At 47.2% G+C, this 72089-nt stretch overlaps 1 protein-coding gene and 1 long non-coding RNA gene across 3 annotated transcripts; one reads left to right on the top strand and one right to left on the bottom strand.

Moving 5' to 3' along the window:
* Positions 1–14246: 14246 nt before the first annotated feature.
* Positions 14247–53718, top strand: LOC141047047 (uncharacterized). Of its 2 annotated transcripts, XR_012219742.1 has the most exons (3): positions 14247–14296; positions 51853–52499; positions 53006–53718. It is a non-coding gene; the product is annotated as an uncharacterized lncRNA (long non-coding RNA). The 2 variants fall into 2 exon arrangements; XR_012219741.1 differs by having other exon boundaries at positions 51853–53718.
* Positions 53719–54142: 424 nt separating this feature from the next.
* LOC141047165 (uncharacterized) lies at positions 54143–56239 on the bottom strand. The gene is made up of 5 exons (XM_073542121.1): positions 56235–56239; positions 55823–55961; positions 55471–55662; positions 55206–55331; positions 54143–55055 (listed from the first exon to the last, which is right to left on the bottom strand). The coding sequence occupies exons 1-5, from the start codon at positions 56237–56239 to the stop codon at positions 55044–55046; spliced, it is 474 nt and encodes a 157-aa protein (XP_073398222.1). The 3' UTR covers positions 54143–55043.
* Positions 56240–72089: the final 15850 nt, after the last annotated feature.

The following is a 72089-nucleotide window of genomic DNA, read 5'->3' as shown; positions in this document are numbered from 1 at the left end:
GCTATGTTTTTTGGCAGAAAAGGGCTGCAAGGTCTCACGTGACAAATTACTGTATTGCAAACAAAAGGTGACATTTTTGGGACATTGTATTGCCGAAGGTACAAGACACCTGACTGAAGACAGGAAACAGGCAATTCAAAATCTCCCTCTACCCTGGTCACATCAGCATCTACGCACTTTCCTAGGCTTGGTGACCTACTGTAGGCCTTGGATAAGGTCTGCTTCACAAATGATGCAACCACTTTATGACTGCTTGTCATCAGACCCCTATGATCTCACTCAAGAAGCAATTGATTCCTTCCATTCTCTCAAACTGCTCATTGTGTCAGCCCCGGCCTTAGGCATTCCAAACTATGACCAGCCATTTTTTCTTGTTTTGCACAGAGCAGGGAGGACATGCTACCGCAGTACTGACACAACAAGATGGAGGGAAACAGAGACCAATAGCTTACTACTCAGCACAATAAGACCCAGTGATCAGAGGGTCACCTACGTGTGTCCGTGCAGTAGGAGCAGCTGCACTACTACTAGGAAAGGCATGTGAGATCATGCTGACTTTTCCTTTGACAATTTATTGCCCACATGACATCCATTCCATACTCGTACAAGTTCAACCAAAACATCTGTCTATGGCCAGACAGCTCCAACTTGAATGTGCTCTACTAATTCCTGAATATGTCACCCTCAAAAGATGTAACGTTCTGAATCCAGCCACTCTTTTGCCTGTGGATTCAGAAAAGGGGGAATTGGTGACCGTATTAGTGAGGAAGAATACTTTGACATGACGCATGAACATGACTGCATAGAACTGATGAGTCAGGAGACAGTGGGGTTTGCACATATCCATGAAAAACCTGTTCCTAATGCAGATTTTGAGTTTTTTGTAGATGGCTCCAGATACCACCAGGATGGATGATTCTACACTGGATATGCAGTATTCTCGCATGAGGTAATCCGAGCTGAACCACTCCCTCCTCACATGTCGGCACAGGAAGCAGAGTTGAAGGCATACACTGAGGTGTGTAGAGCCGCTGCAGGTAAAGTCGCTAATATTTACACAGATTCGAATTATGCATGGGGAATAGGGCCATAGTCATAGGCTATCTGGAGAAGCAGAGCGTTTCTTACATCAGCCGGTAAGCCCATTAAGAATGCAGAGCTGGTGAAACAATTGATGGAGGCATTGATGTTACCAGTCCAGGTTGGCATTGTCAAGGTAAAAGCACACACAAAAGGTGACTCCGTGGAGGTAGAGGGCAACAGAAGGGCGGACGAGGCTGCTATAGAGCAGTGGACGGTAGCAGGGAGTCAGCGTATTTCAGCCACACTGAGCTTAGATGTCCTGAAATCTCTCCAGCAACAGGCTGCCCAAACAGAGAAGGAACACTGGGGGAGACTGGGAGCTGAGCTGAACTCAAATGGAGTATGGGAGAATAACGATAAATTGTGCCTACCAAAGTCCCTGTTCCCAATCGTGGCGCAAGCAACACATGGCCCCACTCACGCCTCAAAAATTCACATGTGTGCCATGGTACATGCCTTCTGGATCGCTCCTGGTTTCAGTTACGCAGCCGCAAAGCTTGTACAATCATGCTTCATCTGTGCACAGCACAACCCCGGTAAAACCTATCCGGTAAAATGGGCAAATGCTAAAACGACTGCAGCCAAACTGATGAAAGAACTGATCTGCAGGTATGGTGTCCCAGAAATCATAGAAAGCGATAGGGGTACACACTTCATGGGAGAAAGAAATAATGAGGGAAGTCATGCAGGCCCTGGGTGTACAGCAAGCATTTCATACACCATATAGGCCACAAAGTAGTGGGAAAGTGGAAAGACTAAATGGGACACTTAAAATGAAAATTCAAAAAGCCATGGCAGACACAGGAAAGAGCTGGGTAGAGTGCTTGCCTCTTGCACTCTTTTCAGTCAGACACACTCCAAATAGAAACACAGGCTTGTCTCCTTTTGAAGTCCTGTTTGGTAGTGCACCAAAGACTGGTCTGTACTTCACACAGGTGCTACAAATGCAACATGGTTCTTTGACAGCTTATGTCCAGGCCTTGCAGGAAAGACTTAATGTGGTGCATAAACATGTGTTCTCATCCATTCCAAATCCTAATGCCAGTGCAGATGTGCAGCAGCTGAATCCAGGTGATTGGGTGGTTATACGCAGACACGTGAGAAGGAGTCTAGACTCTAGGTTTGACGGCCCCTTCCAAGTCCAGCTGACCACATCCACCTCAGTAAAACTTGAGGGAAAGCCCACCTGGATCCACGCCAGTCACTGCAAGAAGGTACTTTCAACAGCAGAATAACTGTACTCCTCATCACCTTGCTGGCAGTGACAGGATTACTGCACTCTACAGAGACACAGGATAACCTCTTAAATGCTGACTGGGACTACAAACTTATTCGACATCATGCTCTCCTCATAAAGGACATGGAAGGACAGAAACCGAAAGACTGTTGGATCTGTATACACAGCCCAGTATCTGAGAGGACTATGCCGTACTTAGCCTTACCTCTGGAGCCATGGAAGGTATTAACCCCACACTGCATACACAATGAGACTTGGACTCAATCTAGGTTTTGGGGAAAAGATGTGCCCCATGATATATCTGCCTCATTGGCTATAATCTGATAGGCCGCTAGTCCCTGGTTTCAGTTTAATATAACGCGACCTAAGGTACAAATGTGGTGGCGGGAATATGATTCAGATGTTGGAAATATGGTCGCCAGGAAGAGGACTGAAATCCCTCACTCAGACCCCATTCCCAATGATGGACTGTGGTTCAGTCTTCAACACACTGGAGCAAATACCTGTGGTGAGGACAATAATTGCTTCCGCATATACACTCGCGATCAAACACAGGTTAATGAGATGGTGTACCAAGATGGTGTTGAAGGCTGTAAAGCATCTATGGGAAAAATAATAAGAAAAGAAAGGGGTAAATGTACATCTGGTATAAGGGGAAAACAAATGAATAATACTTGGTGTGCCCATAAACCTATGTCAGGACTTTTGAGTTTATACCAATGTATACAGACCCCTGGTCACGTTTGTGTTCTCCCAGAAGGAGTATTCTTGGTTTGCGGACATTGTGCCTACAGGTGGGTGAGCCCAGACATAAGAGGAGTTTGCACTCTTGCCAGACTAATACCAGACACTTTCATAGTTCCTCATAGTAAAATAGACACAGCAGCAGTTCCAATTCATACTTTGTATAGAAGGACTGCAGACAATAAGCCCCGGCCAAATGGTAGGCTGCATCTAGTAGAAATCGGGATAACAAATAAAATATTCAGTAGTATGCTAATATACCCCTTCATAACAAATGTGGGATAAATTAGTGGAAGCTACCGACTACCTGGATGATCAGATTTTCCAGATTCTTGACGTTCTTAATGAAACTAATACAATTAATTATAGTTACTAACCAACATACTATAGTACTAGATTACCTGACAGCAAAAGAAGGAGGAATGTGTCAGATAATTGGTCCCACCTGTTGTAACTATATTGACCCTGCTGGCAATCTCCAGATCAGGGCCAGTATAGACAAAATAGGTGAACTTAGAGACCATTGGTTAAAACAACACAGTGCAAACAGAGACTCCTGGTGGGGTAACACATTCTCTTTTCTAAATCCAGCAAATTGGTTTAATGGCCTTGCAGGTTGGATTTTTGGCATTGTACAGACTTGTATGCAAATTTTGTTGTTTTGCTTATTGTTTTATGTAGCCTTAAAAGCTCTAATATATGTATTACTTAAACTACTGAATAATTGATGTGTGAAAAAAGAATCAAAGGCTGAACCTTCTGTAGTGTATCATAGACCCCAGATAACCATTGCTGATGGGGAAAGTGAGTGTCCACACTGAGGGTGGATGGGCGAAGCAGGTAGGAAGCCCCCTTATGGGTACTAGACCCATGAGACAGTAGCTCCTTTGTGGACATCAGCTGACCCTGTGGCAAAGGTTATACCATTTACAAAAGGGGGAAATTGATATAGAAGGGTTAATAGGTTGCTTTTAAATGCCTTTAACTGCCTTTAATTCTTTAATTGCCTTTTGCTTTTCATTGCTAGAATTTATTCTTATGACACAACAGTTTTGTCTCCTCTTCAAGGAAAATATGCTTCTTATCATATACTGTATGTTCTCACTAGTCAGCCACAACGTGTTCTGGGTACATGGTAAACAAGGTATGACCCTGGGTAAACGGTGGGGGCCACATGAGCTCCATAGAATTACATATTGTTGTAAATGGTATAAAAGATTGCCTTGTGTTTCATTACGTCAGATAAAGTGATTTGCCCACGGCCTGTGTGCAGTCTCTTTTGTCTCCAAGCGCTTGCAAATTAAGGCGTAAACTCCTAATTTGGCCTCACTGGTGATCTGGCATATCTGACTCTGGGCAGGCTTGGATTAAGGGTAGCCAGGGCCCCGGGCTGTTCAGACTCTGTGGGCCTCCCGGTCATGTGAAGGGGTCAGGTGACGGGGTCGGGAAGTCACTAGTTTTCATGACGCATACGGTGCGTCAAGGGGCAGGAAGGGGTTAAATACTGAGGTAAAAAACTCAGCAAATGCACAACGTGTTCCCAAGGCCTCACAAATACTGAGGTAAAAACTCACCAAATAATCAGCGTGTGCACAAGGCCTTACAAATACTGGAAAGCTTCCTCCCAACATCTAGTCCTGACTCACCTGTACCTAACATCGAAACCAGCTCATAGTCTGCAATCACCTGCTGACCTGGACCCATGACCTGTCAGACAAGTTACTTCACATGAGTCACACAGGGGCTTCTGCTTCATGAACTTCGCCCGATAGAAGAAGCAGCCTCCGATGTGCAGCCTGTGGTCAGATACACAGGAAGAGATGCTCCTCATCACAGGCTGTGCCCAACGTGGCAGCAGAGGGGTTAACGCCACAGACAAGTCGCTGTCACCTCACACACGACACGACGCTGCATCTGGCGACGAACATGCGCACACTGTGCAATGTTAGTCATATCCCAGATGTTCAGCATATGGAGGACCAAGGGGGGACAAAAAAGACCCCAGGATTGGAACAGGAGCATGGGAAAGTGGATGGCGGTCGGAGGGGCAGGGTTTATATAGGGGTCGGAGTAAGTAAATAAATATATATATACACACACACACACACACACATTACTACATTCCAAAGACATATTGATAGGGAATTTAGATTGTGAGCCCCATCGGGAACAGTGATGATAATGTGTGCAAACTGTAAAGCTCTGCGGAATATGTTAGCTCTATATAAAAATAAAGATTATTATTATTACATGCGGGCAGCGCACACATGCACAATCCTCAGGTTGTATAACTTTCAACTGGTCAAAACATTTCTCTCAGTAGGCCAAGAAAGAAATGTGGCAGGAATAAAGTACACCTCATAGTAACTTGTGTGTGAGGCAGAGGTGACAAGACCCGCCATCTCGTGCCCACCGTACTAGAGGTGCCCAATGCCCACATATAACAAAGTTGATGGAAACAGACAACTTCTACTATGATGATTGGTTACCGGCCCCCGACCACACCCATTTCACAACTAGTCACACCCATGTCCACTCCCCAACCACACTCATTTAGCACTGCTGATCACTTACTGGTACTGAGGGCACAGTGGGTGGCATTATGGGCACAGTGGCTGGCATTGTGGGCACAGTGGCTGGTACTGTGGGCACACTGACTGGTACTGAGTAAAAGAAAGAACAGAGAAAGAGAAAAAAGAAAACAGAAAGAAAGGAGAGAAAGAAAGAACAGAGAGAAAGAAAGAGAGAAAGAAAAGAGAGAAAGAAAGGGGACAGAAAAAAAGAACAGAGAGAAAAAAAGAAAGGGGAAAGAAAGAACAGAGAGGGAGAGAGAAAGAAAGAGGGGAAAGAAAGAAGAGAGAAAAAGAAGAGGGGAAAGAAAGAACAGAGAGAGAAAAAGAAAGAAAGGGGAAAGAAAGAAAGACCAGAGAGGGAGAGAGAAAGAGGAGAGAGAAAGAAAGAGGGGAAAGAAAGAAAAGAGAGAGAAAAAAAAAAGAAAGACTCTAAAAAGATACTATAGCAGCCCGGCTCCCATTGTAATGCCCACCTGAGCCTCCTGGTGCAGGACATATCATGATCCACTCACATGGCCAACATCCCCAAGCCCAAGGCGATCCTGCTGTCCGCGCTGTCGGAGGACACGGTGATGGATCTGAAGCATTCCCTGAAGTGCCTCCATGGTTCTGTCACAATCTCCTCCCGAAATTACCTAATTTCCAATCAGCTTCTAGCACGTCAATTCCGATGGAAAGTCACGTGCGAGTTTTCAAGTGCTCCTCGGGGCTCCGCTGTGTACTCCGGTGTCCGCGGGTAAAATAAGCTCCCGGTCAGCGCAGTGGGGCAGACTCTCAAAATCTGGGACAGTTGGGAGGTATGAGTGCTCCCATCATACACCTTGTACACGCATGGCTCCGCACACCTCATACACACACGGTTCCGCTTTGTATGCCATGTACACACACGGCTCCGCTCCGTACACCTCTCACACTCACGGCTCCACTTAGTACACACATGGCTCCACTCCGTAAATCTCATACACATGTGGCTCTGCTCCGTACACCTTGTACACATGCGGCTACACTCTGTACACCTTATACACACATGGCTCCGCTCCGTAAACCTTGTACACATGTGTCTTTGCTCCATACACCTCGCACACATGCGACTTCGCTCCGTAAACACATGGCTCAGCTCCGTACACTTTGTACACATAGGGCTCCATTCCGTAGACCTTGTACACGTGCTGCTCTGCTCCGTACACCTTGTACATGCGCGGCTCCGCTCCGTACACCTCGTACACGCGCTGGTCCGCTCGTACACCTCGTACACACACGTGCGGCTTCACTCCGTACACCTCGTACACACACACGGCTTCGCTCCGTACACCTCGCACATGCGCGGCTCCACTTAGTACACACATGGCTCCACTCCGTAAATCTCATACACATGTGGCTCTGCTCCGTACACCTTGTACACATGCGGCTACACTCTGTACACCTTATACACACATGGCTCCGCTCCGTAAACCTTGTACACATGTGTCTTTGCTCCATACACCTCGCACACATGCGACTCCGCTCCGTAAACACATGGCTCAGCTCCGTACACTTTGTACACATAGGGCTCCATTCCGTAGACCTTGTACACGTGCTGCTCTGCTCCGTACACCTTGTACATGCGCGGCTCCGCTCCGTACACCTCGTACACGCGCTGGTCCGCTCGTACACCTCGTACACACACGTGCGGCTTCACTCCGTACACCTCGTACACACACGCGGCTTCGCTCCGTACACCTCGCACATGCGCGGCTCCGCCCCGCTCACCTCGTACACGCTCCGCACAACTTGCACACGCTCCGCACACATCGTACAGGCGCGGCTCAGCTCACCTCGTACACGCTCCGCTCCGCACAACTCGCACACATGCGGCTCTGCTCTGTACACCTCGTACACACAGCTCTGCTACATCCACCCTGTAAACCCCTCCTGACCCCACACATACTTCCCTCATCCAGCATGATGACAACCTGCACAGCAGAGTCCTGCATACAATACATCGAGGGCTGTGCTCACAGGACCTGTGATGAGGTCACAGGAGGGGAGGAGTCAGGGGTCTCGGACTGAAGCCTCTGATCATGTGACCCCTGACTCCTCCCCTCCTGTGACCTCATCACAGGTCCTCTGCTCACAGATCGGGAATTTATGAGTGAGCGGCAGCGGCTGCAGTTAGTGGCCGGTGGGCTTGTCTGGCAGGGCGAGGATGGCGTCGGTACATGGGGGGCCGTGGCGCTATGGTGGCGGATTATAATGGGGCAGTTTACCCTGGGCTGGTGGGCCCCCCACACCACTGGGCCCTGGGCTACTGCCCAGATTGACCTCATTATAATCCGCCACTGACTCTGGGTCAGAACGAAAACAGCTACAACACCTCACAGTCAATGTCCCAGGCCATCTGCCGCGAACCCTGTCGAATAACGTGACCCAAAATGTTTCCTTGATCCTTTCTGACTTCCTTTCCGGAGAAGATAACTGTGGTAGTTGGCTGTGGCCCCTAAAGTTGCCACAGCTGTCGACTTTCTAGCTGAGTCCTGTTGTCCACTCCACTAGGCTAGGGGTCGAGACCCTTCTGCGACCTGGATTTCCACCACCTGACGTCTGTGGAGTATTCTCCAACCGTGCCTGTGGGAAATCCCTTTCCCCTTCAGGGAGCTTCTTTCAGTCCTTCAGACCGTACCAACAGCCACTCAGAGCAGGGTCTGCTGTACAATTCTAGCTCTTCCCACCTTCCCCTATGGGAAGGTTGCCTATGCACGTCATTCCCCTTCTTCCCCTACGGGAAGACTGATTCCAACTTCCCTTCTATTCTCACGCTCCAACCTTCCAGCTCCACCCACCTTCTAACATCCTTTCCTAGCCAGCAGGGATGGTGAAGCACACCACCTGCTGCTGTGGTGTGTGGTGGATGCAGTGTTGTGTAAGAGCCAGGGCAGGTGTCTCCATCTTACCTGAAAGGTGGGATACTACTCCTCTGGTTGAGGTGCAGTACCACTGTGGCGACTGGACCTTCAGGGGCACCACATATATTTTCAAAGTTCCAAGCGGCATGAGACCATTCTGTGATGCCCTGGACATTCTCAGAATCCATATATCTGACTGGACACCTGCTCCACCATTGCCACAGAGAGTTCCAGCACGTTGCAGAAGACTTTCAATGGATCAGGAACTTGATGGTGATGCACCCAGATGGGAAAGGAACCTGCCAATCATATAAGCTACTGAAATGAAACTTGCCTCCCCTGATGAGAGAGACAGTTTGCAGATGTTTGGTTGTTTCTTTAAGAATATAATTACATATAGCTTAATAGAGTTTTATGTTCCTCTCTCCCACTATATAGAATGTTTCAGTTCATATGAGATCTTAGAACTGCATATAAGTTGAGCTCACATTATATTACTGTGATATCTGGCTGTATTAATTTACTTGCTATGTATTCCATGGTTTCCCTTAATAGGATCCCTAGGACTGAAAGTTATACTTACACCTGTAAAGACAACCACCAGTTATGGACTTGCATCGAGGTCTGCTTGTTCCGCAGTTTCTTTGTGTTGAATATATCCATAATCATTATGCCTTGGAGGTAGAGAGGTAGACGTTACTATCTAACTTCTATACTTCCTCCTTGCTCTTAATCTTTCTATCCTTTTATCCTTCCCCCTTTTATCCACATAATATGGCACAATTATAACTTATCAGAGCTACAGAAACCAAAAAATGTTAGTGAGTGGAGGATAGACGTATACGTTTGGTATAACAAATCTTGAGGGATGGATTATTCAAGAGCTTTAAACAAATAAAGGCCGATTTTAAACCTTCCACATAGGGTCTTTAATCAGTATCTGCAAATACATCATGTGTATAGTACACTATCTAGAATAAACGCCATACTGATTTATAGATATCTCACAATAGATACCATCCTAAAGCGGTGGATGCAAAAGGTATAATATCACTGGCCCTAGTTTTGATAGTTAAGACAAAATGGGAGGAGGATGTGGGTCTTTTATCTGAGGATCAATGGGGGAAAATGCTGTATGTGCCACCTAAACTTTACATGTCGGAGTCACAAAGAATGTTCCAAATTCCTCTCATCCATAGAGTATATAAATCCCCAAGTTGTTATGCACCAGAGAACTCACACAGGGGAGAAGCCTTTTTCATGTTAATCTTTAAGTTCGTTACAGTAAAGATCCTTACATGTTTTGGGGAGATAAGCACTAGCATGGGGTTCCCGGGAGGGAACTGCCTCAGCCTCGCTGATTGGTTATAGACCCTTGCTTGTGCCTCCTGTGCCGGGAGATTTTTCTTTATGATAGGCATTACTTTCGCCATGATCTCCTGCAGTTGCGGAACACAGAATAATATTAGAAAGAAGGAAAAAGACACAAGACGATAATACACAGATTGGAATAATAGAGAGGAAATATCGGAGAACAATACATGTAATATTCAGATGGATCCAACCATTGGTGTATTAAAAAAATCTACTTATTAAATGAACCAAAACATAATGGAACAAAGCTCCGCTCCGTACACACACGGCTCCGCTCCGTACACATCGTACACACGGGTCGTAGACTCATGGCTCCTGTCCGTACACGTCATAGACACATGGCTCCGCTTCGTACACATCGTACACACACAAATCTGCTCAGTACATGTCGTAGACACATGGCTCCTATCTGTACACAAGCAACTCTGCTCCGTACATATTGTACGCTCACATCTCAGCACTGTACAACACGTACACACACAGCTCCACTCCATACACCCTGTACACACGCGGCTTCGCTCCATATATCCCGTACACACACAGCTCCACTCCATACACCCTGTACACAGACGGCTTCGCTCCATATATCCCGTACACACACAGCTCCACTCCATACACCCTGTACACAGGCGGCTTCGCTCCATATATCCCGTACACACGCAGCTCCACTCCATACACCCTGTACACAGGCGGCTTCGCTCCATATATCCCGTACACACACAGCTCCACTCCATACACCCTGTACACAGGCGGCTTCGCTCCATATATCCCGTACACACGCAGCTCCACTCCATACACCCTGTACACAGGCGGCTTCGCTCCATATATCCCGTACACAGACAGCTCCACTCCATACACCCTGTACACAGGCGGCTTCGCTCCATATATCCCGTACACACACAGCTTCACTCCATACACCCTGTACACAGGCGGCTTCGCTCCATATATCCTGTACACACGCAGCTCCACTTCATACACCCTGTACACAGGCGGCTTCGCTCCATATATCCCGTACACACGCAGCTCCACTCCATACACCCTGTACACAGGCGGCTTCGCTCCATATATCCCGTACACACGCAGCTCCACTCCATACACCCTGTACACAGGCGGCTTCGCTCCATATATCCCGTACACACGTAGCTCCACTCCATACACCCTGTACACAGGCGGCTTCGCTCCATATATCCCGTACACACACAGCTCCACTCCATACACCCTGTACATAGGTGGCTTCGTTCCATAGATCCCGTGCACACACAGCTCCACTCCATACACCCTGTACACAGGCGGCTTCGTTCCATAGATCCCGTGCACACGCAGTTCCACTCTACACCCTGTACACAGGCGACTTCGCTCCGTACACCTCATACACACACGGCTCCGATTCAGAGGTCCCGTACACACACAGCTCCGCTCCATACACCTCGTACACACACATGGCTCTGATCCATTCACCTCGTACACACACAACTCCGATCTGTTCACCTTGTACACACACGCTCCGCTCCGTACACCTCATACACACATGGCTCTGCTCCGTACACCTCGTACACATATGGCTCCGCTCCGTACACCTCTTACACACACGGCTCTGCTTCGTACACCTCGTACACATGGCTCCGCTCCGTACACCTCGTACACACACGGCTCCGCTCCGTACACCTCGTACACACGCGGCTCCGCTCCGTACACCTCGTACACACACAGCTCCGCTCCGTACACCTCGTACACACACGGCTCCGCTCCGTACACCTCTTACACACACGACTCTGCTTCGTACACCTCATACACACACGGCTCCGCTCCGTATGCCTCATACACACACGGCTCCGCTCCGTACACCTCGTACACACACGGCTCCGCTCAGTACACCTCGTACACACGCGGCTCCGCTCCGTACACCTCTACACATGCGGCTCCGCTCCGTATACCCCGAACACACACGGCTCCGCTCCGTAACCTCGTACACACACGGCTCCACTCCGTACACCTCGTACACACACGGCTCCACTACGTTCACCTTGTACACACACGGCTCCGCTCCGTACACCTCGTACACCTCGTACACATGGCTTCGCTCCGTACACCTCGTACACATGGCTCCGCTCCGTACACCTCGTACACATGGCTCCGCTCCATACACCTCGTACACATGGCTCCGCTCCGTACACCTCGTACACATGGCTCCGCTCCGTACACCTCGTACACATGGCTCCGCTCCGTACACCTCGTACACAGGCGGCTCTGCTCCGTACATCTGGTACACACACGGCTCAGCTCCGTACACCTCGTACACGCGGCTCTGCTCCGTACATCCCGTACACACATGGCTCTGCTACATCCACACTGTAAATCCCTCCTGACCCCTCCCACATAAAGGCCGGAGTCACACTAACCAACGCAAAATACGGTCAGTATTTTACATGCGTAATACGGATCAATGGCCCCTAAACAGTGCTCCATATGTCATCCGTAATCAAGGTGTGGTCGCGTATTTTGCGCATGTAAGCATCCGTATGTAATCCGTATGGCATCCGTATGGCGAGATTTTCTCGTCACCTTGCAAAATGGACATATAATGGAGCCCTATGACAGGGTTTATAACAAAAACCAAAGAATAGATATAGACACATAGAATGTATATATACACTCACTGGCCACTTTATTAGGTACACCATGCTAGTTACGGGTTGGACCCCCTTTTGCCTTCAGAACTGCCTCAATTCTTCGTGGCAGAGATTCCACAAGGTGCTGGAAGCATTCCTCAGAGATTTTGGACCATATTGACATGATGGCATCACACAGTTGGCGCAGATTTGTCGGCTGCACATCCCTGATGCGAATCTCCCGTTCCACCACATCCCAAAGATGCTCTATTGGATTGAGATCTGGTGACTGAGGAGGCCATTTGAGTACAGTGAACTCATTGTCATGTTCAAGAAACCAATCTGAGATGATTCGAGCTTTATGACATGGCGCATTATCCTGCTGAAAGTAGCCATCAGATGTCGGGTACATTGTGGTCATAAAGGGATGGACATGGTCAGCAACAATACTCAGGTAGGCTGTGGCGTTGCAACGATGCTCAATTGGTACCAAGGGGCCCAAAGAGTGCCAAGAAAAAATTCCCCACACCATGACACCACCACCACCAGCCTGAACCGTTGATACAAGGCAGGATGGATCCATGCTTTCATGTTGTTTACGCCAAATTCTGACCCTACCATCCGAATGTCGCAGCAGAAATCGAGACTCATCAGACCAGGCAACGTTTTTCCAATCTTCTACTGTCCAATTTCGATGAGCTTGTGCAAATTGTAGCCTCAGTTTCCTGTTCTTAGCTGAGAGGAGTGGTACCCAGTGTGGTCTTCTGCTGCTGTAGCCCATCTGCCTCAAAGTTCGACGCACTGTGCGTTCAGAGATGCTCTTCTGCCTACCTTGGTTGTAACGGGTGGCAATTTGAGTCACTGTTGCCTTTCTATCAGCTCGAACCAGTCTGCCCATTCTCCTCTGACCTCTGGCATCAACAAGGCATTTCCGGCCACAGAACTGCCGCTCACTGGATTTTTTTTCTTTTTCGGACCATTCTCTGTAAACCCTAGAGATGGTTGTGCGTGAAAATCCCAGTAGATCAGCAGTTTCTGAAATTCTCAGACCAGCCCTTCTGGCACCAACAATCATGCCACGTTCAAAGGCACTCAAATCACCTTTCTTCCCCATACTGATGCTCGGTTTGAACTGCAGGAGATTGTCTTGACCATGTCTACATGCCTAAATGCACTGAGTTGCCGCCATGTGATTGGCTGATTAGAAATTAAGTCTTAACACACAGTTGGACAGGTGTACCTAATAAAGTGGCCAGTGAGTGTATATATATATATATATGTATTCTATGTGTCTATATCTATTCTTTCTTTATTAAACCTGTCAGTGTGAGTTTACTGTATAACGCACTGAATTGCCGGCTTTGCTAAAAGACACCTGGTGTGTATTTCTTGCAAGTCACGTGTGTGGTCCGTGTGTAATCCGTATTTTTTGCGCACCCATAGACTTGCATTAGCGTATTACGGGCGTAGTACGCTGACAATCGCAGCATGCTGCGATTGGCACGGACAGTAGAATACGGATGAGAAATATACGGCTGGTGCGAGGGACCCCATAGAGAATCATTTGTCCGTGTCTAATGCGTGCTTTTTGCGCCTCTCACTCTCCCGTATTCCTCGCCAGTGTGACCCCGGCCAAACTCTCACTCATCCAGCACCATGACAACCAGCACAGCAGAGTCCTGCATACACTGAGGCCCCTGATCATGTGACCCCTGACTCCTCCCCTCCTGTGACCTCATCACAGGTCCTGTGTGCACAGGACAGCCATACGTGTGTGCGGCTCTGCAGGTGAAGGTATGTGGGGATTCTCCATTACTGGCGCATTAATATTAGAAATACATTGCTTGATCTTCCAGACCTTATCTTGACCTTTACTGTTCCTGATAACTGCCCTGTCTTAATTACATTTAGAACCAAGGAAAGGGCAACTTGGAAGAAAACGCTTTGCTATCTTCTTATATCCATATCCTGCTTTGCAGGCCTCCACCATTTTCATTTTCAGAGTGCTAGGCAGCTGCTTAGAACCCATGGCTGCTATTTTTTGGCACAAGGTTAGAGGAGGCTGGATTTTTTACAGAGCTGGGAAATTTGCATCACCTGGATAACAATGATAGTGAACAAGCCACAACCCTAACAGGCTAATGAAGGTGTGAAACCTGGGTCTAAGTTATCTGGGCACACAAATCTACAAGGGTGTCCAAACTTTTTATCACCCCATTCTCCTTTTTGTACTTTTCAAAATGAAAAAATGCCAATATACTGTGTATATATTTGCCTAAAATATAAAGGAAATGTGTCATCTGTAACTTTAGACCTTTTAGACATCTCTTAATCTTTAACTTTCTTAACTGTTCACATTAACAGCAAAAAAAACATCTTTTACAATTGGGATAATTTTCAGTTTAGTACTTAGCAGCACATCCGCACTTTTATTATTTCCATTTTTGCACAGTAATATTGCATGCACTAGTCCCTTATTTTCATTTTTCTTAAGTGTTTATCCACACTTTAACACTTTACAGCTCACCGCTAATATTCACACACATTAATAGGTTGTTCATAGAGGAAACACTTTCTTCACCACTCCACCCTCTGTAGGTATAATGCTTCCTTTTTCATGTTTATCTCCATACATACAGTGGGTACAGAAAGTATTCAGACCCCATTAAATGTTTCACTATTTGTTTCATTGCAGCCATTTGGTAAATTCAAAAAAGATAATTTTTTTTCATTAATGTTCACTCTGCACCCCATCTTGACTGCAAAAAACAGAAATGTAGAAATTTTTGCAAATTTATTAAAAAAGAAAAACTGAATTATCACATAGTCATAAGTATTAAGATCCTTTGCTCAGTATTGAGTAGAAGCACCCTTTTGAGCCATGAGTCTACTTGGGAATGATGATACAAGTTTTTCACCCCTGGATTTGGGGATCCTCTGCTATTCTTCCTTGCAGATCCTCCAGTTCGATCAGGTTGGATGGTGAACGTTGGTGGACAGCCATTTTCAGGTCTCTCCAGAGAAGCTCAATTAGGTTCAGGTCAGGGCTCTGGCTGGGCCAGTAAAGAATCATCACAGAGTTGTTCTGAAGCCACTCATTTGTTATTTTAGCTGTGTACTTAAGGTCACTGTCTTGTTGGAAGGTGAACCTTCAGCCAAGTCTGAGGTCCAGAGCACTCTGGAAGAGGTTTTCATCCAGGATATTTCTGTACTTGGCCGTATTCATGTTTCCTTCAATGGCAACCAGCCGTCCTGTCCCTGCAGCTGAAAAACACCCCCATAGTATGATGCTGCCACCACCACGTTTCACTGTTGGGATTGTATTGGGCAGGTGATGAGCAGTGCCTGGTTTTCTCCACACATACCGCTTAGAATTATCACCAAAAAGGTCTATCTTCGTCTCATCCATCCAGAGAATCTTATTTCTCATTGTCTGGGAGTCTTTCATGTGTTTTTTTTTTTTTTAGCAAACTCTATGCAGGCTTTAATATGTCTGGCACTGAGGAGAGGCTTCTGTCAGGCTACTCTACCATAAAGGCCCAACTGGTGGAGGGCTGCAGTAATAGTTGACTTTGTGGAACTTTCTCCCATCTCTCTATTGCATCTGTGGAGCTCAGCCACATTGATCTTGGGGTTTTTCTTCTACCTCTCTCACCAAGGCTATCTCTCTGAGAATTGAAGTTACCTTTCAATACCAGTAATTTCATATCCACGTTGCTGTGATCAGGGATACAGAAATGTTTTGCCACAGGTAGATCCATTCTTTTTTCTCTTATTGTGTGACGATAAGCATTCATCCTTGTTCTAAGCTTTTCCTGTGTCTCCATTTATAGCACTGTATTCTGTAAGTAAGGAGACTGTTACCACCGCTGCTAGCCATGCCTCCTCTCCTGCTGCCGCCTTGCTCGCTGCTGCCCGCTCTTCCACTGCTGCTGGCCGTGCCTCCGCTGCTGCTGCCACCGCCTTGCCCGCTGCTACCCGCTCCTCCGGTCTTGTTATTCGGTCCTGCCATGCTCACTGCTCTGCAGGAGGTTCCAGGTCCCTGCACATGCGCCCTGGCACTCTTGGAGGGCCGTCACACCCCTTCCCAGGTCCTTTATGCTCTCTGATGTCCTGACCCGGAAATCCCAGCAGCCAATCCGAGTAACGTGTGGGGTATTTGAACCTGTTTCCTCTTATCAGTGGCGCCTGGTTATTGTTCAAGCTCCTGCGACCCAGGCCCGTGTTTATACTCTGTGTGCGCTACCCTGCGCGTCCGTACTCCTGCATCCTGCTCTGCTTCTCCATACCCTGTGCACTGCTCTGCACATCCATACTCCTGTGCTCCGTTCTGTATGTCTGTCTCTAGTGTTCATCAGTCTAGTGTTCATCAGTCTTCTACGGTTCCCTTCTATTCCATGTCTCTCCCGCTATCTGACCCACTCCACTTGGTATCAGCTACCGTATTTGTCATGCCGCCAGTCACGCCGCTCTCACCTGGGGGCGGGACCCCACGCCCGGTTTCACCACGTCCAGCGCTGCGGCCGGTCCGGGGTTCCCGTCGGGTACGCACACGAGCCTCTCGTACTTAGTTCCATGGCTGCACAACGTTGCAAGTGTGCATCTGTCTCTGCTCTGTGCTCTGTCATACTCCCGATGGAGGTCGGTGCTGGAGGCTCCATTATTCTCTATGTGGAGGTAGGTGCCGGAGGCTTCATTATTCTCTATGTGGAGTGCGGCTCTCCGGGTGGAGGTAGGTGCCGGAGGCTCCATTATTCTCTATGTGGAGTGCGGGTGGAGGTCGGTGCCGGAGGCTCCATTATTCTCTATGTGGAGTGCGGCTCTGCGGGTGGAGGTCGGTGCTGGAGGCTCCATTCTCTATGTGGAGTGCGGCTCTGCGGGTGGAGGTAGATGCTGGAGGCTCCATTATTCTATATGTGGAGTGCGGGTGGAGGTCGGTGCTGGAGGCTCCATTATTCTCTATGTGGAGGTAGGTGCTGGAGGCTCCATTATTCTCTATGTGGAGTGCGGGTGAAGGTCGGTGCTGGAAGCTCCATTATTCTCTATGTGGAGTGTGGCTCTGCGGGTGGAGGTAGGTGCCGGAGGCTCCATTATTCTCTATGTGGAGTGTGGCTCTGCGGGTGGAGGTCGGTGCTGGAGGTTCCATTATTCTCTATGTCGAGAGCGGCTCTGCGGGTGGAGGTCGCTGCTGGAGGCTCCATTATTCTCTATGTGAAGTGTGGCTCTGCGGGTGGAGGTCGGTGCCGGAGGCTCCATTATCCTCTATGTGGAGTGCGGCTCTGCGGGTGGAGGTCGGTGCTGGAGGCTCCATTATTCTCTATGTGGAGTGCGGCTCTGTGGGTGGAGGTAGGTGCTGCAGGCTCCATTATTCTCTATGTGGAGTGTGGCTTTGCGGGTGGAGGTCGGTGCCGGAGGCTCTGTGATTAACGGCGGTAGTGATCCCACCGCTGTCACCAATATGTGACGAACAGGCGGTGGTTATCCCACTGCTGCCACCAATGTGTGACGAGCAGCCCACCGCTGTTCGCCCAATACGTGACGAACGGGGGTCCCGCTGCCACCAAAACGTGCGACGGACAGCTGACCCTGTGTCACCACTATGTCACAATCCCACCACTGACACGGGTGTATCAGCGGACGGAGGGACGCGACACACTGTCGGCACACGGCTATCACAGGCGCAGTGGGGGCTTATCTTATCCCACCACTGGCACCATGTGACCAAAATATCCAGCAAGCTAATCTCGCTCTACAATTTGTCGCAGGGGGGTGTTTTGGGTGCCCCACCACTGCTATCAACCTTCCAAGTACTGTGGGGATTTATGGATATCCCACTTGCTCAGTTCCACTTTGGAACTCGCAGCTCTCTGGTGCCCCCTTACCCTCAGGTCAGTCAGGGAACTGCACCTAGGATAATTAGTCGCCGGACGGGCTGCCTGTTGTGAACCGGCAATTAGGCTTCTGCAGTAAGGGAATTATCAATGCTGTGGCTGCAGCCCCTCACTCAGCAATATAAGACCCTTCTGGACTGCCAGCAAGCCGCAATCACCGTGCACAATGCGCTGCCACCAGCTCCTGGTTTCTCCGCTTAAGTTATAGACTCAAGGGAGGGGTTCGAAGCCAACCCACAAATTAGTAGCGATTATCTAACAAAGGCGTATAGTTCGATTCTTAGAGCATGGAGACAAACTGAATAATTTTCATTTATTTTCCAAAATGCGGACAGTGATTATAAAGATAAAAAGTTGCTATAAAGTTGAGACATAAAATATGTACAATAGACAAGTATAAAATAAAAGATGGATGAACATAGAAAGTACACTCACGGTTGTATATTGTTCCTTAGGCAAACCATGTGGCTACAGGTGGAGGAGGGGCGGTTAACCAAACGTCGCCGCTCATTTGCAGGCCTCTCTGGCACGAGGACTTGAGCTCTTCTGAGCTGGTTTTGCCCAGGGAATGCCTTATAGACCGTGCTATGTGACATCACGGAGAGATGCATCCTGGGTTAATCCCATCTCCCTCTTCCAAGTTATAATTTGGCTACAAAACTTAGATTAACTATAACTAAACGAGAAAAGCCCGTACCAACACACATAGGGCATCACTGTTTGTGATTTATCGCATAGAATAAAGCAATACCATGCACGCCATAGGTACGACCTTCTATTTGGGAGCAAATCATAGCTCAGGTTCTGGACATGTTAGAACTTCGAAATAGACACTGTAGCGGAGCTGGGACCGTTCAGATTACAAAAATTTGCTTTTTATATCTTTATCATGAACGGGGTGCGCGCTAGAGATTCTTTTAATACTTCCTATACCTGTAACCAGCTTCTAGGATTAGACAAAGGAACGTCTTTCCTCATTTTTTTTTTTCTTTCAGCTGAGGAGAGGGCCAAATGGTGTAAGAGGAAGTTCTGGTTTATGACACTTGGGGGAAGGGATTGCAGAGCTGGCAGGCAGCTTCTCATAAAATGGAGGATTTTTAGCACATTCCAACAGAAAACATATTTTGCAGACATTGTACATCACAAGGATAATTAGTCGCCGGACGGGCTGCTTGTTGTGAACTGGCAATTAGGCTTCTGCAGTAAGGGAATTATCAATGCTGTGGCTGCAGCCCCTCACTCAGCAATATAAGACCCTTCTGGACTGCCAGCAAGCCGCAATCACCGTACACAACGCGCTGCCACCAGCTCCTGGTTTCTCCGCTTAAGTTATAGACTCAAGGGAGGGGTTCGAAGCCAACCCACAAATTAGTGGCGATTATCTAACAAAGGCGTATAGTTCGATTCTTAGAGCATGGAGACAGACTAAATATTAAATCATTTATTCCCCAAAAATAGTCGGGCAGTGATTATACAGATAAAAAGTTGCTATAAAGTTGAGACATAAAATATGTACAATGCAAATATAAAGCAAAAATGGATGAAAACAGAAGTACACTCACGGTTGTTCATGACTCTTTAGGCAAAACCATGTGGGGGATGGGCCAAATGTCCCAAGACATCTGCAGGTCTCTCTGGCACCAGGATTTGAGCTGATCTGAGCTGGTTTTGCCCAGGGAATGCCTTATAGACTCTGCTATGTGACATCACGGAGAGATGCATTCTGGGTTAATCCCACCTCCCTCTTCCAAGTTAGAAATCTTACTAATAACTTATAATCATCATAACTCAGAGGGGGTGCCCGCACAGACATGTACATGGCGTCATTGTTTGTGATTTACCGCATAGAATAAAACAATACCATGCACGCCATAGGTGCGACCTTCTATTTGGGAGCAAATCATATCTCAGGTTCTGGACATGTTAGAACTTCACAAGAACCATGATATTGAAGCTGGGACCGCTCAGATTACAAAAATATGATTATTATATCTCTATGTTATAGGGTTTTCGCAGGGCAGGCTCTTAAAGGTTTACTTCTAACCTTGGTTTCAGACAGACCGTTTCCCGCACTTTTTTTTTTCTTTCAGCTGAGCAAGGGGGCCAAATGGTTGTAAGAGGAAGTTCTGGTTTATAACAGTTGGGGGAAGGGATTGCAGAGCTGGCAGGCAGCTTCTCATAAAATGGAGGATTTTTAGCACATTCCAACAGAAAACATATTTTGCCGACATTGTACATCACACCTCCCCCCCTTAAGAGGGCGCTAAGGAGGCATTACCTCTCGGTAATCGGCCATGCGCACCTCAGCGGGTTCGCCCCGGCGGGACAACCCATCGGCATTGCCGTTTTCACTGCCCTTCCTGTGTTTTACAGTGAAGTCGTACTGTTGAAGGGCAAGGCTCCAGCGCAGTAACCTTCCATTGGTTCCGGACACTGTGTGCAACCAGCTCAGAGGGTTGTGGTCGGTTACCACCGTGAAGGCGTGCCCGTACAGGTAGGGCTGCAAACGTTGCAGCGCCCACACCATGGCCAGACACTCCTTCTCGATGGTCGAATATGCCACTTCCCTTGGCAAAAGTTTCCGGCTCAGGTACAACACGGGGTGCTCTTGGTTCCCTGAGTCGACCTGGCTAAGCACAGCACCGAGGCCAAACTCGCTGGAGTCGGTCTGTACTAGAAACGGGCGACTGCTGTCTACTGCTCTCAACACTGGAGAGTTGCACAGGGCTGCTTTCAAAGCTTGGAAAGCCGCTTCACAGTCATCTGTCCAGTTGACTGTTTGGGGTAGCCTCTGCTTGGTGAGGTCAGTCAAGGGTTTTGCGAGGGCGCTATAGTCATGTACGAACCGCCTATAGTACCCTGCAGTGCCCAAGAAGGACTTCACCTGTTTCTTGGTCCTGGGGGTGGGCCAGGACACGATTGCGTCCATTTTTCCTGGCTCCGGACTCATGAAACCCCCGCCTACCCGGTGGCCCAGGTAGTGGACCTCGCGCATGCCCATCTGGCACTTTCCCAGCTTGATAGTCAGGCCTGCCTGGTGAAGACGCTTGAGCACCTCCTGGAGATGCTGAAGGTGTTCCTCCCAGCTGGAGCTGAAGATGGCAATATCGTCTAAGTACTCCACCGCGTACTCCTCCAGTCCCCGAAGCAGGTGGTTGACCGTCCGCTGGAAAGTGGCAGCGGCATTTTTCATGCCGAAGGGCATGACCATGGACTCGTACAGTCCAAAGGGGGTGATAAAGGCGGATTTCTCCTGCGCCTCAGGGCTCAGGGGAATCTGCCAGTATCCCCGACTCAAATCCATGATGGATATGTACCTTGCTTTTGCCAACCGCTCAAGCAGATCCTCGATGCGCGGCATCAGGTGGGCATCAGAGGTTGTGATGGCGTTAAGCCCCCCGTAGTCCACGCAGAACCGGGTGGTTCGATCCTTTTTAGGCACGAGGACTACAGGTGAAGCCCACGCGCTTTTTGACCGTCGAATCACCCCTAGCCTTAACATTTCATCGATCTCTTGGCGCATGACTTGTTGCACCGTCTCAGAGATCTGATAAGGTGTTCGCCGAAGTGGGGTATGATTCCCGGTGTCCACCTCATGAACCGCTAACTCCGTCCTCCCAGGTTGGTTGGTGAACACGGCCCGGAAGGGTTCCAGGGTGGCCATCAACTGTAACCGCTGGGATACGGTTAGCAAACCACTTATCTCCATGTCCTCAATGGACCCATCGGCCTTGGCTTGGGCCAGCATGTCCAGGAGGGGCTCTTCCTCCCCATCCTCGGGCAGGTTGCAGTCCGGTAGGACGCAAGCTTCACGTTCTTAGTGTGCCTTCAGCATATTGACGTGAAAGGCCTTGCGCCTACCCCGAGCATGGTCAAGCGTGACCACGTACGTGACCGGGTTGAGCTGTTGGTGGACGACGTACGGGCCTTCCCAGGCTGCCTGAAGCTTATCCGTTGGTACCGGGACCAGCACCCTCACCTTTTGACCAACCTTGTAGGTCTGCTCCCGGGCATTCTGGTTGTACCAGTGCTTCTGGTTGGCCTGAGCCTGCGTCATGTTGTCATGCACCAACCGCATCAAGGTCTGCATCTTGTCACGGAAACGCATGACATAATCCACGATGGACACTTCTGTGGGGTTTTGCTCATCTTCCCAGGATTCTCTTATCAACCCAAGGGGTCCCCGGACTCGCCTGCCGTACAGGAGCTCGAAGGGGGAGAATCCGGTCGAGGCCTGTGGAACTTCTCTGTAAGCGAACAGGTGTGGGAGGTACTGCTCCCAGTCGCGCCCTTGGGTCTCAGCCAGCATGCTGAGCATCTGTTTTAGGGTACCGTTGAAGCATTCACACAAACCATTAGTCTGTGGGTGATACGGACTCGATACCAGGTGCGTCACCTGCATTTTCTCACAGAGAGCCTCCATTAGGCGAGACATGAATTGGGTCATAGAATCATAGAATCATAGAATCGTAGAGTTGGAAGGGACCTCCTGGGCCATCTGGTCCAACCCCCTGCTCAAAGCAGGATTCGCTAAATCATCCCAGTCAGATGTCTGTCCAGCCTCTGTTTGAAGACTTCCATTGAAGGAGAACTCACCACTTCTCGTGGCAGCCTGTTCCACTCATTGATCACTCTAACTGATCGGTAAGCATCTCCCTGGGAAATCCTACCCTTGAAAAGATGGTCACCAGTGCGTCAGCCACCTTATCTGCCCTGGTTGAAGACAGAGCTACTGCCTCTGGGAACCGGGTAGCGTAGTCTACCACGGTGAGAATGTATCGCTTTCCGGAGCTGCTGGGGACGGACAGCAGTCCTACAATGTCTACCGCGATTCTCTGGAAAGGCTCCTCCATCACCGGCAAAGGAATAAGGGGAGCCTTAAGAGCAGGCCCCGCCTTACCCACTTTTTGACAGGTGGCACAGGAGTGGCAGTAGTGTGTTACATCTGTCCCCATCTTGGGCCAATAGAAGTGTTGAGACAGCCGTGCCTTTGTTTTGCTGATCCTCAAGTGTCCAGCGAGTGGAATCTCATGGGCCATCCGCAACAACTCAGTTCTGAACCGATAGGGGACGACCAGCTGTCTTTCCCTCAACCACTCCTTTTTAGGATCTCCGGGTACTGTCTCCCGGTACAACCTTCCTCGTTCCCAGAACACCCTCTCCTTATCAGACTTGGAGGTGGGCGTCTTGGCGAGACCTCTCAATTTCTCCAGACTCTCATCTGAGTGCAGAGCAGCCTGGAACTCCTTGCTGGAGGCTGCCAGAAGTGATGTCAGGGTACCTTCCTTACTGGGACCCTCTGGAACCGGCTCTGGGTTCACCTCTGGTTCAGTCTCTCCTCTAGCAGCAGAGGGTCCAGAAGACAGGGCGCTACCTGCGATCTGGGCACTCTGACTGCGTGTGACAGCTGCTATGTATGCTGTCTCCCTGGGAATTTCTACAGACCCACCAATCGGCGCTGCCGGGGGCTCTACCTCCCCATCCACCCCCAACACTTCAGGAGCAGTGCTACTTATGGGCCAGTTACCTTCCTCGGTGGCACTGGTCAGCTGCATGGCATTACCTTCCTCATGGTCCTCATGCACCTCCCCATCTCCTTGAGCACTGTTGCTTGTTCCTGCCAGGGGTTCCTCAGCCGTCTCACTCCGCAGAGTGACGGGGCTGAGCACTTCGGTACCTGTGGACACATCTATCGTTCCAAAGAAATGGTTAGCAGGTTCAGTCGGCACAGATACATCATCATCATTGTCATTATCATCATTCCTAAGAAAAGGATGGTTATCAGATCGCTTCGGTACATTCACATCACCTCCTCAGTCCCCAGCCGCTACTATTTCTCCCGGTGTGCCATCCCCGCATTACACAAGCACATGTCCCACAACATTAGCTGTGCCCTCAACAATGCTGTTACTGGGAAAGTCCACCTAACCACGGACACGTGGGCAAGTGCTTCTGGGCAGTGATGGTACATCACACTGATGGCATACTGGGTTAACATATTGGAAGCCAGGACCCAGTCAGACCTTGAGATGGAACACGTCATCCCGATTCCAAGGATTGCGGGCCCTACGTCAATCAGGGTTGCTCCCACAGTCTACAGCTCCTGCACCTCCTCCTCCTCTTCAGCCTCCATCTCCGAAATGACCACATCGGTCACAAGCTGGAAGCACTGCCTCAGCCAAGCGGAACAGGCTGTGCTGAAGTTAATATGCTTGGGTGACAAACCGCACAATGCTGAAGAGTTGTGGACCGCTGTGAAAGAGCAGGCAGATCTGTGGCTGACACCGCTGAACCTTCAGCCAGGCATGGTCATGTATGACAATGGCCGGAACCTGGTGGCAGCTCTCAGGTGAGGTGAGCTCACACACGTACCATGCCTGGCCCATGTGCTTAACCTCATGGTTCAGTGGTTTCTCAAAACTTACCCGGAGCTGCCGGATCTGCTTGTGAAAGTACGCCGCCTGTGTGCCCATTTTAGAAAATCAGCTACAGTTACCGCCGCCCTTGCCGTGCTTCAGCAGCGTTTGCAGCTTCCGGCTCACCAACTGTTGTGTGATATCCCCACGCATTGGAACTCTACACTGCATATGTTGGAAAGGATTTGTGAGCAGAAGAGGGCAGTTGTTGTCTACCAGCATCAACAAGGCTGTCGGTATTCAGTTCAGACTCCACTCATAAGAACTCAGGAGTGGACATGGATGTCAGACATATATGTACCATCCTCCAAAACATCCTAATAATTAGTGTCACCATCCCTTTTCTCTGTATTCTGAAATGCTCTCTGCTGACAATCAAAGAGGATGCATTGCAGGTAAGAATACAAGGACAGAACAATGGAAAGGACACCATTGTAGGCATTTACTACAGGCCGCCTGTGCAAGCTGAAGATATGGATGAACTCTTTATGCATCAAATGGCCAAGTTCTCCAAAAAATATGACATAGTTGTCATGGGAGATTTCAACTATCCAGACATTTGTTGGGAATCTCTCTCAGGCAAAACTAACAGGTCAAGGAAATTCTTATCCTCTCTTGCTGACAACTTTATCTTCCAAAAGGTAAAGGAGAAAACAAGAGGAACTGCTACCTTGGATCTAATCCTTATAAACAGGGAGGAAATGGTTGAGGAGGTAAAAGTGGCTGGGACCCTAGGAGGTAGCGACCATGCTATTTTAGAATTTTGGATAACTAGAGGCGGAAGACCTGTGAAGACTCAGACGTCAAGGTTAGATTTCAGAAAGGCAGATTTTAAGGGATTCAGAAAGAGAATTGGAGGGATCCAATGGCTGGATATCCTTAAAGACAAAAATGTCCAGGAAGGATGGGAAATCTTGAAAAATGAAATTCTCAAAGCACAGTTGTTAACAATTCCGAAAAGAGGGAAGAATAGGAAGCATTTAAGGAAACCAGGATGGATGAACACAGAACTTAAGCACATGCTAAAAAGGAAGCAAAAAATGTTTATAAAATGGAAAGAAGGAGGCATATCTAAAGAAGAATATAATGCTGTCTGCAGAACCTGCAAGGCACAAATCAGATTAGCTAAAGCTGAAAATGAATTGAGGCTTGCAAGAGATGTCAAAAGCAATAATAAAGGATTTTGGGGATATGTCAAAAGTAAAAGAAAAGTCAAAGATGCTATAGGATTTTTACAGGATGAAAATGATGAAATGGTAAGACAGGATGTTGAGAAGGCTGAACTTTTAAATTCCTATTTTGCATCTGTTTTCTCTCAGAAAGGAAATGTAACATCAACTGTTATTCACTGTCCTATTAAGGGAATAGAAGAATCCAGGATATCTATAAACAGAAAGATAGTGAGGAAACACTTAGCTAACCTAAATGTATTCAAGTCTCCAGGTCCAGATGAATTACACCCCAGAGTACTGAAGGAGATAGCAGAAGAAATTTTTGAACCCCTCTCCATAATCTTTGAAAATTCTTGGAGAACAGGAGAAGTGCCAGAAGACTGGAGAAGAGCAAATGTTCCTATCTTCAAAAAGGGGAAGAAGGTGGACCCAGGCAACTATAGGCCGGTGAGTCTGACTTCTATACCAGGAAAGATCTTTGAACAAATTATTAAACAACATGTATGTCAATACCTGGATAAGAATGAAGTGATTAAACAGAGTCAGCATGGGTTTGTAACTAATAAGTCATGTCAGACAAATTTAATTTCCTTCTATGATGGTATTACTGATTGGGTGGATCAAGGAAAAGCTGTAGATATAGTATATCTTGACTTCAGCAAAGCATTTGACAAAGTCTCTCATACAATCCTTATTGAAAAAATGACTAAGTATGGAATGGACAAGGCAACTGTTAGGTGGATTCATAACTGGCTTAGTGATCGGACCCAAAGAGTGGTCGTAAATGGCTGCACATCCAGTGGGAAGAATGTCTCAAGTGGGGTACCACAGGGCTCTGTCCTGGGCCCTGTATTGTTCAACATCTTTATCAACGATTTAGATGAAGGAATTGAGGGTAAACTGATTACATTTGCTGATGACACAAAGCTAGGAGGGATAGCTAATACTAGAGAAGAGAGAGAGAGGATTCAAAAAGATTTAAATAAACTGGAGAAGTGGGCAGCAACTAACAGAATGGTTTTTAACAGGGAGAAATGCAAAGTACTACATCTGGGCAATAAAAATGAAAAAAGCATATATAGAATGGGAGGAATAGGGCTAAGTGACAGCACATGTGAAAAAGACTTGGGTATACTAATAGATCACAGACTGAATATGAGTCAACAGTGTGATGCAGCAGCAAAAAAGGCAAATGCAATTCTAGGATGTATTAACAGAAGCATACAGTCTAGATCACGTGAAGTAATTATTTCCCTCTACTCCTCTTTGGTCAGACCTCATCTGGAATATTGTGTCCAATTTTGGGCACCACATTTTAGAAAAGACATCAACAAACTGGAGCAAGTTCAGAAAAGAGCGACCAGAATGGTGACCGGTCTGCAAACCCTGTCTTATGAGGAAAGGTTGCAGGATTTGGGAATGTTTAGTTTGCAAAAGAGAAGACTGAGAGGAGACTTAATAGCTGTCTACAAATATCTAAAGGGCTGTCACATTGTAGAAGGATCAACTTTATTCTCATTTGCACAAGGAAAGACTAGAAGCAATGGGATGAAGCTGAATGGGAGGAGACACAGATTAGATATTAGAAAAAACTTTTTGACAGTTAGAGTGATCAATGAGTGGAACAGGCTGCCACGAGAAGTGGTGAGTTCTCCTTCAATGGAAGTCTTCAAACAGAGGCTGGACAGACATCTAACTGGGATGATTTAGCGAATCCTGCTTTGAGCAGGGGGTTGGACCAGATGGCCCAGGAGGTCCCTTCCAACTCTACGATTCTATGATTCTATGATTCTATGAATTGTTCCTTGATCCATTGGTGATTACACACAGCCCAGCCTCATGTCATCCCAGCATGGATTGTGTTGTGAGTTCATTCTCTGGTTCACCAGTTATGAGTTCTCCTTCCAGACTCCCTCTGGTGGTAACAGGAGGTAGTGAGGCTGATTTGATCGGTGGAGATCTGCCACCTGAGAATGAGGATGACTATTGGACCTCAGGAGTCTCAGATTGGATTTAAGACAGCTGACGCCCTATTCAGTTGCTGGTGATTCCTTCTGGCTTGTCAGCTCTTGGCTTTCAGCTCTGTTCCAGTCATCTAAAGCTAAGTTTTTCTGCTAATGTTCACACTTGATTTTGTTGGTCTATTCAGTTTTTTGGTGTGGTCAGCCAGCCCCGGCTGGGGGCTGTGCTGAATTTCCACTCTTATTTATCAGTATTTTGCCAATTTGCTTTTTGTCCCTTACTAGTTTGGTCTCTTTTTGCTCTGGCTCAGAATATTTCAGAGTGCTGATATAGTGGGAGAAGTCTAGTGACTTCAGAGTTAATTTTGCTATCGGAAGTGTTGGACATTATTTTTGTAGGGATTTTTGCAGGTTGCAGACAATGTCTTTCCTTTCCTCTCTACTTAGTTTGGGCCCCATCGTTTGCTCAGCCTATTTTCCTGCCTGTGTTTGTGCCTTCATCTTGTTTCACCATCAATACATGTGTGGGGGCTATCTATTCCTTTGGGGTCTGCTCTGGGGCAGTTAGTTTTCCCCTTTTCATGCTTCAGGCTTATTTAGTCCTCCGGCTGTGACGAAGCATCTAGGAACATCGTAGGTACGCTCCACGGCTGCTGCTAGTTGTGTGGTAGGATCAGGGATCTGCAATCTGCATAGTTACCAACCTCTCTGGTTTTCTGTGACTTAGCTTGTTTTGCTTTTTTCTCCTCGGTGACCCATTCATAACAGAATCACCAGCCATACCGCAGATTCTAGGGTACTCAAAAGCAGGAAAAAGTTGTTAAAAAAAAAAAAAAAAGAAAAAGTGTCAGAATTTTATTTTTTTTATATTTTTTTTCCTCTTTTTTCTCTGGGGCCGTAGGAGGATTTTTTTTCTTTTTCCTAATGGAGATTAAGCAATTGTCTGATCGTGTGGAGCAGCTGGCTGCTGAAGTGCAGGGAATTTCCACCTACCTCATTCAGTCACATGCTGCTGAACCTAAGATCCCTACTCCTGATGTGTTTTCTGGGGATCGGTCTAAATTTCTGAATTTTAAGAATAATTGTAAATTATTTCTGGCCTTGAAGCCTAACTCATCGGTGAGTTCTGTGCAGCAGGTTAAAATTGTCATCTCCTTGCTGCGCGGCGATCCTCAGGATTGGGCTTTTTCTCTGACATCTAAAAATCCTATTATGACTAATGTGGATGCATTTTTTCAAGCCTTGGGGTTGTTGTATGATGAACCTAATGCTGTTGATCAAGCTGAAAGAACCCTGTTGGTATTAAACCAGGGTCAGGATTCTGCAGAGTTATACTGTCAAAAATTCCAAAAGTGGGCGGTCCTTACTACATGGAATGATAGTGCATTGGCAGCTCTCTTTTGGAAGGGTTTATCAGAGACCGTAAAAGATGTTATGGTGGGATTTCCTGTTCCCTCTGGTCTGGATGATTCTATGTCATTAGCCATTCAAGTTGATCGGCGTTTACGTGAACGTAAAACTACACGGGAGGCGCTGCCACCTTTTGAACAAACGTCTGAACCTATGCAATGTGATGGGGTTTTGTCTAGGGCGCAATGTCAGGAGTTTAGAAGGCGTAATAAGCTGTGTTTTTTCTGTGGAGACGCCTCTCATATTATTTCTGTCTGCCCAAAATGAGAGAAACGTTTTGCACACACATTTGCTGTGGGCAGTATACAACCTAAGTTTGTTTTGGCAATTACTCTGATCTGCTCCTTATCCACGTTTTCCACGAAGGCTTTTGTGGATTCAGGAGCAGCGTTGAATCTGATTGATTTGGACTTTGCTAAATGTTGTGGTTTTTCCATGACGCCTCTGCGGACGCCTATTCCTTTGAGGGGTATTGATGCTACTCCTTTGGCGGAGAATAAACCTCAGTTTTGGACCCAGGTGACAATGCGAGTTGCCCCAGACCACCAAGAAAATTGTAAATTTTTGGTGCTGCATAATTTGCATGATACTATTGTTCTGGGTTTTCCTTGGTTGCAAACTCATAATCCAGTTTTGGATTGGAAATCTGGGTCTGTGGTGAGTTGGGTTGTCAGTGTGTTCTTAGGGACGCTCCTGTTTTCTCCACCTCTCCTCAGTCTCATGATATTCCTGATTATCTAGCCGATTTTTCTGATGTATTTAGTGAGAGCAAGTCTGCGTCTTTGCCTCCTCATAGGAGTTATGACTGTGCAATTGAGTTGATGCCTGGGTGTAAATTTCCCAAGGGTCGGCTTTTCAACTTATCAGTACCCGAACATGATGCTATGCGATCCTATATTAAGGAGTCATTGGAGAAGGGTCATATTAGACCATCCTCGTCACCTTTAGGTGCTGGGATTTTTTTTGTGGCCAAGAAAGATGGCTCATTAAGACCGTGTATTGATTATCGTTCCCTTAACAAGATGACGGTTAAATATCAGTACCCGTTACCTCTGATGTCTGATTTATTCTCCAGAGTTAAGAGTGTCTGCTGGTTTACTAAGCTAGACCTCAGGGGGGCGTATAATCTTATTCGCATCAAGCACGGGGATGAATGGAAGACGGCGCTTAATACTCCGGAGGGACATTTTGAGTACCTGGTGATGCCTTTTGGGCTCACTAATGCCCCTTCTGTCTTCCAGTCCTTTTTCAATGATATTTTCCGTGACTTTGTGGATAAGTTTTTGATAATCTAGCTGGATGATATTTTGATCTTTTCTAGTGATTGGAATTCTCATGTGGAACACGTCCGGACTGTGTTCCGGATTTTGAGGATGAATTCCCTGTTTGTTAAGGGATCGAAATGCCTCTTTGGTGTACAGAGGATTTCATTTTTGGGATTTATCTTATCTCCATCGACTGTTGAAATGGACCCGGCCAAGGTACAGGCCATTTATGATTGGGTTCAGCCTACTTCTTTGAAGGCCCTTCAGAAGTTTTTGGGTTTTGCTAATTTCTATCGTAAATTTATAGGTAATTTTTCTGGTATTGTCAAACCACTGACTGATCTGACCAAGAAGGGCGCTGATATGCTGAATTGGTCTCCTGAGGCTATCTCAGCATTTCAGGAGCTTAAGCAGAGATTTTCTTCAGCTCCAGTTTTACGGCAACCTGATGTCTCACTTCCATTTCAGGTGGAGGTAGATGCTTCTGAGATTGGTGCAGGAGCTGTTTTGTCCCAAAAAGACCCTGTGACTTCTAAGATGAATCCCTGTGCCTTCTTTTCTCGAAAATTCTATCCATCTGAACGCAACTATGACGTGGGGAATCGGGAATTGTTGGCCATGAAGTGGGCATTTGAGGAGTGGAGACATTGGTTGGAGGGAGCTAGACATCAAGTCGTGGTCCTCACCGATCACAAGAATTTAATTTATCTGGAGTCTGCCAAACGCTTGAATCCTAGTCAGGCTAGATGGGCCTTGTTTTTCACGCGTTTTAATTTTGTGGTCTCTTTTCTTCCGGGCACTAAGAATGTTAAGGCAGACGCCCTTTCTAGGAGTTTCTTTGCCAATTCTCTTAGTGTGACCGAGCCTACTACCATCCTAGGAGAGGGGGTAGTTCTTTCTGCCATTTCGCCCGATTTGAGACGCGCCCTGGAGGAATTTCAGGATAAACCTGAGCGTTGCCCTATGGGAAAATTGTATGTTCCTGACCAGTGGAGAAAGAGAGTGATGTCTGAAATTCATTGCTCCGCATTGACTGGTCATCCAGGTATTTTTGGTACCAGAGATTTGGTGAGTCGGTCCTTTTGGTGGCCTGCCTTATCTCGTGACGTCAGGAATTTTGTACAGTCCTGTGGGACTTGTTCTCGGTCTAAACCCTGTTTTCGTTCTAGTGGGTTGCTGATGCCCTTGCCAGTGCCCAAGAGGCCATGGACCCATATCTCAATGGATTTTATTTCTGATCTTCGTGTCTCTCAGAGAATGACTGTTATCTGGGTGATTTGTGATAGATTTTCGAAGATGGTCCATCCTGTACCACTCCCAAAGTTGCCATCGTCCACTGAGTTGGTGCCCTCGTTTTTACAACAGGTGGTTCGGTTACATGGGATTCCTGAGAACATTGTGTCCGACAGAGGAGTCCAGTTTGTTTCCAGATTCTGGAAAGCCTTTTGTTCCAATCTGGGAATTCAGTTATCCTTCTCCGCGTTTCATCCCCAGACCAATGGACAGACTGAGAGAACAAACCAGACCTTGGAGTCTTATTTGAGATGTTTTATATCTGCTGATCAGGATGATTGGGTCTCATTTTTGCCCTTGGCCGAATTCGCACTGAACAATAGAGCTAGTTCTGCCACTTTGATGTCACTATTTTTCTGTAATTTTGGGTTTCATCCTCGATTCTCTTCAGGGCAAGTGGAAACTTCGTCCTGCCCAGGTGTGGACACTGTGGTTAAGAGAATGCAGCAGATATGGGAACAAGTGGTGGATAAGTTGTCACTCTCTCAGGAACAGGCCCAGCGATTTTCCAACCGGCATAGGACCATTGGTCCCCGGTTTAAAGTGGGTGATATGGTTTGGTTGTCGTCTAAGAATATTCCTATGAAGGTTGCATCTCCTAAATTTAAGCCAAGATTTATTGGTCCTTATAAGATTTTGGAAATTCTTAATCCTGTTTCGTTTCTATTGGCTCTTCCATTTACGATCAAGATCCATAACGTATTTCACAAATCTCTGTTGAAGAGGTTTGTTGAGCCTCCTGACCCTGTGTTGGTTGAAGGCAATGTGGAATATGAGGTAGAGAAAATATTGGATTCTCGTTTGGTTTGACGGAGACTCCAGTATTTGGTCAAATGGAAGGGTTATGGTCAGGAGGATAATTCTTGGGTCTCTGCCTCCAATATTCATGCCAATAGATTGCTTCGTGCTTTTCACCGGGCCCATCCTGATCGGCCTGGTGGCGTGGATGAGGGTTCGGTGACCCCTCCTCAAGGGGGGGTACTGTTGTGAGTTCATTCTCTGGTTCACCAGTTGTGAGTTCTACTTCCAGACTCCCTCTGGTGGTAACAGGAGGTAGTGAGGCTGATTTGATCGGTGGAGATCTGCCACCTGAGAATGATGATGACGATTGGACCTCAGGAGTCTCAGATTAGATTTAAGACAGCTGACGCCCTATTCAGTTGCTGGTGATTCCTTCTGGCTTGTCAGCTCTTGGTTTTCAGCTCTGTTCCAGTCATCTAAAGCTAAGTTTTTCTGCTAATGTTCACACTTGATTTTGTTGGTCTATTCAGTTTTTTGGTGTGGTCAGCCAGCCCCGGCTGGAGGCTGTGCTGAATTTCCACTCTTATTTATCAGTATTTTGCCAATTTGCTTTTTGTCCCTTACTAGTTTGGTCTCTTTTTGCTCTGGCTCAGAATATTTCAGAGTGCTGATATAGTGGGAGAAGTCTAGTGACTTCAGGGTTAATTTTGCTATCATAAGAGTTGGACATTATATTTGTAGGGTTTTTTGCAGGTTGCAGACAGTGTCTTTCCTTTCCTCTCTAGTTAGTTTGGGCCCCATCGTTTGCTCAGCCTATTTTCCTGCCTGTGTTTGTGCCTTCATCTTGTTTCACCATCAATACATGTGTGGGGGCTATCTATTCCTTTGGGGTCTGCTCTGGGGCAGTTAGTTTTCCCCTTTTTATGCTTCAGGCTTATTTAGTCCTCCAGCTGTGACGAAACGTCTAGGAACATTGTAGGTACGCTCCTCGGCTGCTGCTAGTTGTGTGGTAGGATCAGGGATCTGCAATCTGCATAGTTACCAACCTCTCTGGTTTTCTGTGACCTAGCTTGTTTTGCTTTTTTCTCCTCGTTGACCCATTCATAACAGGATTGGTTGACAATAAGGAAGAGGAGGAGGAAGAACAGGAGCTACTTTCATGCGTTATAGACAGTACTACAAGCACAAATGTCATACCGTCTGTTCAGCGTGGATGACCTGGGGACAAGGAGGAGGAGAGCATGGTCAGCCGTCCTCTTGGTGATAACACGGAAGTCTTACCTGTTAGCAGTCTGGCATGTATGGCTGACTTTATGTTGCGATGCCTTTCCCATGTGTGACCCTTGTATTCTCCAAATTTTGGGTGACAGTCTTTGCTGGTTGGTGACACTTCTAGACCCACACTACAATGAGAACTTTGTTTCTTAGAGTGGCAGACAGGTGTGCTAAAATGGTGCAGTACCAGAAGGCAATTGTTGCGGAATTATTAAAAAAAATTCCCATCTGAAAACGCTGGGGGCAGAGGTCACAGTTCGTTGGACAACCAAGGATTACAGGCAAGAGAGACAAAACTCCAATCCAGCAGAGGCAGGGAACACACACTGGCAAAGTTCTGGGGAGCGTTTTCTCAGACCCTCCCATCGCAGTGTCCCTGAGGAGCGGGGTACTGTCACAAGGAGTGAAAAGTTTTGGAAGATGCAGCAAAAAAGACAAATGCAATTCTAGGATGTATTAACAGAAGCATACAGTCTAGATCACGTGAAGTCATTATTGCCCTCTACTCCTCTTTGGTCAGACCTCATCTGGAATACTGTGTCCAGTTTTGGACGCCACATTTTAAAAAAGACATCAACAAACTGGAGCAAGTTCTGAAAAGAGCGACCAGAATGGTGACCGGTGTGCAAACCCTGTCTTATAAGGAAAGGTTGCAGAATTTGGGAATGTTTAGCTTGCAAAAGAGAAGACTGAGAGGAGACTTAATAGCTGTCTACAAATATCACAAGGGCTGTCACATTGTAGAAGAATCATCTTTATTCTCATTTGCACAAGGAAAGACTAGAAGCAATGGGATGTAACTGAATGGGAGGAGACACAGATTAGATATTCGAAAATACTTTGACAGAGTGATCAATGAATGGAACAGGCTGCCACGAGAAGTGATGAGTTCTCCTTCAATGGAAGTCTTCAAACAGAGGCTGGACAGACATCTGTCTGGGATGATTTAGCGAATCCTGCTTTGAGCAGGGGGTTGGACCAGATGGCCCAGGAGGTCCCTTCCAACTCTATGATTCTATGCCGAGGCAGTACCATGGTAACTGTACCAATTCCTCTTTGCCTTATAATTATTGAGTATTCAAGCTGGACACGTGGCATGAAACTGGCTCTCTATGCCTTGGAGGTCCTTGCCTGCCCTGCCGCTAGCGTTTTGTCAGAGCGTGTTTTTAGTTCCGCTGGTGGAATTATAACTGAAAAGTGCATCCGCCTGTCAACTGAAAATGCTGACAGGCTGACTCTTATAAAAATGAACAAGGGCTGGATTGGGCCAGACTTCTCTACACCACCGAATGATAACAGCAAAACATAACTTCAAATCCAGTGTCATTTTTTGAGAGGTATATTCTCTTGCACCTCTTTCACACCACACATGGGTAAATGCTTCGTGATTTTTGCTGTTATCCTCCTCCTTCTCCTCATCCTCATCAGTCACCACCACTAGATCACCATGGTGACCGTGGTCCGTGATGCAACAGCCACGTTATTTTGTGAAAAGTCGTTTTTGATGCCCGTAAAAAAAATGTTTACACATGTTGATGTGTAACCCCCAGGGAGAAATGTTTGTCAGCCCATGCACTTAGTGTATGGGCATTACAACCATAGGAGACCCATTCATTTAAATTGGGAAAAGAGATTTTTAGTAGGCCATCTTCCACGTCTCTTCTGACACCACCACTAGATCACCAGGGTGAACGTGTTCTGTGATGCAACAGCCAGGTTTTTTTTTTCAAGGGTGTTTATGATGCCCGTAAAAAAAAGTTTACACAGTATGTTGATGTGTACCCCCAGGGGGAAATGTTTGTCAGCCCATACACTTACTGTATGGGTATTACAAGTATAGGAAACCCGCTCCTTTGTAATGGGAACAGATTTTTCTGAGGCTCTCCTCCACATCTCTTCCAAGGGGTATTGGGGTGCGTCCAAATTTGTGGCAGGCCTTGCATTCACTGCATAGGAGAACAGTATGGGAGATTCACTTCCTAATAATGTGAACTTTGTTGTTTAGTCAGCTTCAAAAATGCAATTCTCCACTGCCAGTTCTTTAGCCTCAACACTAAAATTCTCCACTGTTGGTTCTTCAGCCTCAACACAGCAATTCTCCACTGCTGTTTTTTTTAAGCTCAACACTGCAATGCTCCACTGCCGGGTATTCAGCCTCAACACTTAAATGTTCCACTGTCTGGTGTTCAGCCTCAACACTTTAATGCTCCACTGCTGGTTCTTTAAGCTCAACACTGCAATGCTCCACTGCCGGGTGTTCAGCCTCAACACTTAAATGTTCCACTGTCGGGTGTCCAGCCTCAACACTTAAATGCTCCACTGCCGGGTCTTCAGCCTCAACTATGCAATGCTTCAATGCCGGATCTTCAGCCTCAACATTTAAATGTTCCACTGCCGGGTGTTCAGCCTCAACACTGCAATGCTCCACTGCTGGTTCTTTAGGCTCAACACTGCAATTCTCCACTGCTGGTTCTTTTAGCTCAATACTGCAATGCTCCACTGCCGGGTCTTCAGCCTCAACACTGCAATTGTTCACTGCAGGTTCTTCATGCTCACCACTTCAATTCACCAATGTAGGTTCTTCAGCCTCAACACTGCAATTCTCCAATGCAGGTTCTTCATGCTCAGCACTGCAATGCTCCACTGTCGTGTCTTCAGCCTCAACACTGCAATTGTCCACTGCAGGTTCTTCAGGCTCACCACTGCAATTGACCAATGCAGGTTCTTCTGCCTCAATAATTCTCCAATGTAGGTTCTTCAGGCCCAACACTGAAATGCTCCACTGCAGTTTCTTCAGCCTCAACACTGCAATGCTCCAATGCAGGTTCTTTAGCCTGAACACTTGCACTCACTTCATGGGAAATCATGATAGGAGTACCAAATGAATAATGGGAACTTTGGTTTCATGTGGACGTCCAGTACGTCGGTACAAAGGGTTATTGGGGTGCTTGTAACTTTGGGGAAGGCCAGGCCTTGCATTCACTTCATGGGCAAAGATTATGGGAGTACCAAATGAGTAATAGGACCTTTGGTTTCATGTGGCCTTCTAGAACGTTGGTTCAAAGGGTTTTTGGGGTGCGTGTAACTTTGGGGCAGGGATGACCTTGCATTCAATGCATAGGCTAACATCGTGGAAGTTCCAAATAAATAAGGATGGGAAATTTGGACTAGATGTTCCTTAACATATTTCCCAAGAAAATCAATTTTGGTTTTGTTCTTATATGTTTTATTGTGCGCCTTTAAAAGTGGCGTAAGACTCTGACAACATTGTTCACAGCTGTGACCTGGGAGTCAGAAATGCTTCCAGGGGTCTTCCCCATGATCCCATGTCATTTAATCACTGTTCCCATCAATTTCTGACATTTTTAGACCCTAATAAGACCCACGGCAAAAATGCTTGGTTTTCCCATAGACATTGGGCTTGTTGCTCAGGTCGAGCACCCGAGCACTACAATTTGCTTGACCTGAGCAATGAGCACCCTTGCATTTTAGTGCTCGCCCATCACTAGTAACAATGTTTTTTTGGTTAATCTTGTTTATATTTTGTCTTTAAGGATGAGGTTGTCATGAGGTGATGATAGAGTCACGTATGTCTCTTTCTCGAAAAGTGTGTTCCTATTTCGACTTTACAGATAGGAAAATAATTACATGCAGCAAATTGTGTGATTGTTAGGCTAAAGAAAAAAAGTGCTGGGCTACACACACAAGGCTGAATTGACAATTTGAACGCAGTGTTTTTTTTCATCTTGTTTGTTTTTCTTTTTCAACGTTTGTGCATAGAGGGGCCCAAAAGGTCCCTTTACCCCATATGAAAAGACTGTTACTATTAAAGATCTGTGATAATTGGGGACCCTGTTAGGGACTGTGCATTGGAGCCCATAAACTTGGCTTCTTTTAGGCTGAGATTTTTATCCTTTGTTTGCAACTGCATAGAAAAGCAAAGCAGACAGCACTTTTCTATATAGATGGATACACTTTGTGATATACACGTGGTCAAAATTGTTGGTATCCCTCGTTTAATGACAGAAAAACCCACAATGGTGACAGAAATAACTTGAATCTGACAAAAGTAATAATAAATCAAAAATCTATGAAAATGAACAAATGAAAGTCAGACATTGCTTTTCAACCATGCTTCCGCAGAATTTAAAAGAAAAATAAAACTCATGAAATAGGCCTGGACAGAAATGATGGTAGCCTTAACGTAATATTTTGTTGCACAACCTTTTGAGGCATTCATTGCAATCAAACGATTCCTGTAACAGTCAATGAGACTTCTGCACCTCTCGACAGGTATTTTGGCCCACTCTTCAAGAGCAAACTGCTCCAGTTGTCTCGTGTTAGAAAGTTGCCTTTTCCAGACGGCATATTTCAGCTCTTACCAAAGATTCTCAATAGGATTTAGGTCAGGGCTCATAGAAGGTCACTTCAGAATAGTCCAATGTTTTCCTCTAAGCCATTCTTGGGTGTTTCTAGCTGTGCGTTTTGAGTCGTCCTGTTGCAAGACCCATGACCTACGACTGAGACCAAGGTTTCTGACACTGGGCTGCACATTTCTCTCTTGAATCCCTTGATAATAGTCTTGAGATTTCATTGTACCCTGCACAGATTCTAGACACCCTGTGCCAGATGCAGGAAAGCAGCCCCAGAACATAACAGAGCCTCCTCCATGTTTCGCAGTAGGGACAGTGTTCTTTTCTTGATATGCTTCATTTTTCCGTCTGTGAACAAAGAGCTGATGTGCCTTGTCAAAAAGTTCAGTTTCTGTTTCATCTGTCCATAGGACATTCTCCCAGAAGCTTTGTGGCTTGTCAACATGTAGTTTGGCAAATTCCAGTCTGCCTTTTTTATGATTTTTTTCAACAATGGTGTCCTACTTGGTCGTCTCCCACGAAGTCCACTTTGGCTCATGCAGCAACAGATGGTGCAATCTGACAATGATGTTTCTTGAGTTTGAAGTTCACCTTTAATATTTTTAGAAGTTTTTCTGGATTCTTTTGTTACCATTCGTATTATCCGCCTCTTTGATTTGTCATCAATTTTCCTCATGCGGCCACGTCCAGGGAGGTTGGCTACAGTCCCATAGAGCTTAAATTTATGAATAATATGTGCAACTGTAGTCACAGGAACATCAAGCTGCTTGGAGATGGTCTTATAACTTTTACTTTTAACATATTTGTGTATAATTTTCTTTCTAATCTCCTGAGACAACTCTTTCCTTTGCTTCCTCTGGTCCATGTTGAGTGTGATACACACCATGTCATCAAACAGCACAGTGGTAACTGTGGCCCTCTATATAGGCCCACTCACTGATTTCAAGATTGTAGACACCTGTGATGCTAATTAGTGGACATACCATGATTTAATATGTCCCTTTTGTCACATTATTTTCAGAGGTACCATCATTTCTGTCCAGGCCTATTTTATGAGTTTTATTTTTTTTAAATTCTGTGAAAGCATGGTTGAAAAACAATGTCTGACTTTCATTTGTTCATTTTCATAGATTTTTGATTTATTATTACTTTTGTCAGATTCAAGTTATTTCTGTCACCATTTAAAGATATTTTTTTTGGAAGTGCATTGAGCAGCAGGGTGGTTTGCTGGTAAAAGGGAAAAAAAATCTCTTAACATCTTCTGCCTGAGCGAGTGTGAACGAGCTGAGTGTAACCTGAGCGTAAGTGCGAACTGTGGTAAGTGTGTGACTTGTGATTCAGTGACTTTGGATTCAGGGAGTTTCCAAGGGAGGTATTACTGAATTACTGTTAAATTTTATTAATGCTTTTTATTTATTTACACTTATCTTTTCTGTCTCGTGCAATCCCCATTAGGATGCGCTCCACAATTGCCAATGCCATCCAGTGTACGTCTTGCCGCATGTATGAAATACTTAAACAGCCGGTCGAGGGTGCATACTGCTGTGCGACATGTGAGCACGTTGTGCATTTGGAAGCCCAGATACTGGATCTAAATGTGCAGCTGGCAACACTGACATGCATAGACAATATGGAAAGAAGTCTTCTGCTCACTGAGCAGATGCTCAATGGGATAGATGGGATGCTAGCTTGGAGCTGCAGGACAGTGAAGAAGCTAGCTGGGTGACAGAAGGCGGGGTAGAGGGAAGAGCACCGATGAGGCTAGTCCTGATCTGGCACACCCCAATAAGTTTTCTAAGTTGGCAGATGAGGGGAGTGTCAGTGCAGGAGTAGCTCTGCTGCAGCAATGCATATCCTTTGAAAGCCGGAGGAGTGTCTGCTCCAGTAAGGGGGAAATAGGAGAGCAGGGCAGGCTAGACAGGTTCTGCTAGTGGGGGACTCAATTATTAGGGGAACAGATAGGGCAATCTATTATAAAGACAGGGATCGTCGAACGGTGTGCTGCCGACCTGGTGCTCGAGTCCGACATATCGCTGATCGAGTTGACATATTGCTGGGCATTGATCTGGTATACAAAGGGGTTGTGGTGGTTGAACAATGAAGACTTGCCTTGTTTGGTCGATCTTATTTTTGAAGTGTGTGGCAAAGTCCTCAGCAGAAATGAGGGAGGTTGGAGGGGGCAGTGGTGGGCGGAGGAGGTAGTTGAAAGTTTTGAATAACTGTTTGGGATTGTAGGGTAGGGAAGATACGAGGGTTGTGAAGTAGGCCTGTTTAGCAGAGGTGAGGGCAGATTTGAAAGCGAGTGTTGCCTGTTTGAATGCAGTGAAGTCATCTTGCGAATTTGTTTTCGTCCAACGCCGCTCTGCGGCCCTGGACACTTGCCGGAGCTTTTTAGTGGTGTTATTGTGCCAAGGTTGTCTGTTGGTACGTCGCATTCTGCCATGAACGAGAGGGGCGACCATGTCAATAGCTGATGCGAGAGTGGCATTGTAGAAAGCAGTGGCACTGTCTGTGTCTTGGAGTGAGGATATGGATGCCAGTGGTAGAATAGAGTCAGAGAGCGTGTGGGTGTCTAGGTGTGCAAGGTTTCTGCGGGGGTGCACATGTTGCTGGACATGGGTGCCAGGAGAGGAGGACAGGGATGAGAAAGTGAGTAGACGATGGTCAGATAGAGGGAGGGGGGAGGTGGTGAAGTTAGAAAGAAGGCAGAGGTGGGTGAAGACCAGGTCTAATGTATGTCCATCTGTGTGGGTGGCTGAGGAGGACCACTGAGTAAGTCCAAAGGATGAAGTAAGGGACAGGAGTTTGGAGGCTGCTGACTGAAGGGTATGAGTGGGGATGTTGAAGTCATCCATGATAATAGTGGGGATGTCCGTTGAAAGAAAGTGAAGAAGCCAGGTAGAGAATTGGTCAATGAAGGCAGTGGTCGGGCCTGGAGGGCGGTATATGACGGCCACTTGGAGGTTTGAGGGAGAGTTGATGCGGACAGAGTGGACTTCAAAAGAGGGGAGGATTAGGGAGGGAAGAGGTGGGATTGAGTTAAAGGTGCAGTTGGAAGAAAAGAGAAGACCCACTCCTCCACCATGTCTGTTGCCAGGACGAGGAGTGTGGGTGAAGTGGAGGCCGCCGTAACACAGCGCAGCAGGGGAGGTGGTGTCAGAGGGTGTCAGCCAGGTTTCTTTGAGGCCGAGAAAGGCAAGACTGCGAGAGAGAAAGGGGTCATGAATCACATGAAGCCTATTGCAGATGGAGCGGGCATTCCAAAGTGCTCCAGAGAGAGGGAGCAGGGGGTTGGGTGTCAATGGCACGGGTTTTAAGTTGGAAAGATTGCGGTAGTTTTTATTAGATAGGGAGCGGTAGGAAGGGGTAGTAATGGGGGTTATGAGCTGTGGGGGTCCAGGATTGGGAGATATGTCGCCAGCAGTGAGGAGAAGCAGAGAAAGGGAGAGCAGATGGGAGAAGGAGAGTGGGCAGCTTGTTTTAGGTTTCACTAGGATAGATTTGAGGTTGAGGAGCAGTTCAGCAGAGGAGGTCAGGTGGGGAGGAAAGAGGGAAGGGGAGATGATTATTTGGTTAGAAGGTGCTGGGGTTTGGGGATAGCAAATGAGAGTGAGGATTAATGGAGCAAACACTGTGAGGGCATATGTAAGCATGGTGAAGGAGTAGGAGGGTTAATAGAAAAGCTAGATACAAGTAATAAGAAGACATACCTAAAAGAGAGAGATATATAGTGTGGGGTTCCTGACTCCTGCCGTGACTAACTGCCAGTGTAATAACTGCATCTTCATGATACTTTTGCTGCAAGGAGACACGTGCCTGACCCAGCACACGTGCCCCCCTTAGGAGGCATCTAAATATATAGGACTGAGTAGAGGCTCAGGTGAGAGGGATTGTGGGAACTGATTTGGGATAAATTACCAATTGCCTAGCACACCAGGGGAGGTTAGACAATTAAAGGCACAGGGCCTGGCTACATCCATATGATAGTAACACCTTGCACCTGATAACATCTCTACTGGCCCCAACATGGATATACAGCAGTAAGTTTTGAGTTCAATGCAACAAATGATTTTAGCAAACATTCAGTAGTCACTGTTATATACCATTAAAGGAAATGTTGCACTAGATGACAGCAAGCAGGGATTGTAGCAGTAGCAGAGATTGTACATATATATATCAAAGTGATAAATATGCATCATATATTAATTGCAAGAGCACAAAATGTTGTAAAGCCACCAAAAAATAATATATAAACTACTCAGAATAAAAAACTTTCATAGATGCAGACCTCCCATTTAATGAAAGGACTATAAAGAGCCCATAATCAGAGAGAATACATTACCAACCAGAAATGGCAACAAGCTGCCCCCGCACACACCACTCCAACGCACGTTTCGCTTTACCCGCTTTGGCAGAGAGTGGTGTGGGCAGGATGCAGTGGTATTATATAGCCGTGGTACAGCTGAATGTACTTACAATCAAGGGTGCCATAGTTACATGGCGCCACAACAGCGCACACCGCCGCCATCATCCCGGAAGCTGCATACCGGAAGTGCATCATCGAGGGCGGTCCATAGGACACAGTCAGCAACACATCATGCCGATAAACAACCCCAGGACGCAGTTTATTGGGAGTCTCCACCCATTATTTCTTTGTTTTCTGCAATGGGCGTGTTTTCATTTTCTTTGGATGTTTAATTTAACCTGCATACTGAGGTTTTAGTTTAGAAAAAAGAAACAGAGAGAAGAGAGTAGACCGGGGCAGCACAACAGGCAGGAGTAACAAGGTGCAGCCACAGACAGGATCAGGGATGCCAAACTGCGGATATAAAAGAATATGCTCCCCCATCTTATATGCTCCCATATCCTGGTATTTTCTCTACCATCCTGGTATATGTCTCTCCTTTATGGTATATGTCCTTCCATCTTGGTATATGCTCCCCTATCCTGGTATTTGTCTCCCATCCTAGTACATGCTCCACCATCCTAGTACATGCTCCACCATCCGAATACATGCCCTGTCATCCTGGTATATGACCTCCCATCCAAATATATGCTTCCCCATCCTAGTATATGCTCTCCCATCCTAGCATATGCCTCCCCATCCTAGTATATGCTCCCCCATCTTGGTATATGCCCCTGCATCCTGGTATATGCTCCCCCATCCTAGTATATGCTTCATGATCCTGGTGTATGTCCCAACCTCCTGGTATATGCTCCCCCATCCTGGTATATGCTCCCTCGCCCTAATATATGCTCCCCCATCCTAGTATATGCCTACCCCATCCTGGTATATGCTCCACCATCCTGGTATATTACCCCGATCCTGGTAGATGTCCTCCATCCTAGTATATGCTCCCCCATCCTGGCATATGCTCCCTATCCTGGTATACACTCCCTATCTTGGTATATGTGAAGGAAGATGGACCAGGCCAGTGCTACCTCTCTTGCGTCGGTTCTGGAACTATTGGGGATATCACCATTGTTGCCGGGGGGGACAGACCTTTGCACCCAACTGTAGGGGGTGTGACAGAGATAAAAGAGTCGGTCACGGTACAACAGGACACTTGGTGTGAAGACAAAGCAAGCAGCAAGAGAAGGTTGATTTCCTCTCCGTGGAGCCATGCAATAATTCAGGCCCGCGCTGCAGCTCCCCAGCCCATACACACACTGACTGTGAGCAACTTATTTGTGTGTGTCTGTTGACTCCAGTGACTGAGAATCCATCCCGCACCTCTCCGCTGACTGCCGCGGGCGCATGGCCTAATTCTGACTGAGTAAATCATACAGAGTCGGGTTACTTCACCCCAGCCTCCGCCACTGAACTGAGTGACACTCCAGCGGCGCCACATTCTTCACACCACGTTCGTCGCTCTGGGAACAAAAAACCTCGCCTAGGAGAGCCAGGATATGCCACTTCGGTCACGAGATGATGAAGATGCACCCCATGACCCCTGCATTAGAAGCTGACGTGGCCATGATGGATCTAGATGGAGAAGCCAGAGATTCAGTTATGTTACGACCCCCCAGAGAGCGAGTGCTACTAATTTTGGAGGAGACCCATGGGGACCCCACGGATTTAGGGGAGTTAAGGATGCGTCTATTTAGCCATATGCATAGGGAGGGGGAAACGGTGACTCAGTGCATGAACGCTCTTCATGAGATCCATACTGCTATCATTAGAAAGGATGGCATAGGCGTAGGGCCTACTGACGTATTGCTGTGAGATCAATTGGTGACAGGCTTGCGGGACGTGCTGACGAAACAGGCTTTGCAGGAGCCCTTGCGGGTGAATCCTCACATGACCTTTTCTGAGATAGGAAGCGAAGCACGCACACGCGAGCAGGAGCAGGGGTTGACAGTCCTGGTAGGGAAGGTCCAAAGCGGAGAGGTATCTGTAAACGTGATCACTGAACCACAATGGGTGGATGAATTGCAGAAAGAAATCCAGGATATTGGAGGAGAGTTGGCTGATGTGAAGAAGTCAGGAGGTACCTTGAATCCGCCAGGTGGCAGAGATGACCCCGAACCCTGGTTTGAAACAAGGATGTTCCATCGAGAGAGACCCCTCACCTGTTATAATTGTGGAGAAATTGGACATATGGCTCGGGAGTGCCCACGATGGGGTAGGCCCCTTCAACGTCACCCGTTAAACTAGAGGGCTCCGAGCCCGGGGGACACCGCCCAGTTGCCTGAACAGTCATGAAGGAGTAACAGAAGTCCCACACATCTAGTCTCTACATGCGTTCTCGTTTGGGCTGAATTGGACAATCGAGCAGTATGTTGTCTGGTAGATACTGGCTCGCTGGTTACTACGATGCCTGAAACTTACTTTCGGCGACACATTCCTGAAGCAATGCGGCCTGAGTGGGGCCCAGTGATAAAGTTGACAGCTGTCAATCGCTTACCCTTTCCGGTCGCAGGAGTGGTCTGGATGCAAATAACCATCTATGACAAAAATCTGGGTCGGAAGGGAGTGGTCTTGACCATTGGAGAAACAGGTAACGTCACCCTGGGGATGAACGTGCTGAAGGAGTTCAGCAGTCTTCTCATCAGTGAGCCCTCAGACGTCACCCTGAAGCAATGGAGCCCGCACACTCCCCAAAGGAGAGAGTTCCAACAGTTAATCCGCATGGCTCAAGCTCAGGGGACCTCCAGTGATGGAGGAATGTTGGGAAAAGTGATTGTCCCCGCCTCTGCTAAACTCGTTTTGCCACTATGACAGACCATGCTTACCCTGCCTGTACGGGCTTGTACCCCTTTAGAAGGAGTTGAGATCCAGATCGAACCAGCTACTATGGAACATCTACCCCCAGGGCTCCTTGTGGCGTGAACGTTAGCCTTTGTACGTGACGAGATGGTCTCAGTACACTGTGTCAATTTAGGAGAAGGTAACATCACGCTATCTCCCAGAAGTGAAGTGGCTCTAACTATGGGCGTGCTAGAAGAAGTGACACCACCTCAGGCCGTGCAGTTGACGGTGAAGCAGGGAGACCCTTGGACCGTGGCTGTGGATACGTCTCTGACACCGGAGCCACAGCATATCTGGGAAGGGTGATGAAAAACCGGAGGAATAAAGTCTATGCTAGTTTACAAAAGTACCAAATTTTAATTATCATAAAAAGTGACATAAAATGTCAATATATGCAAAAAGACACCATACACAATACATTTGTGAGCAGACAATATGAAAAGAGGGTACATGTATAATTTAAAGTGACCTCAATACCCTAGAACGTAGCATAAGTAACCTACCATCACAGTTAGTACATGTGGGACAAAGAATGTGTGTATGTACTGCCACTAATCATAAGAATCTCATATGAACAAAATAGTCCCAGATGTAACAAGCATGATGCTAGACCTCAGTGTCCAGGGCTCCCCCAGGTATAATCAGTATTGTAGATATGTGAACCTAGTAACATCAAACAAAATGGAGGAGCACCAGACACTGCGGCATATTATAAGACTAAAGTTCAGTAATTACATGTAAAAATACATGGCAGAACAGTTGGAATAATTAAATCAGCAGAAATACATCGCTAATGTGTAATTACCCGTCATGCTCCAAATCGTGAGGGCAGGAGAAACGGAACCTGACGTACGTTTCGAAGTATTAACCTTCTTCACGATTGGAAGTATGACGGGCAATTACACATTAGCGATATATTTCTGCTGATTTAATTATTCCAACTGTTCTACCATGTATTTTTACATGTAATTACTGAACTTTAGTCTTATAATAAGCCGCAGTGTCTGGTGCTCCTCCATTTTGTTTGATGTTACTAGGTTCACATATCTACAATATTGATTATACCTGGGGGAGCCCTGGACACTGAGGTCTAGCATCATGCTTGTTACATCTGGGACTATTTTGTTCATATGAGATTCTTATGATTAGTGGCAGTACATACACACATTCTTTGTCCCACATGTATTAACTGTGACGGTAGGTTACTTATGCTACGTTCTAGGGTATTGAGGTCACTTTAAATTATACATGTACCCTCTTTTCATATTGTCCGCTCACAAATGTATTGTGTATGGTGTCTTTTTGCATATATTGACATTTTATGTCACTTTTTATGATTAATAAAATTTGGTACTTTTGTAAACTAACATAGACTTTATTCCTCCGGTTTTTCATGATTTATCTATGAGTCATTGCTGTAATGCAATTTTCTTTCTCTTAAGAAATGTGGTAATTATGCCACCAATAAGTAATTAACTATGGTTTGGAGATTTGTTATAATATCTGGGAAGGGTGTTGTATATTGAAGCAGATGCGGGCTGAGCTGACAGACCTTACTCCGCTACAGATCCAGCAGATGGAGGCTCTACAGGGGCGATATCAGGATGTGTTCGCCCGCCATGAGGATGACTTTGGCTGCTCTACGGCAATCACACACGAGATACCGACTGGGAATGCCGCACCCATAAGAGAGCAGTATCGGCAAGTTCCGCAACAACTATATCAAGAGGTGAAAGGTATGCTAACTCAGATGCTGCAGAAAGGCATCATAAGGGAGAGTTAAAGTCCGTGGGCTGCCCCATTGTGCTAGTGCGGAAAAAGGATGGCACAATGCGTTTTTGTGTAGACTATGGTAACCTCAATGCTTGCACCGTGCGAGATTCCTACCCGTTACCCAGGATTGAAGAATCCTTGTCTGCACTAGGAAATAGCAAATTCTTTTCATCGTTGGATCTAGCCAGCGGCTACTGGCAAATACCAATGTCGGAGCAAGACCGGGCAAAGATGGCTTTTATACTTCTTATGGGACTGTATGAATTCAACCGGACGCCGTTCGGTTTGGGCAATGCCCCTGGTACGTTTCAACGGTTGATGGAGAGGTGTTTAGGTGATTTAAACTTTGAAGCCATGCTCATTCATTTGGACGACATCTGACGCTACATTTGAGGACCATTTACAAATACTGGAACAGGTGTTACGTCGCCTTCAGAGACACGGTCTAAAAGTGAAGCCTCAGAAATGTCATCTGTTTCGTACTCAAATCGAGTATCTGGGTCACGCCGTTTCTGCTGAAGGGGCGACGCTGTCCCGGGAGAAAATTGCTGCAGTGCAGGATTGGCCTACCCTTACGACGGTGAAGGATGTTCGAGTGTTCTTGGGGTTGACCGGGTATTTACCAGCATGTTGTGAAGAATTTTACTTGCATAGTGAACCCTCTGTTAGAACTTTTAAAGGGAGTACCCTCAGGCGCCAAGAAGCGGACTATACGATGGGAAGAAAGGGAAAAGACATTTCAAGATCTGAAGAAGGCGTTGACGGAAGCACTTGTGTTGACTTATGCGGACTTCTCTCAACTGTTCATTCTCCACACCGATGGAAGCTTGCATGGACTTGAGGCAGTGTAGTCGCAGATACAGGATAGGAGAGAGAAGGTGATCACTTATGCGAGTTGGTCCCTTCATGATTCCGAACGAAATCCTGACAATTACAGTTCCTTCAAGCTAGGGCAGCTGGCATTGGTGTGGGTTATGATGGAAAAGTTTGCGGGTCTGAAGTACTGGTGCATACTGATAACAACCCTTTTGGCTCATTTGAAAAATGCGAAGCTAGGAACTCTGGAGCAAAGATGGGTGGCTAGATTGGTAAATCGTCTTCAAAAGAGGGGCTGAGAATACTCATGCTGACGCCTTATCCAGGGTGAAACATGGGAAACCTGAGTGGAATAGAGATGAGGAATTAGAAGATGAGGAGATTTCCAAGTTCTGAGATTCTGCCAGGATGGTGATAGCAACGCAAGAACAGATGCAAATGCTAGCCCAGGAGGGAGTCTTAGGATGATCCCGTGATGAGTGGGTTCGGTTACAGCAGAAAGATGGGGAACTTGCCCAACTAAGACAGTGGGTGATGTCTAAGCAACTTCCCAGTCAAGGAGAGAGAAATGCCCTGTCTCCAGAGGCTCTGCGGATTCTTTGAGAATGGGAAAGACTCCACATGAGAAATGGACTGCTGTATCGTAAGGTCCAACTACAACGAGAACTGGGTGTCACCTGGCAGGTGGTAATTCTGGAGACGCTGTTATCAAAGCTGACCACAGAGGCGCATGAAAGAGGAGCACACTTCAGCCAAGAGAAAACCTTTCAGTGGTCACAACGATTAGTTTTATGATCCTCGACTGAAGGCTGTAGTGGAAGAAATCTGTAGGCTATGCAGGAATTGCGAGTTTGCCAAACCACTAGAACAGAGAGCTCCAACACAAACCATTGTGACTTCTGCCCCTCTGGAGGTGTTAATGATAGACTACCTGACTATTGGGCAGGCTCATCAAGGGTACGAGCATTGTCTGGTAATGACGGACTACTTCACTAAGTTCGCTGTAGTGACCCCGACACATGATCAGACTGCTGAATCCGCCACGCATGCCATCTGTAAGAACTTCATTTAAGCGTACGGCTGCCCGAAGCAAATTCATTCTGACCCAGGACCCTGTTTTCTGGGGAGAGTGATGGAAGAATTGCACCGGCTGTACCAGATCGAGAAGTCTCGCACAACACCATATCATCCTTAAGGAAATGGAGCCTGTGAAGGGGTCAACCGCACCCTAATTCAAATGCTGAGAACACTGGAAGAAAACCGGATGGATCGATGGTCCGAGTTCGTAGCTGAATTAGTATGGGTGTACAACAACCGCACGCATCGAACCACCGGTTTCACTCCTTATACCTTGCTATTTGGTCGGTCAGGTAAATAGATCACTGAGCTGGATCCAGAGGAGGACTACCCACGGACGGGAGTGTCCACCTGGATTCGAGAACATTGTCATCATTTACAGACTTTACATCGCCTGGTGCAGACCACATTTCAGGAATTGGAACATGCAGAAAGAACTCTGCTGCCAGGGACAGATCTCCAAGCTGGAGACTGTGTACTAGTACGAGAAAAACATCCTCGAGACAAACTGGAGAACCGGTGGGAGAGAAATCCATATCGGATAAAACGGCGAATTAACTCGGAAGGGCCCATTTACGAAATTCAGCCTGAAGGAGAATAGAACTCCGCCACTCTTATAGTTCACCAGAATATGCTTCGGCTCTGTTTGTCAAAGGATCCTGATTAAGTGGAAGTGGTGCAAGATGCTCCTGAAGTACCTCCACCAGTAGTAGTAGATTGTGAAGAGGAAGAAAGTCCTGAACGGCCACCCGAAGATACACGGGAGGGACAAGTACCTGAATCATAGAATCGTAGAGTTGGAAGGGACCTCCTGGGCCATCTGGTCCAACCCCCTGCTCAAAGCAGGATTCGCTAAATCATCCCAGTTAGATGTCTGTCCAGCCTCTGTTTGAAGACTTCCATTGAAGGAGAACTCACCACTTCTCGTGGCAGCCTGTTCCACTCATTGATCACTCTAACTGTCAAAAAGTTTTTTCTAATATCTAATCTGTGTCTCCTCCCATTCAGCTTCATCCCATTGCTTCTAGTCTTTCCTTGTGCAAATGAGAATAAAGTTGATCCTTCTACAATGTGACAGCCCTTTAGATATTTGTAGACAGCTAATAAGTCTCCTCTCAGTCTTCTCTTTTGCAAACTAAACATTCCCAAATCCTGCAACCTTTCCTCATAAGACAGGGTTTGCAGACCGGTCACCATTCTGGTCGCTCTTTTCTGAACTTGCTCCAGTTTGTTGATGTCTTTTTTAAAATGTGGTGCCCAAAATTGGACACAATATTCCAGATGAGGTCTGACCAAAGAGGAGTAGAGGGAAATAATTACTTCACGTGATCTAGACTGTATGCTTCTGTTAATACATCCTAGAATTGCATTTGCCTTTTTTGCTGCTGTATCACACTGTTGACTCATATTCAGTCTGTGATCTATTAGTATACCCAAGTCTTTTTCACATGTGCTGTCACTTAGCCCTATTCCTCCCATTCTATATATGCTTTTTTCATTTTTATTGCCCAGATGTAGTACTTTGCATTTCTCCCTGTTAAAAACCATTCTGTTAGTTGCTGCCCACTTCTCCAGTTTATTTAAATCTTTTTGAATCCTCTCTCTCTCTTCTCTAGTATTAGCTATCCCTCCTAGCTTTGTGTCATCAGCAAATTTAATCAGTTTACCCTCAATTCCTTCATCTAAATCGTTGATAAAGATGTTGAACAATACAGGGCCCAGGACAGAGCCCTGTGGTACCCCACTTGAGACATTCTTCCAACTGGATGTGCAGCCATTTACGACCACTCTTTGGGTCCGATCACTAAGCCAGTTATGAATCCACCTAACAGTTGCCTTGTCCATTCCATACTTTGTCATTTTTTCAATAAGGATTGTATGAGAGACTTTGTCAAATGCTTTGCTGAAGTCAAGATATACTATATCTACAGCATTTCCTTGATCCACCCAATCAGTAATACCATCATAGAAGGAAATTAAATTAGTCTGACATGACTTATTAGTTACAAACCCATGCTGACTCTGTTTAATCACTTCATTCTTATCCAGGTATTGACATACATGTTGTTTAATAATTTGTTCAAAGATCTTTCCTGGTATAGAAGTCAGACTCACCGGCCTATAGTTGCCTGGGTCCACCTTCTTCCCCTTTTTGAAGATAGGAACAACATTTGCTCTTCTCTAGTCTTCTGGCACTTCTCCTGTTCTCCAAGAATTTTCAAAGATTATGGAGAGGGGTTCAAAAATTTCTTCTGCTATCTCCTTCAGTACTCTGGGGTGTAATTCATCTGGACCTGGAGACTTGAATACATTTAGGTTAGCTAAGTGTTTCCTCACTATCTTTCTGTTTATAGATATCCTGGATTCTTCTATTCCCTTAATAGGACAGTGAATAACAGTTGATGTTACATTTCCTTTCTGAGAGAAAACAGATGCAAAATAGGAATTTAAAAGTTCAGCCTTCTCAACATCCTGTCTTACCATTTCATCATTTTCATCCTGTAAAAATCCTATAGCATCTTTGACTTTTCTTTTACTTTTGACATATCCCCAAAATCCTTTATTATTGCTTTTGACATCTCTTGCAAGCCTCAATTCATTTTCAGCTTTAGATAATCTGATTTGTGCCTTGCAGGTTCTGCAGACAGCTCCCGAGGATTTGCTCCAGTGGAAACGGACGCGTTACTGTCCTCATCTATGCAACCTGACTCGACCACTCAAGGCGACTCTATTACTCCTTCTGACTTACGGCGCTCCGAACGAATAACAGCCGGAATACCACCAATCAATACAATCAGGACCAATTTATTTGACAGCAAACTGTCCAGGGAAAAGAAGACTGCCAACGTGTTTTACACGAACACTCACTCGCAAAATGGCGAGCAGAAGGAGAGGAGGGGGAGTGTAGGAAGATGGACCGGGCCGGTGGTACCTCTCTCACGTCGGTTACGAAACCATTGGGGCTGTCACCATTGTTGCTGGGGGGAAGCTTTCTGACCAGGACAGACCTTTGCACCCGACTGTAAGGGTCGTGACAGAGATAAAAGAGATGGTGCTCGGGAAAGCAGGACACTTGGCGGGAAGACAGAGTGTACAGCAGGAGAAGATTAATTCCCTCTCCGTGGAGCTACGCGATAATTCAGGACCGAGCTGCAGCTCCCCAGCCCATACACACACTGACTGTGAGCAACTTATTTGTGTGTGTCCGTTGACTCCGGTGACTGAGAATCAGTCCTGCACCGCTCCGCTGACTGCCGCGGGCTGTGGCCTAATTCTGACCAGGTAAATCATACAGAGCCGGGTTGCTTCACCCCCCGCCTCCACCACTGAACTGAGTGACACTCCAGTGGTGCCACAGACTACGTCACACCACGTTCGTTGCTCTGGGAATGTAGGACCTCACTGTCATGCCCTCAGCTGCAGGCCCAGTCTCTGCTGTTCAGGGAGACCGGTGCCTATCTCACAGCTCCTCTGGTACTACTCACCCTGTCCGTGGCTCCAGACAATCAGCGGCCCCTTTCTCTGATAAGAACCTGCATGCTCTTGGCAGGTCTCCTGGTAATGCTCTTAGGAGACGCACCCCGCTTCCTGTACATACTTAAAACAGCAGGGCACCTGTTCTCTATTAGGGGTGTGATGCTCTGTGCATAAAAGGCATCCTCCCTTTGAGGGAGGTGCCTGAACAAAGTGTTCATTCTGTGGGATCTCTGCCTTCCACTCAGGCCACATTCTGCTTTGCTCTGCATACTGAAGGCTGTTGCAATATCCTAATCTCTCTGTCTCCTCAGAATCCTCTGCTGGCAGTACCCTCTCCTGGATCCTTCTGGACACGTCGGTTTCTACCCCAGACTGACCAAGGCTCTGATCTTGGAATCAGCCAGTTACCATTGCCGGCTTGAAGATCTCACAGACCTTCCCGGATTCCTGCCACCTCCTCTATTCGGTCTGTATGGGTCGTCCCTTTGGTCCGGGTATCGCGGCATTAAAGTCACCTGGCATTGCGACGGAGGAGCCCCTGTATAGGAGTACACCTTGCCCGGTGCTCCACTACGTGGTTCTGTGTCGTGGTCCAGAGGGTTCTTCCCTCAGGCACCTTTTCCGTTTGTTTGCTTCCTTTAATAAGCATCCTTGGTTTGGAAGCTCATTCTCCTGTCTCTTGTGTATCGGGTATACAGCTACCACTGCACCATCAGTGGTCCAGTGAGTCCACTATACACCTTCACGCCCTGTGGGCGTAACACTCACCTAGAAGAGCCAGGATATGCGCTTCTGTCAGGAGACAGTGCCTAAACTTTCTTCAGGATCAGCCGAGAGACTTCATGCATTACTTACGGCGCTACCGTGGGATTTCAAGCTTCCCCTGCCCGGAAACCATCAGACTGATAAGTTTACCGTTTCATAAACATTAGTACTTACCCTGATACATTACTCAGTTTACTCTACCTCATAACTCTTTCTCTCTGTGTGTGGAGTAACCCCTGTAATAAACCCTTTAACTCTTGCTCTGCCTCCTGCTCATCAGTGCATCCCGCGTACCTGTGATTTCTACATATGTTCCCTCACACTGCCTGCACTGCTGTTCGAAACATAGAAGAAAAAAAATAATAAACACTCCTACTCATTTTTCCCCTGCAAAGGGTTGTCTTCTGAAGCCAGTTCCTGGCTACAGCGTCCAAGTCACAGAGGCGCATGATATCGCTGCCATGTGCCCAGTCACGTGCACGCCGACATCAGCTGCTGACCTCTGATTGGCCGGCAACTTATATTGCGGAGCACGGACCGGCACGTTCCTGAGCTGCAATACACTTCAGCTGGATGTGTGTCCGATTACCCACATTCAGCTGAAGTATTGGCTGGCGTCGGCGGCGTTCACACTACGGCGTCATTTAATCGAAGGCACTCTTCAATAAAATGGTGCTGCAGTGCAGTATGCGCATGCGCTGCTCCCGACTCCACATTGCGCAGCCGTCAAGTCTTCAGTCAGAAGGACACATCTCCATTTACATTATAAATATAATGCATGACACAATACATGCAATACAGTCCACACCCTTACAGCATGAAATTAATTGAAACCAAACAGCCCCCATTATAGTTAGGCTATGATAGTTTCCATGACCATTATTGGGTTTGACATCTAAAATATGAGATGTCAGGGATGAATATTATTATTTGACCTTTGTATTGTGTAAATGATCTACAAACAATGATTGGTTCTACATAAAACTATCCGGTAGGTGAAGGAGCAGCCACTTCCTTCTGTATGTACATGGCCAAGTAGGAGAAGGAGCAGCCGCTTACTTCTGTCTGTACATAACCAAGTAGGTGAAGGAGCAGCCGCTTCCTTCTTTCTGTAATATCCGGTAGGTGAAGGAGCAGCCGCTGCCTTCTTTCTGTAAATATCCGGTAGGTGTAGGAGCAGCCGCTGCCTTCTGTCTGTCCATATTCGGTAGTCTTCTCCTTACCACCACATTGTAGATGAGTCATCCAGATGGTGACATAGCAAGTATTGCTGAAAGAAGTCCTTCAATTTCAGCCTTTAATTACTTGCTATGTTGCTCCAGAGGAAGGCGAAAAATAACCCTGAGGACTCGTTGATGGATTGTCCTCATATCAAGGGAAAAAAATTCCTTCCTGATCCCAAATATAGCGATCGGAATAAATCCCTGGATGTTTGGTGCTCAAATCTACATGGGTGTTATGTGGTGGAAGCTCGGTAGGTTTGTCACAGTCCGGTTAATGAGAAAGTCCAGTTTTGTCGTCTCATCCGATTAATGTAAATCTTCATTCCTGGATGTTACTGGAATGGGGCTGATTGTTATCAGCTTAATAGTCTTGCTGTAAGAAGAGAAATATACACGTCTGAGAATCAGCTCCTCACATTCAGTATATACAGTGTTTTGGGGGATATAACAATAAGAGGTATAGTGGGTAAGTGCATTAATGGGTAGTGATAACATTATGGATGTCCGTATGTGTTATACTTACAAAGTAATATGGGAATGGTGGGTCGGATCTGCCGCACTCCACATCGCTCCAGTCTATAGAGTGGAAGAACGGGTGGGACCTGATGGATGTTATGGCAAATCGGGCAGATGGAGTTTTGCAGAGAAGCTAGAAAATGAAAGAGACCATTAGTCATTAGATTATGTATTATTACTGATAAGTTATTGCACAATGTCTATGGACTGTTCACATCTTATCTTCTATCCTTGTAGTCCACCGTCATCTTTATCCATCTGATACTACTCACCCCTTTTATGATGTCAGTGGTATTAGTGCATATCCCTGGTGGAAAATAAGGGGTGTGCTCACGCAGAGACTGGTGGTATTCGTCCAGTGAACCTTTGCTGTAAAATGGCCAGTCACCTACACTCATCATATATAGGATGACTCCGAAGGAAAAGGAGTCTGCCAGATGGTTGTACCCTTCCTCATTCATTATCTGTGGGAACATGAGATTGGAGAGAAGCTGAATATTACGGGAAGAATGACACACAGAGAATATGAGTACTGGTCTGTGATTAGATGTAAGCAGGATACATAGAGATCAGATTATCCCTCAATCCTGCTATCGGCACCAATCACACAGAGATGATCCTTACCTCAGGTGCTACGTAACCCTTAGTGCCAGCAATGTTCCTCACTAGGTCACCCTCAGATACATTCACGACTGATAAGCCAAAGTCGGAGATTTTGATGTGTCCGTTGTCTTGGAGGAGGATGTTCTCTGGCTTCAGGTCACTGCAGGGAGAAGGAGAAGACACTGATTGTGAGGATTATTCATGAAAATAACTTTCTACAATAGATATGTAAGGAGACAGCAGAGAGTCCCAGGTGACAGATTTATGGAGGTGAAATGATTACCTATGTATGATGCCGTGTTCATGCAGGAATTGGAGTCCGCACACCATCTCTGCCGCAAAGAGTCTGTGGAATAGAAAGTAAAAGATGGATCAGTGGTACATACACAATCATACGGAGAACATGAGGAGATCACACACGTGTCCTTTTCACCTCATTATTTGCTCTTGTTGTCATTCTCTATTGCTCCAGGGCTACAATGTGCAGGCAGCGGATTATTAAGATTCAGTATAAGACATTTACCTTGTTGTCTTTGTGTTAAACATCATTGAATCTTTCATGTGGTGAAACAGGTCTCCTCCGGCCATATAGTCCATGGCTATTGCATATTCCGTAGGTGTCTCCATAAACGCCCTCATAGACATTAGGTAGGGGCACCCGGCAGCCAATCTCAGGACTTCTACCTCTGTAGAGATTATGTGCTCACAAGATCTCTTGTCCATGATCTTAATGGCCAGCAGTCATTCATTGACCGGATCTGATGCCAAGCTGACCTGGAGAAAAATCACAACAGATCAGACCAAACTCCCATCTATTACTTTGTGATATGTCACTGGTTTATTCCAAGTATCATTACATATGAACATCCTGTAATGAATAAGTCCATCCCTCCTGTGTATCTGTGCAGGATACATTGAGGGTCACGGACAAATATAAATTGACACTTACTTTTCCATGGCCTCCTTTTCCAAGATCTTTCAAGAACTCAAGACTGTAAAGGTCCATAGGTTGGCCTGTGTGGACCAATCCTCTGTGTGGAGAAATCTGTACACTGGCATCACCAAGGCGTCGTGCTGGCATGTATGGTGTGTCGATGGACATGATTTCCACTCCGTCGATGGACATCTTATCCATTCCATCTGCAAGAGATGATACAAGATTTATTAGCCCCTTAGTGAACACATGATGGAAATGTTTGTCAGGTTGTGTAGTAAATGTATGGAGCGGGCTCAGGAGCTGAGCATGCATCGTACCAATGCCTGCTGTATTACATAGCTGCCGCCTGCCTATAACTTCAGCGACCAGAGCGTTCTCCGATTACTGTAGTTTATCCATTTCAATGCTGACAATTGTATTTAAACTAAGTGTCTTCCAATTTGTGTCCGCAATTGCAGGACATAATTGCTGGGGTTGATTGTTTGAAATGACTACCTGGACCTGCTAAAAGTCCCTGTCTCTCACTTTCCTTCTCCTGTGAAGACCAGCCTGGCTTAATTTCATATGAGAACATTAATTTATCTATATACAGTTGTAGCACAGTATATAGCACAAGCGATCAGAAAATCACAGGTTCAAGTCACCTAAGGAGGGGATTGTGTTTGTGCTGTGTTCTCTGGATATTGCTTTGGATTCTGCTTGGTACCTTCTATGTCTGTTTGGTTTTTACTTCTACTTGGCCCTGACTATCCGTTCTGTCTCATCCCTGGTACTTTACTGATATCTCTGTGTATATCCTCCGTTTTGCCTGACTTTAAGTATTCCTGTATAGTATTTTGCCTATCTCTGAAAGCAGGACGCTAAGCCCCGCCCCTTGCAGTCACAGGTCCTGTGACTGCTTGCTAAACTTCAGCGTCCACAGGTCCTGTGTATCTGTACTTTCCGGCTGTACCTGACCTTGGGCCCCCCTACAGTGCGGGTGAGTCCCTGCTCAGCTGAGGCTGCACTCCGGCGCTGACAGGATCCTGACATTATAACTGACCATTAAGTTTTTGGGGGATTTTTGTGCAGAGAGTTATGGATCCCATACAGTCTCTGGCTGACCAGATGAAAAGTCTGAGTCAGATGTTTCAGGGTTTATCTCTGGAGCAGCAAGCTCTGGCTCGTTCTCAGCAGCAGCTTTCTGAGACAGTGCGAGGGGCTTTATCTGCTGGGTCTCCGGGGGCTGGGGCGAGGGATGTTGTTCTGGTGTCCCCGGTACCACCAGTTAAACTGCCTGACTTTTTTTCTGGGAACAAAAAGGAGTTCAGGGTCTTCATGGAGGGGTGCAAACTTTTTTTTACTTTGAGACCACGTTCCTCTGGGGATGAAAACCAGAAGGTAGGGGTCATTATGTCGTTATTAAGAGGGTCCCCACAAGCTTAGGTTTTCTCCCTTCCTCCCACTGCCCCTGAGAGAGTGTCTGTGAATGCATTCTTTGAGGCCCTCGGGCACATTTATGATGAGCCTGACCGAGTGCGATTGGCAGAGGACATGGTGATGAGCGTCTGTCAGGGGAAACACTCGGCTGAGTGGTTTTGTACTGAATTCCGCCGCTGGGCCACAGAGGTCTCTTGGGACGACGACGCACTCCGAGGACTCTTTCGCAGAGGCTTTTCCGAGCGGCTGCAGGATGCCTTGGCGTTACATCCCCCACCTAACTCTGTCAAGGACACCATGACCCAGGCCGTCCGGATGGACCGCAGGCTGCAGGTGGAGACTCCATTGTTCCCCAGTGGAAAAGAGACTGCTCCTGAGCTCATGGATGTAGGCGCCCTCTCCCTGAAGGATACGGAGAGGAAACGCCGGAAGGACAAGCAGTTAAAACGGGACATTGGAAAAGGGAGTGTCCTGATTGCCCATCTTCGACCCGGTCGGCGGGAAACGACTAGGTCTGGGTAGTCAACGGGGAGACTACTCAGACCCTCAGGTACCCTTTTCCTCGTTTTCTAAAGTGTTATTTCATGTGGAACTGTTTGTGGATGGTAGTTCTTTTCCCTCTAGAGCCTTCGTGGACTGCGGATCATCAATTAATCTCATTGACTCCCAATTGGTCACACACTGCAAGATAGGGACAGTTAGGCTCAAGGTTCCGATCAAGGTGGTGGCCATTGACTCCTCTCCCCTCACTAAGGAGGGAATTCTCTTTATGTCTGACTTGTTTTCGCTCAGAGTGGGTGCTACTCATGTGGAAAACCTAAGTTGTATTGTTCTGGACAATCTACCTGCAGGGTTGGTGTTGGGCATGCCCTGGTTACAACGCCATAACCCCATTATAAACTGGAAAACATGGGAGATTGTTCAATGGGGGTTTAATGATTTTAAATTATGTGATAAATCCGCACTACTGGTGGAACCTGTTAAATCTGTGTCAGTATCATTTGTCGAGCTGGAAGGTATTCCGGAATGCCTGAAGGACTTCGAAGATGTATTTTCTGAAAGCGAGGCCGAGACGTTACTGCCACATAGATCCATTGACTGCGCTATCGAGCTGGTCCCGGGGGCTAAATTATCTAAAGCCCGTCTGTTTAATTTATCCGGCCCTGAGCGCTTGGCTATGAATGAGTACATTGCTGAAAGTCTGCGCAAGGGACACATACGTCCTTCAGTCTCACCTGTGGCGGCAGGTTTCTTTTTTGTAAAAAAAAAAAAAGATGGCGGGTTACGTCCCTGTCTCGATTTTCAGGAGCTTAATCAGATTACTGTACGGAATGCGTACCCCCTTCCGTTGATTCCTGATTTGTGTAACCAACTATCAGGGGCAAAGTGGTTTTCTAAACTGGATCTTCGGGGGCATATAATTTGATAAGGGTCCGAAAGGGGGATGAATGGAAAATTGAGTTCCTCATGTCCGAGGGACTGTTTGAAAATTTAGTCATGCCGTTTGGTCTTACCAAATGCCCCCGCCATATTTCAGAATTTCATCAACGTGGTATTCTCGGATCTCATTGGTCATTTTGTCGTTATCTACTTAGATGATATTTTGATATACTCCTCCGACAGGCATTCTCATCTGGAACATGTACGAACTGTCCTCCAAAGACTGACAGAAAATCATCTGTATGCCAAATTGGAGAAATGTGTATTTTGTGTGCAAGAATTGTCTTTTTTGGGATTAATTGTATCCGGTGAGTGTTTTCGCATGGACCCCAAGAAGGTGCAGGCCATTTCGGATTGGGTGCAACCCCGAGATCTTAAGGGTCTTCAGCGCTTCTTGGGGTTCGCCAATTATTACTGCAAATTTATCCGGGGGTTTTCGCAGGTGGTCAAACCTCTCACGGATCTAACATGCAAAGGTGCGGATGTGAGAAATTGGACCTCGCTCACAAAAGAGGCCTTTGCGAAGCTGAAAAAATGTTTTATGTCTGCTCCTGTGTTGGTACAGCCAGATCCGTCCAAACCATTTGTGGTGGAGGTGGATGCCTCTGAGGTGGGGGAGGGGCAGTGTTGTCCCAAGGGCCTGCCACTCTAACTAACCTCAGGCCATGTGCTTTCTTTTCCAGGAAGTTCTCTGCTTCTGAAAGATATTATGATGTAGGCAATAGAGAGCTTCTTGCGGTCAAGTTGGCGTTTGAGGAGTGGAGGCACTTTTTGGAGGAGGCCAGTCACCCGATTACTGTGATCACTGATCACAAAAATTTGTCATACATTGAGTCTGCTAAAAAATTAATGCCCAGACAGGCCCGTTGGTCACTTTTTTTTTCTCGTTTCCACTTTACGATTACATTCCGTCCAGGATCAAAGAATGTCAAGGCTGACGCCTTATCTCGTAGTTTTCACCCTGTGTCTGCCCCTGAACCAACGTCCTCCATTCTGCACCCTGGGGTGGTGTTAGCAGGGATCTCGTCTGAATTGGAACGGGAAATTGAGGGGGCCCAGTCGCTGGCTCCTGCGGCGAAGCCAGAGGGCAAGTTGTTTGTCCCAGAGCAACTTCACCTTAAACTCTTGCAAGAGTTCCACGAATCCAAGTTGTGTGCTCACCCTGGTATATCAGCCACGCGACTGGCGGTGGCTAGGATCTTCTGGTGGCCTACCCTTGGTTCTGATATAAAGAAATTCATTTCTGGTTGTGGGGTCTGCGCTCGTTCTAAAAGCTCCCATAGCCGGCCGGCGGGGGAGCTGTTGCCCTTGGAAGTTCCCGAAATACCATGGACCCATCTGTCCATGGATTTTATTACCAATCTTCCCTCTTCCAGGGGTAATACGGTGGTATGGGTAGTAGTGGACAGATTTTCAAAGCAGGCTCATTTTGTACCCCTGTCCGCATTACCTTCTGCTGAGACTTTATCCACATTGTTTGTGCAGCATGTGGTCCGCTTGCATGGGGTACCCCTGAATGTGGTGTCTGATCGTGGTGTGCAGTTTGTGGCTAAGTTTTGGCGTGCTTTCTGCAAAAAATTAGGGATATCTCTGTCCTTTTCGTCTGCATACCATCCTGAGAGTAATGGTCAGACGGAACGCACTAATCAGTCTCTGGAACAGATCCTCAGATGTCTGACTTCTGCTAGACAGAATGACTGGTGTGATATACTGCCGTTGGCTGAATTTGCCTTCAAATAGTCGTGTGAGTCAATCCACTGGTATGTCCCCTTTCTTGATCAACTATGGGTTCAGTCCTCATTTTGGTGTGTTTTCTCATCTGGATTCGGGGTGTCCCGGGGCTAAGGACTTTGTTCAGCAGTTAAAAGATACATGGGCAGAAGTCCAGCGGCGTATATCTAGGTCTCAAGGCAGGTATAAGTTTTTCGCGGACAGGAAACGAACACCTGGTCCCATGTCCCATGTTTCAGGTTGGAGAGAAAGTTTGGCTCTCCACGTGAAACATTAAGTTTAAAGATTCCGTCAGCCAAGTTGGGCCCCAAATTCATTGGCCCGTACAAGATTGTGGAAAAAATCAACCCAGTAGCGTACAGGCTGTGCCTTCCACCCTCTTTCAAGATCCCTAACGTCTTCCATAGATCTCTACTGAAGGCTTTTGAAGCAGTCCGGGGAGAATCCGAGTCTGCTGCTCCTCCGGTTTCGGTTGAGGGACATGTGGAATATGAGATTGGTCACATCGTAGATTCTAGGTTGGTACGGCAGTCAGTATAGTTCATTGGAAGGGGTATGGGCCGGAGGACAGGTCATGGGTGCCGGCCTGGTTGATGCATGCAGATCGCCTGGTTCGTGCTTTCCATGCTAGGTACCCGGGCAAGCCTGGGGATCCAGAGGCCCCCCGTTGAGAGGGGGGTACTGTCATGATACCAGTGCTGGGTGACCGGCACTTCTGGGGTTAATGTTTTGATCTCAGTGCAGACTCTTACCTGCACACCTGGGATTTATTATGGTGGCCTCTCGTTGTTTCTGGGAAAGCTTCTTATAGCTGTCACGTGCCCCCGTCCTGTGTGACGCGACCAGTAGGCCGGTAACTAGGACAACAGGACGCGGCACGTGATATTGTCCTATGTGACACGGCCCGCAGGCCGGTACTAATACAATAAGACATAGGGTAAAGGGAAACAACCTGGGTAACATTAACAATGGTGGGCCCTGCGATAGGGAATAGGGACATGGAGACCTTCTGAGCTCCCCTGAGCCAGTGTCCCTGCACTCCTAACGTTCCCTATGCCGGCTCCTCACCGGGCGCTGCACGCGTACCTTAAACCCTTGCTCGCCCTGACCCTAAACCCTCACTAGGGAATAGGTCGGTGCGGAAACTAATCCCACCGCCGCACTAACAACACACGAGGGAAAAAGACAATACAGGGGGACACCACTTATCTTTATGCTCTGTGCTTATGCTCCTGCAACAGAGCCCCACCATCTTCTCCTCCACCCGGATCCATCACCATACCGGATCCTTCACCATAGTGCAGCCTTGGAGCAGAGTCCACCACCAAATTGCAGCAGTCCAGTACACAGAGTCCCAAGGATAAGTTCTGCCTCTGCCAAGAAGTCAAGCATGCTTGAGTCCAGCTCTCAGCAACCAAGGCGAGCATGCAGAGTGCAACTCTCTCCATAGTCGCCACTCTACAAAGCCATGCAAGCACTTCCCGCCGACACCATAAACTGCGACTCCTCCACACCATGCCAGCACTTCCTGCAGACACCATAGCTGCCACTCGTCCCCCCTGGCAGGGCTGAGCAGGACTCCTATTCAGCTCCATCTTCACCCAGGCTCTGACAAACTCACAATGAAACAATATCACCAGCGGTGATTAAACAACCCTGAGACTCATTTATAGATCCCCACACCAGATTACTAATTAAGTGCACATTAAACCTAAGACTAATGTGCGATACCACTACACACCACCGGGGCAACTTAGAATGAAACACCACGTGTAGTAATTCTAATGACCACCGGGGGCAATCACGTCACTTTGGCAACCAGCTAAAGGAAAAAAAAAGTTCACTTTATCCATTTAAACTGTCAGATCCAGCCTGAATCGTGACAGTACCCCCCCCTTAATGAGGGGCCTCTGGACCCTCAAGACCACTCCTCATTAGGGAAACACCAACAGCGGGGACGCCCAGATCCTGAGTTCACCCCACCACTACCTGACACTTCAGGTTTATGACAAACGCACCACTGATATTGGCAATAATGTTCGTTTTGGAGGCACCACTCATTTCCACTGCGCCGACCTGGGGAACGAGTTTATGTATGTGTATGATTGCTATGAGCTGATCAGACTCCACAACACACTTCCACAAGATGGTATTTTGGTGGCCACCCATACACGCTCGTTCACACACAGGTCCGGACCTGAACGTTTATTGCACACATTCGTTTGTCATAAATTTGGTGAACTCATTCTGGACTCGACAACAGAGGCGTCCCCCTGTGTCACCCCTCTCACACCCCCGCTATTCACCAAGGGACACCACCCTCCAACCCCTTCACCATGAGGTCTGCGCCTCCCAGGGTTGGTTAATGGCGTGGGTTGAGATTTGTCCCTACTCCCCCGCAGCACACCTGCTGCTCACACCAGGAGGAGAAGGGGATAGGAAATGGAGGAAATATACACTCGCTGGTCGCCTTCCTCCAAACGACCAGGAGGGGGCGGCTTTTTCGATGGTATTGAAGATTTGGCGAAAACCCAGAGGACTTTCACACCAGTCAGCTCACCACAGGGACGTACTCCTTCACCTCGGGGAATACCAGGCAGCTCCGTGGGGCACCATTCCTCCCACCTACCTGGGTGCGCCCGCATGCATGAACCAGTCCCGCTCCCCAGCAGCGACTCAAGGGGCTTTAGTGCCAGACCGCAGCCGCCATTTTGATTTTCTGGTTAAGCCAAAGAAAAGGCCCCAGACCCTGATAACTACTGCTGCAGCGGCTCTAACACCATGCCGCTCCTCACTACCTCAGTGAGGCCCGGCAGCAATTACTAACAGGTCTCCACATGGCCAAGGCAAACCAGAAAAAAAGTAATGGCTGGTGATAATGTCACGTGCCCCCGTCCTGAGTGACGCGACCAACAGGCCGGTAACTAGGACAACAGGACGCGGCACGTGATAATGCCGGTACTAATACAATAAGACATAGGGTAAAGGGGAAAAACCTGGGTAACTTTAACAACGGGGGCCCTGCAATAGGGGAAGGGGACATGGAGACCTCCTGCACTCCCCTGAGCCAGTGTCCCTGCACTCCTACCTTTTCCTAAGCCGGTTCCGCACCGGGCGCCGCACGCGTACCTTAAACCAGGGCTGTGGAGTCGGTAAGCCAAACCTGCGACTCCGACTCCTCAATTTCCCTTCCACCGACTCTGACTCTGACTCCAACATATATTGCTTATATTTAAGTGAAAAATTATTGTAGTACAATGTGAACATCAGACATTTAATCATTTCTATGATCCAATAATCAAGATATTTAGATAGAACATAATATATATTTATTGGAATACAACTTTAGAACACAAAAAACTGTAATAAAAAAGTTCACTTTGTCCATTTAAACTGTCAGATCCAGCCTGAATCATGACAATAGCCTCAGGAAGCTCCCATCCCCCGTCAGTTATACTTTCGCCCTTGGCATTGTGTGGTGACCCCTGAGTGTGTTTGTGCTGTGGTCTGGTTGCTTGATTCTCTGTGTATGACTCGGTCTGTTCTCTGGATATTGCTTTGGATTCTGCTTGGTACCTTCTATGTCTGTTTGGTTTTGACTTCTGCTTGGCCCTGATTATCCATTCTGTCTCATCCCTGGTACTTTACTGATATCTCTGTGTATGACCTCTGTTTTGCCTGACTTTGTGTATTCCTGTATAGTATTTTGCCTATCTCTGAAAGCAGGACGCTAAGCCCCGCCCCTTTGCAGTCACAGGACCGTAGGTCCTGTGACTGCTTGCTAAACTTCAGTGTCCACAGGTCCTGTGTATCTGTACTTTCCGGCTGTACCTGACCCCGGGCCCCCCTACAGTGCGGGTGAGTCCCTGCTCAGCTGAGGCTGCATGCCGGCGCTGACAGGATCCAGACACTTCTTCTACCTCTCTCACCAAGGCTCTTCTCCAGTGATTGCTCAGTTTGGCTGGACGTCCAGGTCTAGGAAGACTTCTAGTGGTCCCAAACTTCTTCCATTTAATTTCAAAAATGGTTTTATTGAAATTTATGAGAACAAAATGCTTAGAAGCATATTCCCTTGCAGGGGAATTTTTAACTTATCATGACTTACATATAACCTATAGTGGTAGAGACAAGACAACTACAACAAGAGGGTAAAACAGTAGGGAAGGGGAACGTTAAATCCACAGTGTACATTAAAGTAACTTTAGTACTTTTTCAATAGCCTATTTGTAAGGCTGAGTTCACACGTGACGTTTTATTCGCGTTTCCGCGGCGGTTTTAACCGCGCGATTTTGCCGCGAAAACGCGAAAAATAAGCATCCCATACATCCAGGCTTGGGATAAAAGAGCTCACGCTTCTTTGGACCACGCCTCTTGACCTGCTTGTCCTCGGCTATCGGACCCCGCTGGCACGCAGCACGGTCGTTACCATGATCTCAATACTGGACACTTTCACAGCTCATAACTATCTACCTTCACAGCTGAAATAGTTGTTCTATCTTTTCAGTATACATAGCAGTTCCCAAGTTGGCTGCCACTAGGATTGATTCATCCATTCATAGCGAATACAATTTCTTGTTCTCCATCCTATGCTACAGATCGTTGGCAGTGTATTGTGTAACACTTTTTATGCAAGTTAATCAGCTCTTCTGCTCTCCTTACCACAGGATTACATGATCTCACTGGAGTTAAAGGGAATCTGTCACCAGGTTTGGCCGATATCAGATATGGCCACCGCCTTTCAGGGCTTATCTACAGCATTCTATAATACTGTAGATAAGCCCCCAATCCGACCAGAATGATAAGATAAATACGTTTTATTATACTTATCCGGGTGGGGGCAGTCCGGTCCGATGGGTGTCGCAATTCCAGGTTTGGCGCCTCTGATCTTCTCATAATCGCCACCCTCCTGCTTACTTCATGGCTCCCGGCATCGCGCTCCTGCGCAGGCGTATTTATCTGCCCTGTTGAGGGCAGAGCAAATTCCTGCAGTGCACAGGTGCTGAGCCTCTCTGACCTTTCCCGGCACCCGCGCACTGCAGTACTTTCCTTTGCCCTCAGCAGGGCAGATAAGTACGCCTACGCAGGAGCGCAATGCCAGGGAGCAAAGAAGTAAGCAGGGGGGGCAGCGCTCATAAGAAGAAGGGAGGGGCCGGACCGGCGACATTGATGAGACCAGAGCGCACCCCGGGTGAGTATAATAAAAATAATTTTTCTTCTCTTTCAGGTTGGATCGTGGGCTTATCTACAGCAGATAAGCCCTGAAAGGCAGTGACTGCATCTTATATAGGCCAAACCTGGTGACAAGTTTGCTTTAGTAGAGAAATGAATACATATGCACTATGCACTGTAATTTTCTTATTGCTGGATTAGTCAGCGTGTTTGGGCCCTTCCCTGCAATCTATATTTGCATCTAGTCTTACTGTCTCCATTTATAGCACTGTATTCTGTAAGTAAGGGGACTGTTACCACCGCTGCTAGCCATGCCTCCTCTCCTGCTGCCGCCTTGCTCGCTGCTGCCCACTCTTCCACCGCTGCTGGCTGTGCCTCCGCTGCTGCTGACACCGCCTTGCCTGCTGCTACCCGCTCCTCCGGTCTTGTTATTCGGTCCTGCCGTGCTCACTGCTCTGCAGGAGGTTCCAGGTCCCTGCACATGCGCCCTGGCACTCTTGGAGGGCGGTCACACCCTTTCCCAGGTCCTTTATGCTCTCTGATGTCCTGACCCGGAAATCCCAGCAGCCAATCGGGGTAACGTGTGGGGTATTTGAACCTGTTTCCTCTTATCAGTGGCGCCTGGTTATTGTTCAAGCTCCTGCGACCCAGGCCCGTGTCTGTACTCTGTGTGCGCTACCCTGCGTGTCCGTACTCCTGTATCCTGCTCTGATTCTCCATACCCTGTGCACTGCTCTGCACATCCATACTCCTGTGCTCCGTTCTGTATGTCTGTCTCTAGTGCTCTGGTGTTCGTCAGTCTTCTACGGTTCCCTTCTATTCCATGTCTCTCCCGCTATCTGACCCACTCCTCTTGGTATCAGCTACCGTATTTGTCATGCCGCCAGTCACGCCGGTCTCACCTGGGGGCGGGACCTCACGCCCGGTTTCACCACGTCCAGCGCTGCGGCCGCTCCGGGGTTCCCGTCGGGTACGCATACGAGCCTCTCGTACTTAGTTCCATGGCTGCACAACGTTGCAAGTGTGCATCTGTCTCTGCTCTGTGCTCTGTCATACTCCCTTGCACACGCTCAGCTCCTACCTTCTCCCTGTCGTGCTTCTCAACACACCCACTTTCTAACCTTGCACTCAGGCGTGCCCTCTGCTCACGCTTTGTCTAACTGTACTCAGGCGTGCTCCTTCGCACGTGCCCTGCTTTGCTCGCATCCGGGCGTGCTTGTCTGTGCACGCCATACATGCTCTCGTGTATCCACCTTGCACTATCCTGTATCTAGCGTACTCCCATGTACATGCTTTGTATTGTCCTGTACTCTCCATGCTCCCGTACACTTGCCCTGTATTGTCCTATACCCTGCGTGTCCCTGTGTCCACGCTTTGCACACTCTTGTACTCTGCACATTCCCTGTTGCTAGACACATCACTTGTGTCTCCTGTGAGCCGGCCACCTGGTTCCAGCAGTTGTGGTAGCTCACCCCCTTAGGCTTTCCACTGACGCTCCCTGTATAGGGGTGGTCCTCACTAGGTCAGCTCACCCTAGGTGGGTTGGTGTCACGACCCAGAGGGTCCACTCCAGGAGTCGTCACAGTGTTAAAGATCCCTGGGCCTGTTCCTGACGATCAATGTATAGGGGTCAGTTTTCACTAGGTCAGCTCGCCCTTGGGCTATCTATTCCACGGTCCTAAGGGTCCACTCTTATAGCTCACCTCCCTGAGGCGTTACAGAATAACCAGGCCATGGACCCCACCGGCACCACGTTTTTCGCGGCTTCCGTACAGGTAGCATCCTGTGACTCTGGCTCTGTGTCCTTGCCACATTTCCCATCTTGTCCTTGCAAGCCACTTAAGTTTTCTGGGGATCCCAATCTGTGCAGGGGTTTTTTGACTCAGTGCAGCATCCATTTTGAACTCCTGCCCCTGCGATATCCCACCGACCGGGCAAAGGTGTCTTTCATTTTATCTCTTCTAGAGGGAGAGGCCTTGGCTTGGGTGAATCCCCTGTGGGAGTGTGATGACCCCATTGTCTCCCAATTGGCAGCTTTTTTTGGAGACTTTTCGCAGGGTCTTCGATGAACTGGGACAGCTGGCCTCCATGACTGGGTCCCTTTTCAACCTTCGCCAAGGTTCCCTGTCAGTAGCTCAGTGTGCCATCCGCTTCCGCATCCTAGCCTCCGAGTTGGGATGGAATAATGAGGCTCTGGTTGGTGCTTTCTGGCATGGGCTGTCAGGCCGGATTAAGGATGAGCTCGCGGGGCGAGATACTTCAACCTCCTTGGAGGATCTAATCTCCCTGGCCAAGAACGATCCCGCGAGCTTTCCAGAGGGGCTGGTTTACTTCTTCCCCTAGGACAGGTAAGGGAGGCCTTCTTAGGAGTTCCCGATTCCTCAACTCCCTTGACTTTGGCAGTTTTGATATACCTGGAACAGAGACGTTACTCCGAGGTGGCCTGTGTGGATTTGGGTGCGGCAGGCAACTTTATTAGTCTCAAGACTGTCAGGAGACTTCAGATTCCTGTTGTTTCCCTGGACAGACCACGTTTGATTGCATCAGTAGATGGAAGACCTCTGCAAGAGCTCGTCACCATGGTGACCGAAGAAATAGTACTACAGATTGGGGCCCTTCATTGGGAGAGTATTACCGTGTACGTACTACCGAACCTCACATGCACTGTTGCTTGTGTTTCCTTGGCTCAGGTCCTATGAACCTATCCTTGATTGGCGCTCGGGTGATGTGCTACGTTGGGGGATCCTCCTGCCAGAAGCAGTGTATGCAGCCAATTCGTCCTGTTAATCTCCCACAGTCCACCTCTGCTCCCGCAGGTCTCCCTTCGGCTTATTGGGACTATGCGGACGTCTTCAATAAGAAGGAGGCTGAGGTCCTTCCTCCACACCGCTCGTATGATTGCCCGATCAAGCTTGTTCCAGGTTCCTCGCCGCCAAGGGGAAGGATCTACCCTTTGTCAGGCCATGTCGGAGTATATTCAGGAGAACTTTTCCAGAGGGTTCATCCGGACAGACACGCACACACACACACAGACGCGAACACCTAGTAAACAGGACTCTCCTCCGTACACCTCGTACACATGCGGCTCTGCTCCGTACACCTCATACACATGAGGCTCCGCTCCGTACATCTCGTACACATGCAGCTCTGTTCCATACACCTCGTACACACACGGCTCTGCTCCGTACACCTCTTACATACGCAACTCCACTCCGTACGTCTTGTACACATGCGGCTCCGCTCTGTACACCTCGTACACACAAGACTCTGCTCCGTACGTTTCGTACACACGTGGCTCTGCTACATCCACCCTGTAAACCCCTCCTGACCCCACACTGAAACTTCCCCTCATCCACTCATCCAGCACCATGACAACCAGCACAGCAGAGACCTGCATACACTGAGGCCCCTGATCATGTGACCCCTGACTCCTCCCCTCCTGTGACCTCATCACAGGTCCTGTGCACACAGAACTGCCATACATGTGTGCGGCTCTGCAGGTGATGGTAGGTGGAGATTCTCTGCAAATTGGGGTTCTGTTTTGGCTTTTATCTTAAGTCATATTACAAGATTCGTTAAAGCAGGGGTGGGAATCATTTTTCTGCCAAGGGCCATTTGGATATTTATACCATCCTTCGGGTGCCATACAAACTCCACCAACAAGTTACATCCTGACTCTGGCACTGGTGTCAGGACGTAATCTTTCATTGCATGCCCTTCAGTGTTCATTAGTGAAGATTGGTGTGTGTGCTAACAGAGCAAGAAGAAATTAATGAGTTTGTGGCAATCAAAATACAGCTCCCTGCCCAAGAATGCGGTCCCTGAGAATCTGCCCAAGGGCCTGATAAAAGGTTATCGAGGGCCGTAAATGGCCCTGGGGCCTGAGGTTCCCCATCCCTGCGTTAAAGGGTCAATTGTGACGTGTAGGATCCCTACTACCAACAGGTGGTGCCATAGAGTTCAAATCCTCTTTCTCTCTGAAGAGGCAATTTGCATTTTTAACCCCTTCACCCCCAAGGGTGGTTTGCACGTTCATGACCAGGTCAATTTTTACAATTCTGACCACTGTCCCTTTATGGGGTTATAACTCTGGAACGCTTCAACGGATCTAGGCGATTCTGAGATTGTTTTCTCGTGACATATTGTACTTCACTTTAGTGGTAACATTTTTTCGCTATAACTTGCGTTTATTTATGAAAAAAACAGAAATGGCGAAAATTTTGAAAATTTTGCAATTTTCAAACTTTGAATTTGTATGCCCTTAAAATAGAGAAATATGTGACACAAAATAGTTACTAAATAACATTTCCCACATGTCTACTTTACATCAGCACAATTTGGGAAACAACATTTTTTTCGTTAGGAAGTTATAAGGGTTAAAATTTGACCAGCGATTTCTAATTTTTACAACAAAACTTACAAAACCATTTTTTTTAGGGACCACCTCACATTTGAAGTCACTTTGGGGGGTCTATATGGCAGAAAATACCCAAAAGTGACACCATTCTAAAAACTGCACCCCTGAAGCTACTCAAAACCACATTCAAGAAGATTATTAACCCTTCAGGTGCTTCACAGGAGCAGAAGCAACGTGGAAGGAAAAAATGAACATTTAACTTTTTAGTCACAAAAATAATATTTTAGCAACAATTTTTTAATTTTCCCAACGGTAACAGGAGAAATTGGACCCCAAAAGTTGTCAAATTTGTCCTGAGTACGCTGATACCCAATATGTGGGGGGGAACCACTGTTTGGGCACATGTCAGGGCTCAGAAGGGAAGGAGCCCCGTTTGACTTTTTCAACCTAAAATTGGCTGGAATTGAGATCGGACGCCATGTTGCATTTGACGAGCGTCTGATGTGCCTAAACAGTGGAAACCCCCCACAAGTGACCCCATTGTGGAAACTAGACGCCCTAAGGAACTTATCTAGATGTGTGGTGACCACTTTGAACCCCCAATGGCTTCACAGAAGTTTATAACACCCGGGCGTGAAAATAATCATATTTTTTCCACAAACATGATCATTTAGTCCCCAATATTTTGTTTTCCCAAGGGTAACAGGAGAATTTGGACCCCAAAGGTTGTTGTCAAATTTGTCCTGAGTATGCTGATACCCAATATGTGGGGGGGGAACCACTGTTTGGGCACATGGCAGGGCTCAGAAGGGAAGGAGCCCTGTTTGACTTTTTCAACCTAAAATTGGCTGGAATTGATATTGGACGCCATGTCACGTTTGACGAGCGTCTGATGTGCCTAAACAGTGGAAACCCCCCACAAGTGACCCCATTGTGGAAACTAGACGCCCTAAGGAACTTATCTAGATGTGTGGTGAGCACTTTGAACCCCCAAGTGTTTCACTAAAGATTATAATGCCCAGGCGTGAAAATATAAAATGCTGTTTTGTTCCCACATAAATGATCATTTAGTCCCCAATTTTTAATTTTCCCAAGAGTAACAGGAGAAATTGGACCCCAAAAGTTGTTGTCCAATTTGTCCTGAGTACCCTGATACCCCACATGTGGGAGAAAACTACTGTTTGGGCACACGTCAGGGCTCGAAAGGGAAGTAATGACGTTTTGGAAAGCAGAGT

This window comes from Dendrobates tinctorius, unplaced genomic scaffold (assembly GCF_039654945.1).
Source record: "Dendrobates tinctorius isolate UK_male_01 unplaced genomic scaffold, ASM3965494v1 ptg000126l, whole genome shotgun sequence".
NCBI lineage: Eukaryota > Metazoa > Chordata > Amphibia > Anura > Dendrobatidae > Dendrobates > Dendrobates tinctorius.
Note: the sequence above shows the minus strand (reverse complement) of the source record. Positions and strands in the feature narration are given on the sequence as shown.

Excerpts from the sequence above, each read along its gene's own strand:
- LOC141047165 (XM_073542121.1), bottom strand. Across the intron at positions 55,663-55,822 it reads AGGGTTACGTAGCACCTGAG|ATAATGAATGAGGAAGGGTA; the intron begins GTAAGGATCATC and ends ATGTTCCCACAG. Across the intron at positions 55,332-55,470 it reads CCACTGACATCATAAAAGGG|CTTCTCTGCAAAACTCCATC; the intron begins GTGAGTAGTATC and ends TTCATTTTCTAG.